Source organism: Nicotiana tabacum, chromosome 8, assembly GCF_000715075.1.
Source record: "Nicotiana tabacum cultivar K326 chromosome 8, ASM71507v2, whole genome shotgun sequence".
Classification (NCBI taxonomy): domain Eukaryota; kingdom Viridiplantae; phylum Streptophyta; class Magnoliopsida; order Solanales; family Solanaceae; genus Nicotiana; species Nicotiana tabacum.
The window spans coordinates 25,861,860-25,933,948 of record NC_134087.1 but is presented as its reverse complement, the minus strand read 5'-3'; the positions used below and the strand labels follow the sequence as shown (position 1 = coordinate 25,933,948).

The 72,089-nt window shown below is 38.0% G+C and overlaps 2 protein-coding genes across 2 annotated transcripts; both read left to right on the top strand.

The window, feature by feature from the left end:
• Nucleotides 1-45,002: 45,002 nt before the first annotated feature.
• LOC107786864 (uncharacterized) lies at nucleotides 45,003-47,229 on the top strand. Its single transcript, XM_016608362.2, has 3 exons — nucleotides 45,003-45,138; nucleotides 45,759-45,908; nucleotides 46,784-47,229. Exons 1-3 carry the CDS (start codon nucleotides 45,076-45,078, stop codon nucleotides 46,976-46,978), a joined length of 408 nt encoding a protein of 135 aa, XP_016463848.1. The 5' UTR covers nucleotides 45,003-45,075; the 3' UTR covers nucleotides 46,979-47,229.
• Nucleotides 47,230-51,317: 4,088 nt separating this feature from the next.
• On the top strand, nucleotides 51,318-55,557 carry LOC107786865 (B3 domain-containing transcription factor ABI3-like). The gene is made up of 6 exons (XM_016608364.2): nucleotides 51,318-53,640; nucleotides 54,446-54,538; nucleotides 54,620-54,720; nucleotides 54,850-54,896; nucleotides 54,991-55,067; nucleotides 55,156-55,557. Exons 1-6 carry the CDS (start codon nucleotides 52,135-52,137, stop codon nucleotides 55,282-55,284), a joined length of 1,953 nt encoding a protein of 650 aa, XP_016463850.2. The 5' UTR covers nucleotides 51,318-52,134; the 3' UTR covers nucleotides 55,285-55,557.
• Nucleotides 55,558-72,089: the final 16,532 nt, after the last annotated feature.

Here is a 72,089-nt window from a genome sequence, read left to right as displayed (position 1 = left end):
GGGACCTTGAGAACACTTCGACTAAGGTCCATTGGACACCCAAATTCCTCTGCTTCGGACCAATTTCAGCCTTTGGTTTTCTAGGGTTCTTGGTTCGATTTTAGGGTTCGAACGGTTCTAGCCAGATTTGAACGGAACCAAGTGTGTCTCGGGTATGAGGGAGGTCAGGGGATGCCAGGGTGTGAGTTTAGGGCGGATTGGGGTAGGTCCAGGTTTTACTCGAATCTTCGAATGAAGATTCGAGAAGCTTAAGGATGATTCGATGCAAACGGGTACTGGTTTTGGATTGGGGGTGGTTAGATGTTCTAGGGGTGTTAATTTGGGGGTCATCGGACGAACTAGGGTCCTAGATTGATTCTTCGATCTGATATTCGAAGCAGACGGTGATGATTCGAGGACAATGGAGGGTGGATCTGGAAAGAGGAGGGCGTGGTGGTTCAGGGGTGTGAAGATGGGGTTGTTTGGACCACCAAAACCGTCGTGAGGCGATTTCCGGTGGGCGGAGCAACGATGGTTGAAGGCGGAGGGTTTGTTGTTCTCTGAAGTTCAGAGACGAAGGTGAAAGAGGGGGTTGGTTAGGGGGGCGTGGGGGCAAGGAGTCAAGGTTATATACGGGGGGGGGGGGGGGGTGTTTTAATCCTGGCCATTGGATCAAGCCCGACCAACAGCCTGGATCAATTCATTTAACAGACACGACGTCGTTTGGTTTAGTGTTGGGGCGGGGTCGATCCGGGTGCAAATGGGTCGGGTCAGGGAATGGGTAAGGGCGGAATGATCTGGATCGTTGATCCAGTGAGATCAACGACCCAGATTGAGAGTGACCAAACGACGTCGTTTTAAGACGTCTCTAACCAGGCCAAACATGGACCTGGTTCATGGGTGATTTGGGCCTCACTTTTGCACTGAAATCAGCCCAATTTCCACTCTGTCTTCTTTTTTCTTCTTTTATTTAACAATTAACAACAACTCTAGAAATAAATTGTAAAACAAAATTGATCTACAAAAATATTAATTAACCCTTAACAACAAACAACACACAAATTAAAACATTTAATTAAAAATAAAATCACACAATGGCATATTTAAATGACAAAATTACAACAATTACATATTTTTTTTTGTGATTTTTCTTCTTTTAAAACCAAATTATGGTTTAATTAATTCCTAATTGTAAGAAATAAAATCCTAAGTTCACATGCCACATATTTTTTATTATTTCAATTAATTATAACATGATAAACATTCACAGACAAAAATACAAATAATTATCCAAAAATACCATGCAAATCGTAAAAATTGTACACCAAGAAAATTTTGTTTTATTTTGAATTTTTGGGAGTAATTCTCACATAAGGCAAAAATCACGTGCTCACAATAGAGACAATACCAGACATATAATTTCAAAACTCTTGCTCGCACAATCAGCACTTCGGTGCTCAAGCCATAGGCAAGGATTCAGCCTCAAGTCCTCCAGACTGGCGTAACATCAAACTCATAGCGATTACGTCTCGCCCTTCGTCCGGGGAATTACAAGCCATCAAGGCACATCTAATACTGAGCGCTCGTTCGCGCATACGAACACGTGGATGGAATTGTAAGAGTTATTTTTTTTTCCAGCTGAATCAAGGACGCACGATAAGAATTCAAGAATATGAAGTTTTCCTAAAGGTTCTGCAGCCTCTCGAGGATAAATACAGACGTCTCCGTACCGATCCGCGAGACTCTACTAAACCTGCTCATGACTCGCGAGACCTAGTAACCTAAGCTCTGATACCAACTTGTCACGACCCAAAATCCCAACCCGGTCGTGATGGTGCCTCTTGTGAGGACAAGGCCAGCCAATCAACAAAACAGTACATCTCTTTATAATTACTTAGCAAGAATAAGTCTAAATCATGGACAATATAATCTTAAATGCGAAATAAATGTGACAGAACAAGGAAAACCCTCCCAACTCAGCCCGAAATCGGGGTGTCACAAGTCATGAGCTACTACAGAGTTTACTAATATTTTACAAAGTCCGGAATTATCATAAATAACAAAGATAAGGGAGAAAACGGGGCTGCGAACGTCAACAACTACCTCGTTACTCCAAGTCACCGCCTGTTCTGGAAAGAATCAGCGCTCAGGAGCGAACTCAGCTCTGCCTGTATCTGCACACATGGTGCAGGGAGTAATATGAGTACTCCGACCCAGTGAGTAATAAAAATAAATAACGACTGAAAACATGAAATCTCATAACGGCACAATATAGCGCTATCCCAAGCAGTAAAATCAGTTATACAGTAAAATAATGAGTATCAGATAATTCTTCTTTTAAAACAGTAAAGACAAATAATTTCCACAGTAAGGATAAATCAAAAGCTTGCCCCTCGGGCTCAATATGTAAATCTCAGTATAGTATCAGCCCCTCGGGCTCACTCCCAACTCACCAGCACACAACATCAGCCCCTCGGGCTCACTCCCAACTCACCACACACAAGCAACGTCCTCTCGGGCCCACTCCCAACTCACCTGGGTACCCTGCGCTCACTGAGGGTGTGTACAGACTCCGGAGGGACTCCTACAGCCCAAGCGCAATATCAATAGGCCTGAAAGCCTTCACACATCACACACGAGGCCGGAAAGCCTCCTCATATAACACTCGAGGCCTAAAAGCCTCCTCACATCACTCAACATATCCTCATTATGGCCCTCGGCCTCAATCAGTCCAGAAAATAATCATAAGCCTCTTGGGCATCAGTAAAACAATAGTGCTCAGCTCAACAACATTATAAATATCATTAAATCTCGAGTTGAGTATAAATGTAGCTGAGTTCACAAAATAATATAATTCAATTGGACTGAGTTCAAATAATATTTCAATTCGTGAGGAAAATAGTGATGTAAATTCACAAAAGATTTCAGATAATTGGCACGAAGCCCATGGCAATAAGCCCAATCATAGTGAAAAATAATAAATCTTTATCAACTACGCGGTAAAAATATCAACTGGGATGGACCAAGTCACAATCACCAATAGTAAATGACCCCGCGCTCGTCATACAACGCGTGTCTCATCTCAACATAGCAGTATGTTGTGCAATCCGGGGTTTCAAACCCTCAGTGCATCATTTAAAATCATTACTCACCTCAAGACGGCCCAATGTCTACTCCGCTATGCCCTTGCCTCTCGAATTTACCTCTTCGCACGTCGAATCTGGTCAAAACCACAACGAATACATTACAATAGGCTAAGGGAATATAACCCAATTGAAAAGACTTGAAAAATATCAAAATTCACGAAATTCGCAAAATCCGAGCCCCGAGCCCACTTCTCGAAAAATTACGAAAGTTACATCACCAGATTCTTCGTCTCTCCACGAGTCCGTACATATAAAATTTACCAAAATCGGAGTTCAAATGACCCCTCAAATCTTCAAATCTTATTTTCAAATCCCTAAGCCTAAATCTTCAATTTACTCCTAAAAAACATGTAATCTAGTCGGATTATTCGATGATAATTCAATATTATGGAGTATAAATAATCACAAGTGACTTACCTCAAGATTTTCCAAGATTTCTTGCTAAAAATCGCCAAAAATCCGAGCTTGGAAGTCAAAAAAAATGACCAAACTCGGACTGCTGGACATTAAATCTGTCCAGAAATTTTCGGTACTGTTCATGCAGGGGCACTGTTCATGTGCATGACGTCACTGTTCACTGTTCACCCGCGCAGTTACTGTTCACGCGCGGGTACTGTTTACTGCCGCAGAAAATACAGCAGCTTTTAAGAAATTTGCAGCACAACCATTTTTCACTAAAATGGCTCTAACTCCATCATACGAACTCAGAATTAGACGATTCTTATTCCTTTGAGTCACAAATAAAAATACGAACACAATCCTTCAATCGAAACTCAATTCGGAGCTCGTTTGCCCAGTTCAATACCCATTTCGCTCGTTAAACAATTAACTCACATTTCACGTGACAAACCCAATCGCGACTTGATGAAATTAAGCCAAAATTTCCAGATCAGTCCTATAATTCATGATTTAAATTCTGGAAGTCTCGAAGTCAAATTTGGATCTCTAGAACTAAAAATGAACCTTTAGATCATTACATTTATGCTCAAAACGACAAAAATCTTCCAAAAATGACCCGTTGGGCATCCGAAACACACCCGAGGCCCCCGGGATCCCGACCAATAATACCAACCAGTCCCAAAATACATTACGGACTTGCTTGAGGCCTCAAATCACATCAAACAATGCTAAAATCATGAATCAACCTCCAATCCAAGTTTTATGAACTTTAGAATTTCCAACTTCTATTTCCGATGCCGAAACCTATCAAATCACGTCCGATTGACTTCAAATTTTGCACACAAGTCCAAAATGACATAACGAAGCTACAGAAATTCTCGGAATTCCATTTCGACCGTCGGATCAAAATTTCACCTATCAACCAGAAATCTCCAAAATACTAACTTCGCCAAAATGAGCTAATTTCTTCACCGGACCTCCAAAATTAATTCCGATTGCGCTCCTAGGCCTTAAATCATCCCCCGAAACTAACTGAATCATCAGAATTCAATTCCGAGCCTTCTAACTCACAAGTCAATGTCCGATTGACTTTTCCAAACTAATTCTTCCTTAAAGAGACTAATTGTCCCATTTCATACCAAACTCGATCCGAATTGACTCAAATTCACCAAGTACACATATTGAAACATGAATAAGCATTTAACGGGGAATACGGGACGAAAATACAGGAAACGACTGTTCGGGTCGTTACATAATGGGATTTAATTTTTAATTTTTTTAGGACCCTCATAGATAATGAGATTTAGCGTAAGTTTTACCTTTAGGAAATAGGATTTATCTTTGAAGTTGTCACTCTTAAGATGAGATTTAATTTTAAATTTTTAGGACCCTCCTGGACAATGGGACCTAGTTAAAATCCAAAACATTCATGAGTAACAGGTTTTAGCATAACCTCTACTTTGAGGAAATATAAGTTGTTTCTGAAGTTTTCATTCTTAGAACGAGATTCAATTGGAAATTTTTAGGACCCTCCTGAATAATGGGACTTAGTTTAAGACCTCCATTAGATAATGAGATTTAGCATAAGTTTCGCCTTTAGGAAGTTGGATTTAGTTTTGAAGTTTTCACTCTTAAGATGAGATTTGATTTTAATTTTCAGGACCATCCTGGATAATGGGATCTAGCTTTTAAATTCTTTGAGATTTTCTGGTAACATGATTCAATTAACACTCATATATGTGCCCAGCTACCAAACTGGGGCAGGAAAAATTTGTTTGTTTTGTCTGTTTTGAAAAAATCAGGCACCCACCTAGAGAACAAAGGGAGTGCAATTCAAAATGTTGGTAATCAGGAGCTCAGCTGGAGAACAAAGGGAGAGCAATTCAAGTTTTGGTAATCAGGCGGCCGCTTGGAGAACAAGGGAATACAGTTTAAATGTTGGCAATCAGGCGCTACCTGGAAAATAAGGGAATTCACTTCAGAATGCAATTCAAGTCAGCAACAAAAGAAACTCGCAGCAAGAATGCGAGTCAACAATCCGAGATGATCAACGGAAGGTAGTCACAATCCAAAATAAAAAAAAATAAAGGCAAGAAGTGGATCCAAATGCAGAAGTTGATGAAAGATGTGGGTTGCTCAAGATATGACTGAAGTCACAAGCATGGTATGTCTGGTTTTGATCCAAAAAGATGAAGAAGAATGAGCTAGCACTTGCAACTAGCAAGCGTCAAGGTTCAAATCCAAAGTCTGCATGAAGAACCATTCAAGAATCAAGATCAAGCTCCAGAAGACTTATAGATAGAAATTTTATAATTCATAGTTGACAGGGTTAGCTAGTCTTTTTTATGTTTTGATTTTTGATGTAATAACAGGATCGCGGATCGGAACCTCAACGGAACGATACCTCGACCGGCTCTCTACCTCGGTATACTCCATCATCTCACTCACTTCTGAACTATACGTGACCTGATTCCTTTATAGCCAAGGATATGTAGGCAGCTTAGATACCAGGGCTCGGTCCCATTCCTCTTTCTTCTAGATTTTGGTCTCTTTAAATAAGGGTCGGGTAAAAAAAGTTGTCTAGTCGTTCTGGTCGGGTCAAAAAACTTGTCTAGTCGTTCTTTGTCTGAAAACTCTTTGCGTTTCCATTCCAAGAGGGGCAGTTGTAGACATATGATTTTTGACCCTCCCCAAGATTTTTCATATTTTAGCATGTAAATATTTAATTTAGGCCTAATATCGCTATCTCAACTCGCCGTTTTTGACACAAAAAAATGGGAACAGACCTAGGCTTCTTTTTTTTCCTTCGAAAACCTTAGAGCAACCCTACTTCCCCAAAAACCTGAACCAGCCGTAAGACAGCCATCCATATCATCTTCTTTAACATTAAACATCCAAAAACCCTAGACCTAAGAGAAGAAGCAGCTGCGCCGCCCAAAACTCCCAGTCGCCGCCGGACAGAGAATCATCAAACACCATAGCCATCCATCGCTGCTTCTGCTTTTGCTTCTTCCCATTAACAAAGCTCTTCGGAAAACGAGCTGCAACAGTGATGTACATAGATAAAAGAGTGATGACAGCTACATGTTGAGATCTAGAAAGTTTTGTGGGATTTCGTCCCTAACAAACTCGCATACACCACCCTTACCCATCTCCCTCACACCATACACAAAGAGAAAAAATGTAAAGGAGAGCGATTTAGGTTCAACCAAGGTTCTAGTCGCCTGGTTCATTTCATCATTGTTTCCTTCAAATTCCGGCAGAATCCGGTTGGTTTTCCATCGAAGTTCCTATTTTTCCGACGAGGTTTTGAGGTTTCGTGGAGGTTCTCAGTTAGTAGCGGCTAAGAAAGGTGTATGACAAAGTTCATTTTTGAAAAGGCTTCTAAAGGTCTGTTACTCATCTATTACTTTTTTGCATTCATCCTTCAAATACAGAAGTTGTTTTTATTGTTTGAATCTTCACGTCATCTGTTTGACCTCTCATGAACTTTCTACAATTATTTGTTTGTTGAGATGAATTAGTTATTAGTATTAAGCTTGTCTAGTTTCATTAGTAGATTGAGATACAATATTTTTGTTTTGTTTAAGCTAAACAACGAGAGAGATTTGGGTTTACTGTTTGTGGGCTATGGGGTCTGATTTAAGTCGTTGGGTGTGGGTATATGCTACAAGAGAATTAGGTCTATTACCTTGATTTTGCTTATTTAGCCCTTTTCTGAAATGGTAAAATTGTTTTAAAAAAATCAATAATTTCCATCGTAGTAATCTATGACCCTCATATTAATTATCTTGACTAGTGTAAAAAAATGTGCCTTGAACTTTCGTAGTCTACTTTAGGCGTGTTATTTAAATAATTGTCATAGCTACGGGTACGGTTCCCGTGACGTAGTTGTCATGCTTAATTTCCAAATCCGAGGGTACATATATGTGACCCGGCCACAATTTAATCTTTTTAAATAAAATAAGCACGTTGTGGATCGTGGGTACGATTCCCGTGACATGATTCGCAAACATGTAATCAATAATTAGTTATATAACAATTGGATTATTAAAGTTGTTTAGACGGATTAAAATGCACATAGGTTTCAAAGATGTTTTAAAATCAAATAAATAGGCCAATAATAACAGTTGAGCGACCGTGCTAAAACCACGGGACCCGGGAATGTCTAACACCTTCTCCCGGGTTAACAGAATTCCTTACCCGAATTTCTGTGTTCGCGGACTATAATACAGAGTCAATCTTTCCTCGATTCGAGATTTGAACCGGTGACATGGGACACCATAAATTATCCCAAGTGGCGACTCTGAATTTTAAATAAAATAATCCCATTACGATTGTCACTTGAATTGGAAAAAACTCCCTTATACCCCTTCCGGGGGTAGTAAAAAGGAGGTGTGACAGCTCTGGCGATTCTGCTGGGGACAAGAACCCAGAATCTCTGGTTCAGGGTTCAAGAATTCGAGCTTCGAATAATTGTTATATTTGGCTTTATTTATTATCTGGTTCTATTACATGTTTGGGCCTAATGTGCTAAATGCTGTTTTTTACCGCTTTGATACTATTTGAACTGTATATAAACTGCTACGAAACCCTTCTCTTCTCATCTTCGGGGATGTGCACGCTGGCGTGACTCATCTTTTGTTAGTGTCATACCTTAAATTAGGAAGAGGCTGGGACAAGTGACAAAGCCGAATGGCCTTTTGGTTCCCGGTACGTAGCCCCTCCTCGGCTCGAGTTGTCCTCTCGGGTATACAAGTCTAGAACAACATACCCAGGGTTTGAACTTAGAATAACTCAGTCTTATGCCAAAACCCTAGTAGGAACGCTTGTTTACATCATGTGCATTTGACTTTGGGGACTCAACACAAGGGTTGGGTCCGTCTAGGACAGGTGTACCCAAAAAATAAAAGACCAATCTAATACATCTTATGTGCTACATGTTGCCATTTCCAAGGGTAAAAGAGGTCATTTGGCGGACCAATGATGGTTGAGGGTAAATAAGAAAGAAAAGAGGGTGAGGTGTATATAAGCAAGTATGACCCAGTTATGTTTTTCTTTCATATTTTTTTTAAGAAAAGACCAAAAAAATAAAAATGGAAAAATCCAAAAAGATTTTGCACTTTCCCATTTTTTTCAAAAAAAAAGAGAAAAAAAAATATTTTCTCTAAATTAGTTGTTTTTTTAATTCTTGCCCGTATCCAATCTGCCCGAACTACACATACCTGATTTGTCTTTCGGGGCGTGATACGTAGGCAACCCACATAGGGTCCGATCTTCCTAGTGAATCTTAGGTTCTTGGCTTTGCGGGGTCTTAGCCAAATTTTGAACTTCTAGCCACCTTTTGATCACATAAGCCATTTTGCAAAAATAGCCTCAATCATGTCTTGCATGCGTCCAATAGGGAGTGTTATTGTCTCACATAGTGTTGGTTTGAGTTTTTTTTTATTCAGGTGTGGACCTACTTATCGGAGTTTGAGCATGACAGACGCCCCGGACCATCCAGTCAGGATCGCTCATTCAGGATTTGCTTAGGGAGAATTTTATTTATTTGTTTTTCTTTTTATATTAAGTCTGTTTTTCTTTTTATGTCGTCTTTTACCTTCTAGCTTTGTACAGTAATGTCGAGTTTTTTGGTATTTTTTTTCCTATTTTGTATTGAAAAAAAAAGATGTGTAATAAGTCAAAAATTCAAAAAAAAAAAAAGATTTTGCGTTTTTATATTTCTGTTAGATGTTTTCTTTAGAATACTAACTTTAGAAGTTCAAAAAAAATCTTTTGTGGTTTCCCTTATGAAATTAATGTCTAGAACTCAAATAAAAATGGCTTTTACATTTCCTTTCTTATATTAAGACTAAAAATTCAAAAAAAAAAGAGAATTTTTGTTTTTCAGTACCTCTTTAAAGGTTTTCTATAAGATATTAATTCCAAAAATCCAAAAAAACGATTTTCTTGTGAGGGTTTTCTTTGCGAAATTAATGAAAAATGAATAGGAAAAAAAATTCTTTTATTTTTACTAGAACTTTAGGATGTTGTACATAGAAGAAAAAAAAACATACTTTATCCTTTATTTATCTTTAAAGTTTCTTCCTTAAGTAATCAAAAACTGAAATCCAAATTTTTTTTATCTTGTTCATTTCTCGTTTTGAAATACTTCTTCAGGGATATCAAATGAAAATTCAAAATATTTTCTTTGGTTTATTCATTAGATTTCCTTCCTAAAAAAAAGAATCAAAAAATATTTTTCTCTTCTAGATATTTTTCCCTTAACAATTTCCCATAGAGTATTTGTTTCAAAAAGGAAAAAGAGAGAAAAATATATGCTCGTTAAGCTTGAGTTTAGAATAGGTTACAAAAAAAAAGATTTCCTTCTTTTATTTCTCTTTTTTCTCATCAAAGTAGTCATTAAGGTAAAAAGAAAAGAAAAAAAAGAAAAAGAAAATGAGAATGTTAGTTTGTTTACTTTATTCCCGATCTTCCCGAACTACACAAAGATCTGATTCATGCGGCTTCATGATACGTAGCCAACCTACATAGGGTTCGATCGAATTATTTTTTTTAATTATTTTATTAAAAGAAAAAGGAAAAAAAGAAGGGAAAAAAAGAAAAAACAAAGAAAGGAAAAAAAGAGGTGAAATTATGGGATGTGAGAAATGAGAGAAAAGAAAAGAGTGATAATTAGAAGAAAAAAAGGAAGGAAAATGAGCAAGCCAAGAAGTGCCAGAAAAGAAAACAAAGAGAAGATTGAAATGACAAAATTGGGATGATGTCAACTGACCTTGTGAACCCTTCGAAGTCATTCTAGAACCGTTAATTGTTGCTAGGTGCATTGCACACAATGTGATATTTGCAGCTGTTAAATGCCCTAACGCTAACAGGATGTCCATGCCAACACTTCTCATTTCACTGCAATAACCCCTCAGATGGGCTACTGGATTTCCACGCCCATCATACAAATTAAACTTTGGCATCTTAAACCCTTTCGGTTTTCTGGATATCTCATCTTGCTCTACTGTCTTAGCAAGCTTTGCAGTCTCACTGAGAGGCTCAAAATGAGGAGCGTAAGAGTATGGACCTGAGACCTTGAAAATTGGTTCTGGAGCATAGTGTTGGGCATCGGGGATTTTGAACACAGTCTCGCTAGAGGATCGAAGAAAGGTAGCATGTGGATGAGCTACAAAAACATGAGTGGTCAAAGGAGCGGGATATGAGGTGGTTCTGGGAGGTGGAGTGTGAAAAGGTTGTGGGGAGATATCCTGGACTTGTGACAGTGGCGGAATGGTGACAAGGCTTTCAGTGTAGTTAATGGGAAACAATGGAGGAGGACGCTCGCTAATCCAGGCTTGGTATATTTCGGTCATTTGTCCTTCACCCTTAAGACCTCTTTTTTCAACTCAGAATTTAATTCAACAATTCCCTTAGACGAATCAATAACCCTTATGTCCAACTCTTTGCTAGCCATGGCTACCTTGCTCTTTGACCTTGTGTTGTATGGACGAGTTACTTAAAAACCACAAACCAACCACCCTTCTGCTCAATGAAGATAATAAAAGAAACAAAATGGGACATCCTGTTAGCGTTAGGACATTTAACAACTGCAAATATCACATTATGTGCAATGCATCTAGCAACAATTAACGGTTCTAGAATGACTTCGAAGGGTCACAAGGTCACTTGCATCATCCCAATTTTGTCATTTCAATCTTCTCTTTCTTTTCTTTTCTGGCAATAACAAGACTAAAAATACTACATCATTTACTAATTAATCCTACTTAAACAAAAATAACTATTAAAATAAGACTAACCGTTAAAACAAACCTATTTTTGGTATTTTCCAAGATTAAAAATGACTACAAAACATTAATGAAATTATTTTTTATAATTTTTATTTTCTTGTAATAAAATAAAGTAAAAGAGTCAAAATTAGCTGAGATAGCGATATTAGGCCTAAATTAAATATTTACGTGCTAAAATATAAAAAATCTTGGGGAGGGTCAAAAATCACATGTCTACAGCCATTTTTGTCCACATAGGCCATTTCTATAAAATCGATCATTTCTGCAAAGTAATTTTTTCATGTCTTAGAGGTCACATTTGTTGAGTTTGCACTTCTAGTAACCTTTTGTCCACATAGGACATTTTGCAAAAATAGCTTCAATCATGTCCTGCATGTGTCTGATAACAAGTTTTATTGTCTCACATAGTGTTCTAAATCTTTAGCTCTATTTGGTTTTAGTTTTCTCATACAGGTGTGGATCTACTTACGGAGTTTGAGCATGATAGACGCCCCAGGACCATCCAGTCAGGATCAATGTATTCAGAAGTTGGCTAAAGGAGATTTTTTTTGTGTTTTGAGTTTTTTTTTATGTTGTCTTGTACTTTATAACCATGTTCAGCAGTACTGTTTCTTTTAGTCGGTGTCAGAGTTTTTCATAGTATAGTTGAGTTTGTCAAGTCTTCCATTATCGTATTTCCTGTTTTATATTTGAAAATCGAAAAAAGCTATAAATGAATAATCCAAAAAGATTTTTATTTTTTTACTTGCTTTTCCCGAACTACGCAAATATCTGATTCATGCGGCGTCATGATACGTAGGCAACCTACATAGGGTTCGATCGAATTATTTTTTTTATTTAAAAAAAAAAAAAAAAAAAAAGAGATGAAATTATGGGATGCGAGAAATGAGAGGAAAGAAAAGAGTGATAATTAGAAAAAAAAGGGAAGGAAAATGAGCAAGCAAGTGCTAGAAAAGAAACGAAAAGAGAAGATTGAAAGGAACAAATTGGGATGATGCCAAGTGACCTGGTGACCCCTTGAAGTCATTCTAGAACCGTTAATTATTGCTAGGTGCGTTGCACGCAGTATGATATTTTTAGTTGTTAAGTGCCCTAATGCTAACAGGATGACCCCATTTTGTTCCCTTTTGTTATCTTCATTGAGGAGAAGGGTGGTTGGTTTGTGGTTATTAAGGTAACTCATCCATACAACACAAGGTCAAAGAGCAAGGTAGTCATGACTGACAAAGAGTTGAACACGGGTGTTACTGATCCGTCTAAGAAGATGGTTGAGTCAGAATCTGAGTTGAAAGAAGAGGTCTTAAGATTGAAAGGACAAATGGCCAAAATATACCAAGCCCGGATTAGTGGGCGTCCTCCACCATTATTCCCACTAGCTACCCTGAAAGCCTTGTCACCATTCCGCCACTGTCACAGATCTAGATTCCCACTACTGCTGATATCTCTCTACAACCTTTTCATACTCCACCCGCCAAAACCACCTCATATCCTACTCCTTTGACCACTCATGTTTTTGTAGCTCATCCACATGCTACCTTTTCTTGATTCTCTAGCGAGACTGTGTTCAAAATCCCCGATACCCAACACTATGATCCAGAACCAATTTTTAAGGTCTCGGGTACATACTCTTACGCTCCTCATTTTGAGCCTCCCAGTGAGGCTGCAAAGCCTGCTGAGATAGTGGAGCAAGATGAGATAATCCAGAAAGCTGAAAGGGTTTAAAATGCCAAAGTTTAATTTGTATGATGGGCGGGGAGATCCAGTAGCCCACCTGAGGGGTTATTGCAGTGAAATGAGAAGTGTTGGCGGGAATGATGTGTTGCTGATGGCGTATTTCAGTGAGAGCCTGACTGGGGCTGCTTTGGTATGTCATACTCGTCAAGATATCGATAAGTGGCATACATGGGATGACATGGCTCAAGATTTTGTGCGACACTATCAGTACAATATAGATATTGTCCCAGACCGCTCCTCCCTATCTCAGATGGAAAAGAAACTCAAGGAAAGTTTTAGGGAATTTTGGTTCAGATGGAACGAACAAGTTGCTCGGGACAGTCCTCCCATTGATAGAAAAGATGTTGCTGAGCCCCGCCAATAACAGGATCCAGTGAGCATTCCTTCTAAATGCTTTCAGCCTCAATATCGACCCCATGAACATCCCCAAACTCCATATAATCCACCCCAGTATTATTCTCCGAACAATATCCGGCCATCTGTCCAACTACTGGGTCACTCCAAAAGGTGAGCTCGAGCACCGCAGAATCCCCACCAGCCTCCATAAAATTTCAAAGTGCCCTATAACCCACATTCAAGCCAAGGGTGTAGAAGGGAACAAAGGCTAAAAGATAATTTTACACTAATATGAGGGCCCTATGCAAGTTTGTTTGAGAGATTAAAGTATTACGATATAATTTCACCTATTCCTCTAAATTATATAGACCCACGTGCGAGAAGCTTTTACCCTGCTAAAAGGTATGAATATCATTTCAATGCCCAGGTACACAATGTTGAAGATTGTCGTGTTTTGAAAAGGGAAATAGAAATAATGATTCAAGAAGGAATAATTGTGGTCCAAGGCAGTAATACCCCAAGTGTCACACATAATCCTCTATAGGTACATGACAACACACAAATTGTTGGGATGGTCTGCAATGACGAAGAGTTGGTCAAAGGAGTCAATGAGCCACTTGGTGAAGACAATGTGATTGAAGTTGGTGACGGTCCCAGTGATATTGATGTGGAACTTAGTGCGTAAGATGTCGAGCTTGGTAATTGGAAAGACGCTCCATTTATTAGTTAGCCGGGGATAAGTTTTGGTGGTTTATTTTGTTGTCATTTCTGTTGTTCGGGTTATTTCAGGGTTGTAATCTGGATATTGTCTTATGACTCAAACCCTTCTATCCTTTTATTTTCTCCAGTTCCTTTAGTTGTAGTAACTCATTTAGTGTTATTTATGTTTTTCCAGGGTCGTAACCCCAATGTGTTTTGTTTGGCTCGTTGTTCAAACTCTTTCACCGTTTGTCTAATGCAATTTTCTGCTTTCTGTTATTTCTAGTCATTTTTTTGTTTAGTTCTCTTTTTCTTTTATAGTTCTTTTCTGTTGGCTCTAGTAACATGACATACACACATAATTCTAGGCCTGGTCTTAAACGCTAGTTTAATCACAAAGCAATGTAACAATTTTGAAGATGATAGGGACATTTGAGGGAAATAAGGACATATTTGGACATCTTGAGATCATTTGAAGCCTGAACTGTGTGAAACTGGGGCATATAGTTTGGGAAGTTAATAGTGCGACAAGAATTTATTACAAGAGAGTGCATCCCAACAATTTGAAGTAAGTAGTTTTGAGTTCAAGTACACCTCAATTTACAAGATAAAGTCAAGGGAGTTTGCTCGAAACGGACGGAGGGTATCCATCGTGAAGAAGAAATCATCCAATGAGAGTTCTGTACTTGACAAGGCAGTAAAAAAAAGGGTGGAAAGCATATCAGTGATATCAATGTCGAAGCTGTAAAAGAAATGTTGTGTGCTCTTCCGTTTTCATTTCAAGTTGCATGTGTCGTACTTGACATTTTCAGGGATTGGGAGGCCCTCTTTCAGCTACCCAAACACTTATACCATTTGATACCCTTTTGAGCTTGTACTAATTTCTTTGACCTCCCCTATTTTGGAATCAAGTTAGAGTCATGCGAAAAAGAAAAAAGTTTATGTTCCAATAGGTTTATTTTAAAAGGTTCATTCCAAAAGGAAATTTCAAAAAGAAAAAGAAGAAGAGAAAAATAAAGATAAAAAAAGGGAAAAGAAAAAAAAAGAAGAAAAAAAGAAAGAAACGATAAAAAAAAGAAAAGAAAAGAAAAAGAAAAATAGCAACAACAAAATGTATCTTTGTGAACTATGTTTGACCTGATTCTTGTCACCACAAGATACATAGGCAGCCTTACGGTTCGGTCATACCAAATAAAATATTTCATAATCCCACGAAGTCGAGAGTGGGACAGTCTTTCTTAGAAATTCCATCTCAAAAAGAAAAACAAAAGAGAGAGTCAAATTCCCTTGTTTCAGAATTGGGGCAAAGTTTTTAAAATGGATTCCAAAAATTGTAAATAAATTAACCTCGTTGTCTTTGTTATTTTGAGCCTTTATGATATCCTTTCTTTCTAACCCTGTCCAAAAGCCACATTGCAGTCCCAAAAAGACCTCCCAGATAATCTTTGAGAGTGCCAAGCTAGACATGCCAGGAGCATATGATGTTTTTACTATGGTCAACGCCTTGTCATCAACAGAATCAGAGGAAATAAAAAGAAAAAGAACAAAATGAGAGAGTCTTATCAGTAAAAACCTTCACAAGCACCACAAGACAACGGTAAGTTGAGAGAAAAACAAAATGAGAGAGGCTTGATGGTGAAAATCCTTCGGGCACCACAAGTCGAACAAGGATCGTGAGTCAGATAGAATAATCGGAGCATTGAAACCCAGTTTCATGGCAAAGAGGTACAACAAGAGTTGAACATTAGACTTTCTTGACAGATTAGGCCATTAATCCAAAAATGCGTGTCATGGTCATTATAGTTGGTATCCACATTTGATAAGTTTCTACTTTGTAGTTTTCTTGCTAGATCTCATGTCTTTCCATTATCCCTTACTCTGCTCCTTTTGCTATTCAAGTCCTCTTATGAGTCAGTTTGGTCAAAACAAGTGAGAAATGACTTCAAAATATGCCACCAGCTTTCCAATTACACAAAGTGGAGTCTGGTTAGTGCAACAAAGTGGTATAAGTCAAGAAATAGCAATATGCGCATTGAGTTGGTAACAATCAACGTGCTTTGGGGTTCATATAAAATACAAATGTTCGGTATATGTCAATTCATGAATAATGCAATAAGTAGAGAGTGTTGGGTTTGAACGGATCAAAGGTATTTTCTGTGATAAGGTTGACAGAGAAAGTGGTGAACCAATGGCAAGCAAGGTCTTCCAAGCAAAAATCAAAGTTATTATGGCAAGTGAAGGAGCAATAGACCTTAAGGTCAAGGCCAGTGGGTTAAGTCGGGAAAGAACAGCATGCGCACTAAGTGGGTGGCAATTGACGTGCTTTGGTATTCATGTGAAATACAAAGGTTTGGTATATGTCAATGCATGAGTACAATGCAATAGATGAATGATATTGGGTTTGAATGGATCAGAGGTATTCTCCATGATAAGGGTGATAGAGAAAGTGGTCAGTCAATAAATAGGCAAACTCTTTCGAGTTGAAATCGAAGTTATCATAAGAAGTGAAGGAGCAATCGCCCTCAAAGTCAAGGCCGCAAACCAACCACCATGTTTAAACTCACCAGTTTTCTTTAATTGAAACAGGGGCAGGAAATTTTGTTGGTTCCGGAGAAACCCTCCGTAAGGAAAGCAGGTACCAGACAAGCTCGACAGTAAGTTTCTAGTACCCTCCTAGATAACGGGATTTAGTAAGTTCTGAGACCCTCGCAAGTGACAAGGTCTGACGAGAGTTTTACTTTTGGGAAGTCTAATTCAGCATTTAAGTTTTTCACTTTTGAGGTGAGACTTGGTTTGAAATTTTTCAGGATAAGGGAATTTAGCTTAGAACTTATTTTGATAACAAGAATTGGTTACACTCACAGATGTTACCAATATCAAACTGGGGTAGAAAAATTTCTTTTGTTTTGTCTGTTTTGTTATAATCAGGTGCCCACTAGAGAACACGGGAAGTCAGTTCAAGTTTCAAAGGAAATCGGGTCGAGTTCAGCAGTCAGGCGTCCACCTGGAAAACAAAGGGAAAACAATTCAAGTTTCAGAGGGAAGGAATACAATTCAAATGTTGGTAATCAGGAACCCACTTGGAGAACAAAGGGAAAGTAGCAATGTTCAAAGGAAGACGGTTCAAGTTCAGTAATCAGGCGCCCACCTGGAAAACAAATGAAAAACAATTCAAGTTTTAGAGGAAAGGAAGACAATTAAAATGTTGGTAATCAGGCGCCCACCTGGAGAACAAAGGGAATGCAGCAATGTTCAAAGGAAGACGGTTCAAGTTCAGCAATCAAGCGCCCATCTAGAAAACAAAGGGAAAACAATTCAAGTTTCAGAGGAAAGGAAGATAATTCAAATATTGGTAATCAGGCGTCCACCTGGAGAACAAAGGGAAAGCAGCAATGCTCAAAGGAAGACGGTTCAAGTTCAGCAATCAGGCACCCACCTGGAAAACAAAGGGAAAACAATTCAAGTTTCAGAGGAAAGGAGGACAATTCAAATGTTGGTAATCAGGATCCCACCTGGAGAACAAAGGGAAAGCAGCAATGTTCAAAGGAAGACGGTTCAAGTTCAGCAATAAGGTGCCCACCTGGAGAACAAAGGAAAACAGTTCAAGTTTCGAGGAAAAATAGTGCAAATATTGGCAATCAGGCGCTCACCTGGAGAGCAAGAGAATGCAATTAAAGTTTTGGCAATCAGGCGCCCACCTGGAGAGCAAGGGAATATAGTTAAAGTTTTGGCAATCAGGTGCCCACCTGGAGAGCAAGGGAATACAGTTAAAGTTTTGGTAATCAGGCACCCACATGGAGAGCAAGGGAATGCAGTTAAAGTTTTGGCAATCAGGCGCCCACCTGGAGAGCGAGGGAATATAGTTGAAGTTTTGGCAATCAGGCGCCCACTTGGAGAGCAAGGGAATGCAGTTAAAGTTTGGCAATAAAGTGCCCACCTGGAGAGCAAAGGAATACAGTTAAAGTTTTGGCAATCAGACGCCCACTTGGAGAGCAAGGGAATGCAGTTAAAGTTTTGGCAATCAGGCACCCACCTAGAGAGCAAGGGAATGCATTTAACGTTTTGGCAATCAGGCGCCCACCTGAAGAGCAAGAAAATACAATTCAAGTTTTGGAAATCAGGCACCCACCTGGAGAACAAGGAAAACAGTTCAAGTTTCAAAGGAAGTCAACACAGGTTTCAAGGGAAAATAGTTTAAGGTAACAAAGGGAGTAAAATTCAAGGCTTGGCAATCAGGCGCCCACCTGGAGAACAAGGGAGTACAGTTCAAATGTTGGTAATCAGGCGCCACCTGGAGAATAAGAGAATTCACTTTAGAATGTAATTCAAGTCAACAACAAAAGAAGCTCGTGGCAAGAATGTGGGTCAACAGTCCGAGATGACCAACAAAGGTAGTCTCAATCCAGAATATAAAAAAAGAGGGGAAAAGAAAAAGAGAAGTGAATCCAAAATACAGAAGCAGAGAACGATGTGAACTGCTCAAGACGTGATTGAAGTCACAAGCACCACATGTTCGGTTTTGGTCCGAAAAACTGAAGAAGAATGAACTAGCACCTGCAACTAGCAAGCGTCAAGGTTCAAATCCAAAGTCTACATGAAGAACCATTCAAGTCTCAAGATCAAACTTTAGAAGACTTATAGATAGGAATCTTGTAACTCATAGTTGACAGGCTTAGTTAGTCTTTTTTATTTTGATGTAATAACAGGATCGCAGACCGGAACCTCGATGGAACGGCACCTCGATTAGCTCTCCACCTTGATTGGTATGTGGGTCAACAGTCCGAGATGACCAACAGAAGTAGTCTCAATCCAGAATATAAAAAAGAGGGGAAAAGAAAAAGAGAAGTGAATCCAAAATACAGAAGCATAGAACGATGTGAACTGCTCAAGACGTGGTTGAAGTCACAAGCACCACATGTCCGATTTTGGTTCGAAAAGCTAAGGAAGAATGAACTAGCACATGCAACTAGCAAGCGTCAAGGTTCAAATCCAAAGTCACCATGAATAACCATTCAAGACTCAAGATCAAGCTTAAGAAGACTTATAGATAGGAATCTTGTAACTCATAGTTGACAGACTTAGTTAGTCTTTTTTTTATTTTTTATTTTTTATTTTGATGTAATAACAGGATCGCAGACCGGAACCTCGACGGAACGACACCTCGATCGGCTCTCCACCTCGGTATACTCCATCACTGTTCCTACTTCTGAACTACACGTGGTCTGATCCTTTATAGCTAAGGATATGTAGGCAGCTCAGATACCAGGATTCGGTCACATTCTCCCTCTTCTTAGTTTTGGTCTCCTTAAATAAGGGTCGGGTCAAAAAACCTGTCTAGTCGTTCTTTGTTTGAAAATTCTTCGCATTCCTAGTCAAAGAGGGGCAGCTGTAGACATGTAATTTTTGACCCTCCCCAAGATTTTTTATATTTTAGCATGTAAATATTTAGTTTAGGTCTAATATCTTTATTTCAACTAATTTGACTCTTTTACTTTATTTCGTCACAAAAAAATAAAAATTACAAGAAAAAACATTTTAGCTTACGTATCTTTCATAAATTTAAATAAAAAATATACAAAATAGTACCTTATTTTTATTTTTATATAATCTTGAAAACACAAAAATTGTTTCATGTTTTAATATAGTTTAGTTTAATTAATTAAGAATATTTTTATATTTTTTATATTATAAATTGCATATTTAGAAGGAGGAATTAGTTTTGGGTTGGTTTATCCCGTGTTTATGAATTTTGTAGTTTTTTTAGTCTTTGGCCCAATTTTAAGGCCCAATAATACCAAACGCATACCCCCTTAACCTAAAAACCTTTATATATAACCTAAAATCAGTCTAACAAGTAACATAGACTCTAAGACCTAAAAATCAGACGCCTAAGGACCTAAAGTTGTCCGCCGTTTTTCAACCTAAAGAGATCCTTATCTTCATCTTCCTTACACCTAAGGAGCGAACGAAGGGACCAAAAATAATTTTCCAGCAGCAGCTTCTTCACTTCGCCTCCAAAGCGACCCCCCCACCCCCTAGATTTCATCTTCTTCCACACACCCATGGCAACAAAACCCTAGAACACCAAAAACACTCCATAGCAACCATTTTCGGACCTTCCTTCCACAGACAAAAACCAACGAAGCTTCTTCATTCCAAAGAACCTAGATCTTAACCGAGGACCCTCCTCAAAAAGCAGCAACAACTGCCGATTTCGACTCCTCTGCTCCTTCATTCGAAGCTGCTGCCTTGCCGAAATTGGTCATCGGCGATTGACTATGCTTCCATCGGCTGCAACGGACAGAGCTAATGCCTAGAACCTGAAAAAAAAGAGTCGTTTCTGATAAAAATTTGAGGGACCCTTTAGCTTCTTATTCCGCCGAAAAAACAAATGGAGGTCAACTGAGCCGATTCGAGTTTCTGCCCGAGGTTGCTGTTGGGGGTGTCCGAGTTCGTCGCCGTCGAGATCCAGAATCGCTGTTTCAGTTCGTGTTATTGGGATTTGTTCGTTATTTCATTCTTTTACAAGCTCCGGTCGTTGCCTCAAAGTGTATCTACTTCTAAATGGAATTAATTGAAAGTTTTTTTTTCACATTCACATTCATCTCTTTGCTCTTTATCTTATTATGGTGTTGATCAAAATATAATGATAGTTGAAATTCTGTTAGATTGGAAATGTTTAAGAGCAGGTTTATGTGGTACCCGTCTGTGATGAAATTTTTTGTTGTGAATTCTGTTGTTTTCCATTGATTTTGGCATGTCTTATTTATTCGAGTAGGTCTATGTGCTACTGATTCTTTCCTTGAGTTCTCCTTATTTAAATTATATTGTCAAGTTGTTACTTGTATTTGAAGTTGAATAGAACAATAGATGGACATTTGGTTTTGGTTTATGCTCAAAGGAAATTGACTGATTTCAAATAGCCATTTTGTAGCCTTGTATTTAGAAATTGATTAGTTTTATCGAAATTAGACCCATGGGTACAAGGTTTGAAAGATCTTGCTGCATTTTGTTGATCTTCTGAAGGATAAGTTTTATTCCATTTCTAAATCGTATATGGTAGTACTGAGTGTTGGTGATAATTGTGAAAATATATTAAAGAGATAGCACATTAGTATTTGTGGAATTCGATTGTGTTCGATTGTTATAGTTGAATACAAATCTCTGCTTTAAAGAAATTGAGGCGCGCCATTCACACAATTGAATCACATAGCCTATGGCCCTCATATTAATTTTACAACTTAGTGTAGAAAGCACTTTGAATTCTTGTAGTTTGCTTTAGGCGCGTTAATTAAATAAAGTGTCATAGCAACGGGTATGGTTCTCGTGACGTAGTTGTGACACACAATTTTCAAATCCGGGTGTGCATTTCATGTGACCCGACTTCAATTCCCAATAATGTTTAATAAATAAATATGTCATGAACCGCGGGTACATTTCATGCAGCGTGGTTTACGATTTGTTTTCAAAAGCGAACAAGTGTATGACGATTATGAATTTTCCTCAAAATATTAAAAGCGGTTATAAAGTTAAAATATGCATAGGTTCAAAAGTGTTTTTTTAAAGTCAGATAAATGTGGCCAATAATAATAGTTGAGTGACCGTGCTAGAACCACGAAACTCGGGAATGCCTAACACCTTCTCCCGAGTTAACATAATTCCTTACCCGGATTTCTATGTTCGCGGACTGTAAAGCAGAGACAAATTTCCTCAATTCGGGATTTAAACCGGTGACTTGGGACACCATAAATCATCCCAAGTGGTGACTCTAATTTCTAAATAAAATAATCTCATTTCGATTGTCACTTTAATTGAAAAAACTCCCTAATACCCATTCCGGGGGTAGGAAAAGGAGGTGTGATAGTGGTAAAGGAGCCTCCACATATGTGGAGGAAGAGACGCCCCCAACTGTGAGAAAACTCCTCAAAGCGTGGCTAACTAATACGCTAACAAGTTGTCACGACCGAAAACTCAACCTGTCGTGATGGCGCATATCATGGTACTAGGCAAGCCGACACCTCCGAAATTACCAACACTTTCATATTTAAAATATACTAAATCAGGTTTTTAATAAGTAAGAAATCTCATAAACCGATTAAAACTGCCACTCTCGATACATAAGTTTCCCAAAAATCAGGGTGTCACTGAATATATGAGCATTTATACCACACCAGTCTGAAATACTATATAAGAAAACTGAAACTGAATAAATAAGACTAAGGGATACGGGAGGAGAGTCGAGGCCTACGGACGCCAAGGCAGCAACGTTGATAATCTCCGAATGAATAAACTCTGAGAATTAGCAACTGCCGTGACCGAAAACATCTGGATCTGCACACGAAGTGCAAGGTGTAGCGTGAGTACAACCAACTCAATAAGTAACAAATCTAACTTATGGACTGAAAGTAGTGACGGGTATGAATATTACATCCCACATGCAACATTAACAATACAGAAATTTACGGAAAATATGACAGTGATATCTCAAAATCTCATAATCTACATGTAATGGTACAAGAATTTAGACATGCTTTCAGGTTTTGCAATAAAATTCAACACAGAACAGGGTAGATCCAGCCCAAATGCAAATAAACTAGGACAGATCCAGCCTAAATGTAAATAATCGCGAGCAAATGTGCCCAATGTAGATGTGTAGATCCCGGAGGGGCCGATCCAGCCCAAGTACTATAATAAGCCAAATCCTGGCATGAATCAATAAAAGCTTGTTGCGGCGTGCAACCCGATCCCATAAATATCACTCACCATAGATCCTCAACCTCACTCAATCATTAATATCTCCAATCTCTGGGGCTCACAACCTCACTCAGTCATTAACATATGACCCCACAGTCCATCCCTTGATAAAAGACTCCCCCACTTGGTGCGAATTCCTAGGTCACAACGACCGATGATCCACAATATTAACCTTCACAGCTCGTACAATTCAATCAGATGCCTGGATCCGCTGCACCCTACGTGAATCACTGGGTGATCTTTCAATGCATCCGCACCTTTAGTTGGGACCACAAGTGGAGACAATGTGTGAACATCTCTAGATCCCTCATAGTCCATCCGCGACATCACGAACCGTCAACGCACAACTGATACCGAGTGCGCAATGTCATACACGAGTGGATACAAAGGAATACGAGATATATGTTTCAAGCTGAATCAATGTCGCACGATAAGGAATGAAATAAGTGGAAATTCCTAATAGTTTCCATAGCCTCTCGAAGATAAGCACAGACGTCTCTATACCGATCCACAAGACTCTACAAAACATGCTTATGACTTGTAACACCTATGAACCTAGAGCTCTAATACCACTTGTCATGACCTAAAATTTCCACCTTCGGGACCGTGATGGCGTCTAACATTTCACTTTCTAGGCAAGGAAACATTAGAATAAATCTTAGCCATTTTTAACAGTTTAGTTGAAATGATAATAGATAAACCAAATGTCTACAATAAATATGAAGTAGAAATTTAATACAATTCTCAAAACCGATAGTACAAGTCACAAGCTCTACAAAGTTTACTAGAACATCTCTAAATATATCTCTTTCAGAATAGAATTAATCAGTATAGGAAAAATATCAGAAGGAGACTCCGAAGCCTGCGAATGCGACAACAGGTATACCTTGAGTCTCCGCAGCAATGCTCGATCAACTAACAAGAATATCAATAACTTTGATTTACCTGGATCTGTACAAAAAGATGTGCAGAAGCATAGTATGAGTACACCACAGCGGTACCAATAAGTATCAAGCCTAACCTCGGAAGAGTAATGACGAGCCCAGGTCAAGACACCTACCAGACATATAAATCTGTACAATATATTACATAAAGCTAACGAGGAAAGAATATCAATATAAGGTCAATAATAGAAGAATTTCCAATTTAACTCAACAATGAAAACAATGATGACATGGATGGCATCGAGCAAACAATCAAGCAATTAAGCAACAAAACAGTTAGAGTACGACTATAATATAAAAATGACACGACATCCCCCATCGTACTTTTACTCTCATACTTACCATGATATGATGAATAATTTAAACACAATCAAACACAATTCCAACTTGAACATAGTAAAGTGTCACATGAGTTATTAAGCTAATTTAGGATTTAAATAAGGTAAGATAGTGGATAGGTTGTACAAATAGAATATCAATTGAATTTAGTTTAGAAATATATGATATCCGATTAAATATTGTGTTTATACAAATAAGACATTCAATCAAATCTTAACGAGATAAATATGAGATTTATTAAGGTAATACGTAATAATAATTTTTACGTAAATTAAACGACAATAAGATAATGATCAAATTTGAGATATCAATTAGAGTGGCAATAAAATCACCATTTAGATTAGTAAATCTCTGAATAAAATATGAGTCTTATTTTTGAAAGACACACAAGTAAAACCTCTTAAAAATTCTTTCATTTAAATCTGCTAAGTTTCAACAACTTATCATATCACATAGGATGCATGACTCACACAAGAAATCCATATTCCCCCATTTTTAATATATTGACGGTTAATTAATTATGTTCAAAATATAATGAAGTGATTTAAGAAAGCACAATAATCTCCCCAACATGGAATGCATCATGAGATATACAATCGGAATTAACCTTAATATCACAATAATTTTATATTTCATTTTAGTTGCGGCGTGCAACCCGATCTACCAATATATATTTATATTCAATTTCGTTGCGGCGTGCAACCCGATCCACCAATATAATTAATTTTTATTTACTTCTGTTGCGCAGTGCAACCCGCTCCTCCAATATATTCATTTCAATCAGTTCTGTTGCGGTGTGCAACCCACACCTCCAACATATTCACTTTTATTTCTGTTGTGGCGTGCAACCCGCTCCTCAAGCAACACAAATTAAACAACCAATTTACAACCAACTACAGTGTACCACAAAATCAAAGGAAATAACGAGTCTACACAAAGAAGTCACAATTAATAAAAAAGCTACACGATAGCTCACGAAGTCAAATAGCAAGGTAATAACAATCCACAATCAAGGCACAATTTATGAGCATCAATTAACAATCAAGGCATGTAGCAAACATACAGTAATTCAACAAGTGGCTACAATCAACAATTAGCATATAAGGGTGAACTTGACAACAAGGATGGAACATGTGCTAACAATTTCAAGTAATGCACGTACAAACAATTCTAAGAACAAAACATATAATCATGACATGATAATTATAAACAATTGTATAAAAGGAGCCTAACAATTTCACCTCATGTACACGACCTTCACATAACATGAATGACATAATTATCTTAAATCCTAAGGGATGGTTTCCCCCACACAAAGCTAGAAAAGATACTTACCTCTCTTTGCAACCAATTTCAAGATTCCAATAAACCTTTGCCTCATGAATTTGTGTCCGGAAGCTTCAAATCTAGTCATAAACATTTCAATATACTCAATACAAATCGTAGGAATTAATTCTCTATGAAATTACTAATTTTCTAGATTAAAATCCGAAATTCATTTTAAAAATCGATAGTGGGACTCATGTTTCGAATCCCGAAAAAACTTACGAAATCCGAATACGCATTCCGATACAAGTTCAACCATACAAAAATTATTGAATTCCGACATTGGATTGCCTTTCAAATCTTCAATTAAAGTATTTGAATATTTCTACCATATTCTACCCAATCTTTACCTATTTGAACTCAATAATCTTCCCACAACCTTATTGGTACAAGCATGTATTCATAATACTCTTACACCCAAGAATCATACTCCTAATCATCCATCTTTTGCACCAAACTCGAAATTAAAGACTATGGTTAGAACTTTACCTCTTAGATGAAGATCTTGTTATTGATTTCCTCGATTCTTGATGATTGGTGCAAGATTGGATGATTTGAATATTAGGTTTCCTCCTTCTCTCTCTAAAATGCTCTCACCTCTCTCTCTCTAGAATGCTCAAAAAATCACCCAAAATAAACCCCAAAGCCTATTTATCAAAATGGGGTTGTGTTATGAAAATAGGAAAATGAAGCCTCCGAAATCAGGTATGCGATCGCCCAATAGGTATGTGGGTCGCATAATGGATCTCAAAACTGATGCCCAGAAGTGGCCTGCGCTAGGCATGTTTGCGACCATTTTGTGGTTCGCATACCTGTTTTGCGGTTCACATACCTGTTTTGCGGTTCGCATAATTGTTTTGCGGTTGCACAATTGTTTTGTGGTCGCACAATTGGCCGCAGAATCGCATTTTTCCATCTTTTGGTAATTTGGTCATAACTTTCTGTCAGAGTGCCCAAATGACAAACAGTTTGAAGCGTTAGAAACTAGACTCGAAGATATTTCATTTGATTGGTTGTACATCACATATATATATATATATATATATATATATATATATATATATATATATATATATATATATATATATATATATATATATATATATATATATATATATATATATATATATATATATATATATATATATATGTCTTGTGCGTACTCATTTACAACTTTAGTCTATTATGAAATTTTCCAACTTGGCTTAGACTTAGGACTTTCCTTAGACCCCATATATCTTATAGTACCCCTCTTACACTTATTAACATATCCAATTAATGTCCATCATATTATTATTCCTCGTCCGCGCACAAAATAATATAATTAGAACACGCCAACTTTCTAATTTCGCCAAAATGCATTAAATTGTTCGACGGACTTCCAACTCCAATTTCAGACATACGCCTAAAACCGAAATGACCATACGAAGCAATTGGAACCATTAAAGTTCCATTCCGGGGTCGTTTGCACAAAAGTCAAACTCCAGTCAACTCTCTTCATTTAAGTTTCCAAAACAAGAATATATTATTCTTTCAATTAAATCTCGAATCATCTGAAAACCAAAATCGAACGCGTGCGAGAGAGTCATAATACACGTTACAAAGCTGCTCGAGGCCTTAAGCCGCTGAACGAGATGCTAATTCTTAAAGAGACAAGTCGGGTCGTTACAGAATTTAACCAAAACTAAGTAAAAATCACTTACCCCAATCACTCCCTTGAAAATCTCTCCAAGAATCGCCTCCAACTGAGTTCCCAAAATCAAATTTTGTAAAATGACTCAAACCTTCATTTTTGAAATATTTAAGTTCTACCCAGATGACCTTAGTTGCGATCGCGAAAAAATCTTCGTGATTGCGAAACACAAAATCCACTGCTGATCGAAGCAAACTCTACACTACTATTGAGTAGCGAGAGAGGTCGAAGCAGCTTTTACCCGATTAAGGTCGGGATCGATTTCCACAGGGAGCTAGAAGTTGGAGTCGGGTGTCTATCTAAAGCGGAGTTGTGTAATTGCTCCAAATTGAACTTCTCAATATTTTTGAGTTTTTATTTACTTCTAATTATATAAAACTACAATGATCAATTAAACTAAAATAAGCTAAAGTTAAACTATTGCGAGTTGTTCAAATGGTTAAAAAGCACTAGGGTAATGACTTTCGCCTAGGTGGTCAATTGACGGATACTTGAGTCTAAGGCATGATTGTCACATTTGGGGAGTATGATATAACTATTGCACGATTCTACTCACTCTACACATCTCAGTAGTTCAAGTAATTTTGTCCGAATTGACTTTCTCAAGACCAATTGGGTATGCAAATTTGCACAAGCAATCAAGGTTCAAGTCGGGTATTACTATCTCTAGGTTTAACCCTTTAATTGAGTCTATCAATATCTTGAGTACGCCTCAATTCCTTGTTGGACCAATTTCAGAGACTTAGACTCTCTTTCTCAAGAAGAGCTGAAGTCAACTAAACACAAATTAGTGTTTTCAACCACTAATTCAGCAATTAAACATGAAATTAGTCCAAATATCAAACACCCATAGCCAATCAAGCCCTAAAATACAAGACCCATCAATTACCCACACTAGGGTTGAGCCACAACCCTAGCTTATGGGTCTAGCTACTCATAATTGAAGAAGAAAACAAAGAAATAGATGAAGAAAAATTCATATTAATTAATTACTAAATTAAACTAGAAGATTCAATGTTGGAATGAAGTTAAAATTACTCAAAACAACTAAAAATATCGAAGTCACGAGCGCAGCCTTCAGTACAAACTATTTGATGACCTAAAAATGGGAAAAGAAGCTATTTATACTAAGCTAAAAAATCTAGACAAAAATACCCCTGCGGGGTTAGTGTGGACTGCACAAAATCACGTGCGGCCACACTAGGGCTCTGGACTTGAATAAGCAACTCTCTGAACTTGGGCAATGCGGATCGCACAGAATCGAGTGCGGCCGCGATGGCCTCTAGTGCGGTCCGCATGAAATGGAGCGCAGACCGTATTAGGCTTCAAACTTGGAACTGGCAACTCTTTGAACCTTCTCACCGCGGACCGCACTAAATTGAGTGCGGCCGCATTGATCCCAGTGCGGACCGCACAAAACCTCATGCGTCCGCATTGCCTTTTTGCCTGAATAGCAGCCTCTCTGAACCTCACTTGTGCGGACCGCACAGAATGGTGTGCGGTCGCACTGGCCCTGTTTTGCCTGAGCTTGTCTTGTCTTGGTACTTGTGCAAGTTTCACTCTTTTTTGAGCTGACCTTTGATATCTTCTCACCTTGTTGATCAAACCTGCAATCAAGCACAACTTGTGAGCATTTTGGGACTATTTGTACACATTTCTAATCAAAACTTAAGTATGAAGGAGTATAAAATGTATCAAAATCTCTAGTTATCAACTCCCCCAAACTTAAGCTTTTGCTTGTCCTCAAGCAAACAAAATAAGATCCACCCCTTAAGAGAAAATTCGAGAAAATTCAGTTGTCTTAAAGTGACCTCATCTAGCATCAATTGGCACTAAAAGTTTCCCTCAATACAAATGAATCATTAACAACATTTAATCGTTTAAACACCATGGATTAAGTGCGACACAAGAGCATCAAGAGTTGACTCAACACATCAAAGAACTCTTTCTATTACTTTGGTAATTGTGGAACCCAAACTCATACATCATGACCTCTCCCAAAGCAAACCTCACCTTTAGAATAATAGCACTCAGAACGAGGTTAAATGGAAAAACACTCATCTCTCTCAAGGAAAAGTCACAAGTCCGGCTCTAAGTACCATATGTTTGCCCCTTATGTGAGTCAACACTAATGTAAGTTTCATTCAACTAGAGATCATATAGGGCTTTTGTGGAGACATAGTGAAGGCTTTTGGTTCTGGGTAGGCAATGTTTGGTCTAAGTAGGTTTCATCTTCCCTTAAGCACTTCTTTTGTTTCATTTCGGCACATATTCACTTGGCTTTTTGAGTCTTTTCACTTCTTTCTTATACATTTCAAATATTTTTTCCTTTCTCAACTTTCCACACCTTTCATTCTTTGCTTTTCTTGAATCCCTTTTATTCATTTCTACATTGAACATTCTTTTTGTCTTTTTGCTTTTCTTTCTTTTCCATTGCCGTTCCTTTTCTTCATTTTGTACCTTTTTACCACTTTGTTGCAATCCTCGTCTCTCCCCCAAACTTATACTCTTGCCATATGCTAAGGAAAGATCGGGTGTCAAGAGAGGGTATCTTTTAGAATTGGTAAATGCTTGTATTATAGTTTTTGAAGGAAAAAGGTCTAAGGCTCAAAAGGGTTGACTAGGGATTTTATCATTGGTAGGCTATGGAAGTGTTCAAGCTATCATTTGGATCAAGGAGAGCCTATAATCATGTCTAAGTCAAAATTCACTTAGGATTTTGCCTCCACAAACATTTAGGGCAAGTTCTAGACCAATGGCTCGGGACTTGGACTTGCAATGCAATTTCTCACCACACAAGATATGTGATTACTAAAGACACAGAGTCGGGGGCCCACAATGACCTTAGATAAGATTTGAACACACAATGGTCTCGAAAAACCACTTGATGATTATCGGTCAACGCAAGAGTCTCAAGGTCACGACTTTCACCATCATAAATACAACAATTTGTTTTTGACCATGAGATCAAAGGCAAATGTGCTAGGCCCAAGTGAAGCTTTGCTTGAGGCACCCTTACCGCTAACTAGTAAAAGCAAAAAGAAAAACGGACTCAAACCCTAAAGAAGGTTGTCACGCCATCCATCATTAGGAAGAGTCACCCGGTTCACACAAACTCCACCTTTGGAAAGAACCGTCGCATTAAGAAAATAAAAGGCTTATTGCAAACGTTCAAAACAAGAAGCTACGAACATAAATAAGAAGCTACGGAAAAGAAAAATGCAGAAAGTAAAATGAATATTTACAAGAGGGAATTTAATCGAATATACAATAGAGGGTAGGGTGTTCGTCGGTCGGTACGGTACGGTATTTAGATATTTCGGTTCGGTATTTTCGGTATTAGGTTTCTTAAAATCCTATACCAATACCGTACCTAATTAAATTTGGTATGGTTTGGTTTTTCTCTTTTCGGTTTCGGTTTATTTTGTTCGGTAACTTCGGTTTATTCGACTTGAATACTAACTAGTGCATAGAGCCATACACTCTAATATTCTTAATTAAAGTACTCAAAAATACAAAAAACTCAAAATGTTTGTTGATAAAATTTTTGTCCAAAACTAGCAAATAAGGACCCAAATAGAGAAAATTGTACATAAAAGAATATTTGATCATTAGAAGTGTCTTGTTACTTGTTTAGAGTTAATTGATAAACTTTGAGAATAAAAGAAAGTAAAATTTTAGATTTTTTATATTTATGTTATAAGTGATAATATATGTTTTGTGTAATATAATATATATTTTGGTACAATATCGGTATTTCGGTATTTTATCTTAAAATACCAAATACCATACCTAATACCAAATTTTTTTTAAAATATAAACCAAATACCATACCAAAATACCGTATACCAAATACCAAAATTTTCGATTTCCATACGGTAATTCGGATTTACCAAATTATGCCTAACCCTAATAGAGGGGACGAATATATACAATGTAACATAAACTTTATATACAGACCCAAAGTAAAAAGTACGAAAAATGTAATGAAGTACTAGAATTATATACATACCAAAGATAAAAAGAAAGAAATCATAAAATCTGCTGAATGTATACATTCATCCAAATCAATAAAAGTAGGGCATACCCCCTCAAATGAAAGTTGGCATTGTCCTTAATGCCAACTAAACAAAATAAGCACCAAAAATAAAAGGGAAAGGGATATAGAGACTCCCTATGGCCCGTCTGTCTGCATGGGATCCTGAGTGGTCCCTGGGTCCTCAATATGCTCGGGAACCTCAGACTGGTTCCATATGGCCTGCTGCTCTGTTGTTGGGACCTGGGCCTGGACCTGGACAGGCTCTTGGGCCACATTCTATGGCTGACTGGAGGAGGTCGCCTGTGGGTGTGCCAACTGGATGACTGCATCATTTGCTCGGGGAATCATCCTCTTCCTCTTGGGAGGCTTCTGGGACTAACTCTAGCTGGGGGTGAGCTGCTGGCACAGGGTTCTGTAGCAATAAATCCAAAGGCAGATAATCTGCCTTCATCCTGTCAACCTCAACCCTTAACTCCTTCATGGACTCCTTGGAATCCCGCGTCTTTCTCATCCTCTTGGCCTCCCTAGCAAGCTCCTTGAGAGCTTTTCCATGTGACTCCACAACATCCGTAAGAACTTTTTGAGTGTCAAGGATTTTCTTTTAGTTGTCCAAAATATCCTTGAGAGCGTTCTCATTAGACTGTGGGACCTGTGGAGGTGGAGGTGCCGACTGAGCTGCTACTGTAGTAGTGAGGGAAGGCAATTTAGAGGAAGCTGTCTACATCTAGTTGTTGATGCTGAGAAGGGCCTAGCTCAGACGGTGTGCGGTCACTAGGTGGGCTAGGGTAAAGGGTATATCTGGAGCTGCTGAAGTGGATGGACCAGGGGGGATGTCCGCTGAGGTGGAGGCAGGCTGAGTAGGAGCCACTACCACAACTGGTTCTTCAGACTGGCCAGTTGGAGGTGTGGTTGTTCCCTTGTAGTTCTTGTCTTTCGGATTGTCATCACCCTGCATGCTATACCATGAGAACAAGGCCTTTGCTTTTACCTTGATATCAAATGGCCACTTTTCAACCTTGAGGTCCCTGAAGTACATGGTCAATAAGCTGGGGAAGGGGTAGTTTCTATCGCCTTTACTAACTACCTATGTAATCACCCGAGACATCACCTTCCCGACGTTAATCGGGTACCCTGCCATAATTGATGCTACCAACACTGCCCTGTGAAGAGGGAGGGAGTTGTCATGAGTAGTGGGTTCCAATCTGCTGCACACGAATGTTGCCCACCCCTTGGCCTCTAAATTCAAACTTCTTCTCAAAATATTCACTCCCGCATTCAACCAATTGGGGGTGGTACCTGGGATTTCCAGATATTGTGCCAACCAAGGACGTACCTTCTCACCTAATTCCATCTTTGCTAAATACAGCGACTCATCCTCCTCATCGAAGCCCAAGTAGTCATTTATTGTTTTCCTATCAAACAACACTTTCAAATTGCGCACATTGGTCACTTTGGTGCCCTTCTTGATGTGGGAAACATTGGTGTAGAATTCCTTGACCAGGTACTCGTTTGCATCCTCACAATTGTTGAAGAAATAATCCCAGCCCACTCTCTCTCTAAAGTGCCTTCTCGCATTGGGGTTGTGAGGTAAAAGGTCTCTACCTACAAAACTTCTCTCCGAATTTAATTTCCTCACAGGCCACCATTCTCTGAATTTATGGTATGCCACCTCGCTCACAAAGCGGTCTTGCCATGCCTCGGGGTTTCTAGTTCGTTCTACCCCGCCAACCGGGGGCTCACCCCCTTCTCCTACTACCTCTTCTTCTCTTGCTGCCTCATCTTCTCCTACTGCACCCTCTCCGGATAATGAAGTTGTGGGAGAGGTGGAGTATTCATCCCCACTGCCTTCAGCTGAGCCCTCAGATGACCCAGAAGATACATTTACTGACGCTTGGGCAGTGGGGGGAAGTGGAGGAGTGTCTCTTACTATGTTTCTCTCCATCCAGTCAGGGATGTACTCTGGGATTGAGTTTGAAGATATATCCCGGGAGGGCTCGTACTCACTCCCCGACTGATCAATGGCCTCATCAGCAGCTTTTATGATCTTCCTTGTATTTTTAATGTTTTGCCGGGCTTGGGGAGTCAATCTTAGCATCTTCTGTTTCTCTCCCCGGGAGGAATCTCCCCTGCCTAGTTGTTTAGAACCCTTGCCTCTTTGTTTCACCATTGTCTGCAAACAACATCCATTAGACTTGTTAGTATCAGTAGAAGCAATTAAGTTCACAATTGCAGAAAAGAAAAGGATGCAAACAGTAGCAGATGTTGCATAATGTGGACCGCACAAAATGTAGTGCGGCCGCACAGAGGCCAGTGCGGACCGCACAAAATGCTAATGCGATCCGCACAGAGGTGGGGTTCAAACTACCCACTCTCTGAATAATTGCTTCGCGGACCACACAAAATGGTAATGCAGTCCGCATTGAGGCACCGCGGACCGCACAAAATGCAATGAAGCCGCGGTCCTCGAAGATTAAGTTTCTGAACATTCTTCAATGCGGTCCGCAAAAAATGCCATTGCGGACCGCACTGGGGTACCGCGGATCGCACAAATTCCACCGCGGTCCGTACTGAGTACCCAGAAGCAACACTAACTTAGGGTTCAAGAAATTTTGATTTTAAATCCAATTTTACACCTAAGAAAGGTCCCTAATATTTACCCAATGATTTTAACTACCTACTTCTAACTTTAACAAGAAATTAACTACCCTAAGCTACCAAATTAAAAGAAATACGGGAAGAAGAAGAGAGAAGCTAAGGAAATAAAAATTAAAAAACAATAATCAAATCAAACAATCAAGAAGAAGTAAAAGTTACCAGATGTGATAGTTACTGATGATTAATCGAGGATATGCAGATGAATTTGTGCAATATTAGTGATGAACAGTGATTTTTTTAGGGTTCTAGGAGTTAAAAGATCGAAAAGTGTAAAAGGAGGGCCTCAGGCCCTATTTATAGAAAAGGACCTAGGGCCCAGCTTACCTACCCCCAATGTGGACCGCACAAAATCCAATGCGGTCCGTACCACATAGTGTAATGCAAAGTTTGAGAAGGCAACCACTGCGGTCCGCACAAAATGTAATGCCGCCACAGTGGTCCACCGCGGACCGCACAAAATGTAATGCGGTCGCGGTGGCAAACTTCAGAGAGCTGGTATTTTCATCCTTCATCAATGCGGTGCACACTAATTTTTTGCCCCCGCACTGAGTTTTTTGCGGCCGCACACAATGTAGTGCGGTCCGCATTGAAAACTTTAGAGACTTGAACAATTTTTCCATCATGTCATGCACTGCATCAACACAAACCTGTAACATCTCATAACCAGTCAGTCCAAAAATAAATCTTATCCTACAATGAAAATAAATAAATAAACAAGAACAAAAACACATGGGTTGCCTCCCAAGAAGCTCCTGATTTAACGTCGCGGCACGAAATAGATTACCATCAAATCATTTGAGATGAAGAAGTGCCACCACGTGGCTGTCATAAATTTTTCCCAAGTAGTGCTTGACCCTATGCCCATTCACTCTGAAAACTTCCCTATTTTTTTTCCTTAAATCAAGTGTACCAAACGGGGTCACACACACCACTTCAAAAGGTCCACTCCATTTTGACTTAAGCTTTCCCAGAAACAGACGTAACCGAGAGTTGAACAAGAGAACCAAATCACCCACTTTGAACTCCTTACTACGAGCATATTTATCATGAAGGTACTTCATCTTGTCCTTGTACAAGGAAGAACTGGAGTAGGCATGAAATCGGAATTCATCAAGTTCATTAAGCTGGTCCACACGGAGATTGGCTGCAACATCCCATTCAAGATTTAGCTTTCTCAAAGCCCATATGGCCTTGTGCTCTAACTCAACCGGTAGATGGCAAGCTTTCCTAAACACCAACCGATACGGAGACATACCAATCAGAGTCTTGTAAGCAGTCCTATAAGCGCATAGAGAGTCATCCAACTTCTTTGACCAATCGGTCCTATTAGTATTGACCGTCTTTGACAATATACTTTTGATTTCGCTGTTGGAGACTTCAACTTGACCACTTGCTTGAGGATGATATGGAGTATAAACATTGTTATTGACACCATACTTTGCAAGCAAAGTATCAAAAGCTCTGTTGCAAAAATGAGCCCCCCCATCACTTATGATTGCTCGTAGAGTACCAAACCTTGTAAAAATGCTCTTTTTGAGAAATACAACAACACTCTGGGCCTTATTGTTGGGCAAAGCCACAGCTTCAACCCACTTCGAAACATAGTCCACCGCCACAAAAATATATGTGTTCCCACACGAGCTAACAAACGGGCCCATAAAATCAATGCCCCATACATCAAAAATATCAACCTCGAGGATGGTATTGAGAGGCATCTCATCTTTCTTCGAAATTCCACCTGCTCTTTGACATTCTTCACACCTCTTCACAAGTTCACTTGCATCTTTGTACAAAGTTGGCCAATAAAACCCACAACTAAGAACTTTGGAAGCCGTCTTCACCCCACCATGATGGCCACCATAGGGAGAGGAATGACAAGCCTCCAAGATACTCAATTGCTCTTCCTCCGGGACACACCTTTGGATCAAACCATTCGTGCAAATCTTGAACAAGTATGGCTCATCCCAATAGAAATCCAAACTATCCCGCTTGAGCTTTTTCATTTGATTAGAAGAGAGCTCACACGGGATTATACCAGTCAAAAGGAAATTAGCGACATCGGCAAACCATGGCACACCATTCATCGACACCGAGAGGAGTTGTTAGTTGGGAAATGAATCATTGATCTCTAGGCCATCACGAGGCCTCCCCTCCTCCTCTAAGCGAGACAAGTGGTCCGCCACTTGGTTTTCACTACCCTTCCGGTCCACAATCTCTAAATCAAACTCTTGAACTAACAAGACCCATCGCATCAGTATAGCTTTGGAATCCGTCTTCGTCATCAAGTACCGGAGTGTGGCATGATCGGTATGAATAATAACCTTAGCACCCATGAGATATGGCCGTAATTTTTCCATTGCAAACACATTAGCCAAAAGTTCTTTCTCGGTCACCGCGTAGTTCACTTGAGCATCATTCATTGTCTTGATCGCATAGTATACCGGATGAAACATTTTGTTCACTCTTTGACCCAAAACCGCCCCAACCGTAACATCGCTCGCATCACACATGGGCTCAAAGGGTAAGCTCCAATTAGGTGCGGTAATGATAGGAGCGATGGTCAATTTATGCTTGAGAAGTTCAAAGTCTTGCATACATTTATCATCAAACATGAACTTGGAATCTTTTTCCAACAACGTGCACAAGGGATTCACTACCTTCAAAAAGTCTTTGATAAATCTCTGGTAGAACCCCGCATGACCAAGAAAACTTCGAACTCCCTTGACAAATGTAGGAGGATGGAGCCTTGAAATCACATCAATTTTTGCTTTTTCTACCTCAATACCATGCTTTGAAATTTTATGCCCAAGAACTATGCCCTCTTCCACCATAAAGTGGCATTTCTCCCAATTGAGAACAAGATTGGTTTCTTCACAACGGGCCAAAACTCTGTCAAGATTCTTAAAGCATTCATCAAATGAATCTCCCACAACACTAAATCCATCCATGAACACCTCCAAAATGTCTTCCACCATATCGGTGAAAATGGCCATCATACACCGCTGAAATGTAGCCGGTGCATTACACAACCCAAAAGGTATCCTAGAAAAGGCAAATGTGTCATACGGACAAGTGAATGTGGTCTTCTCCTGATCTTCTGGAGCAATTAAGATTTGGTTGTACCCAGAATACCCATCCAAGAAACAGTAGAAGGCACGCCCAGCAAGTCGGTCCAACATCTGATCAAGAAAAGGCAAAGGAAAGTGATCCTTGCGGGTCACTTATTCAACTTGCGGTAGTCTATGCATACCCTCCAACCGGTGACGGTTCTGGTAGGAATCAACTCATTTTGTAAATTTGTAACCACGGTCATGCCACCCTTCTTCGGTACACATTGCACCGGTGAAGTCCAAGAGCTATTAGAGATGGGGTACACAACCCCGACATCCAACCACTTGATCACCTCCTTTTTCACAACTTCTTGCATTGCCTCGTTCAACCTCCTTTGATGCTCTAAGGAGGGCTTTGCATCATCATCCAGAATAATCTTGTACATACAAAATGCGGGGCTTATCCCCCGAATATCAGCTAAAGTCCATCCAATTGTCTTTTTTCGCTTTTGAAGTACCTCCAATGTGGCATCAACCTGCATATTAGTAAGACAAGAGGAAAGAATAACTGGGAAAGTAAAATTTGAGCCTAAGAACTCATACCTGAGGTGTGGAGGCAACAGTTTCAACTCCAACACCGGAGGCTCCTCAATTGAAGGTTTTGTTGGTGGAGTCTTCCTATTCTCGAGGTTCAAAGATAATTTCCTAGGCTCATAAGAGTAAGATCCCATTCCATGTAAAGCATTCACGCACTCCACTTGGCCCGCATCATCATTGATATCAAGATTCAACAATATGGCCTCCAATGGGTCCTCCACATTGATCATTGCACTGGTGTCATCAATTATCACTATTGTGACGAGGTCCATAAAAGAGCACACCTCGGTACTATTGGGCTGCTTCATTGACTTGCAAACATGAAAGACCACTTTTTCGTCACCCACCTAGAAGGTGAGTTCCCCTGCTTCCACATCAACTAAGGCCTTCCCCGTAGCAAGAAAAGGTCTCCCCAATATGATAGGAACTTCATAATCCACCTCACAGTGCAAGATCACAAAATCAGTTGGCAAGATAAATTTGTCCACCCGGACAAGCACATCATCAATAATACCCAATGGTCTCTTCATCATTCTATCCGCCATTTGCAGTCTCATAGAAGTTGGCCTAGGTTGCCCAATACCCAAAGTTTTGAAAACCGAGTAGGGCATCAAATTGATACTAGCCCCCAAATCACATAGAGCCTTAGCAAAATCCGCACTCCCAATGGTGCAAGGAATGGTGAAAGCACCAGGATCTTCAAGCTTTGGGGCCATTGAATGCGCTATAGCACTAACTTGGTGAGTCATCTTTATAGTTTCACAATCCATAGAATGCTTCTTTGTAACCAAGTCCTTCATGAATTTAGCATAGCTCGTCATTTGTTCAAGAGCCTCCACCAAAGGCATATTAATGGATAAGCTCTTCATCATGTCAATGAACTTTTTAAACTGATTCTTATTTTTCTGCTTCGCGAGCCTTTGAGGATAAGGTGGAGGTTCCCTTGGCAAAGGTGCCTTGACTTTAGGCACAACCGGCTCCGGCATGTCTATTATGTGTTCCCTAGACACATCATTTTGAGATTCCACCTCGGCATCTTGAATATCAATCCTCACTTCTTCATTCACGTTCTCATCAATCACATTTTCAACCACCAAAGGAACTTCATCTTCTTGCAACTCAACATCATCACTCAAAACTTGTTTTTGTTTGGAGGCATTCACATCACCGTCTCGACCACTCCTTGTAGTTACCGCCATAACATGATTGTTCCTACCCTTCGAGTTCACTACCGTATCACTTGGTAGACACCCTTAGGGCGTGTATTCAAGGACTGAGAGATTTGGCCTAACTGAACCTCCAAATTTCTGATTGAGGTATTGTGGGAAGCCAACTGCGCATCAGAATCCGTATTCTTCTTCATCATTTGTTCGAACATCATTTCAATTCTACCCATATTATTGCTAGAAAAACTAGGACCTTAAGATGGAAATGGGGGTGGATTGTTCGGTTGTTGTTACATTAGGGGCCTTTGAAATCCTTGCCCCCGGTTTCCTTGGTTTTCATTGTACCATCCACCTTGATTGTTGTTACCACCCTAATTGTTGTTTTTACCATTCCAACTTCCTTGATTGTTTTGATTGTTGTTCTGATTTCCCCAGTTGGAGTTTTGATTGTTGTTCTGATTTCCCTAGTTGGAGTTTTTGTTGTTGTTCCCCCAATTACCATTGCCTTGTTGTTATTGATTGTCCCAATTGCCTTGGGGTCTCCATTGCTGTTGGTTGGAAGAATTGCCCCTTTGGCCTTGATAATTATTCACATATTGCACCTTTTCATTTTGTTCATCATAACTATTATTTTGGAATCTACCACAATCATTGTCAAATTGCTCCGAATTCCCTTGGTTTTGTTGCCTTCTTTGTCTTCTTTTGTTGACAAGCATATTGACACCCTCCATGGCATTCACTTGGCGAGGATTTTGAACTTGTTGCAACTGTGCCTTTGTTGGTTCATCATAGTTGTCAATTCAGCTATAGCCTGCCCATGATCATGTAACTCCTTGTGCAAATGAGTAACCGTGGGATCACCTTGGGGCACATTGGCTCTACTTAGCCAAGCGGAAGAAGTGTCAGCCATCTCGTCAAGAATGTCACAAGCCTCATCATAAGATAGCTTCATGAAGTTGCCCCCAGCAAGTTGGATCACTATACATTGGTTTGTAGTGTTAATACCCCGGTAGAAAGTCTGTTGGATCATCACCTCGGTCATATCATTGTTGGGGTATTCCTTCACCATTGTTCTATAACGCTCACAAATCTCATGCAAAGGTTCGGTTGGCTCTTTCTTGAATGCCAAGATCTCATCTCTCAATGCAGCCATATGCCCTGGTGAGAAAATTTTTTCAATAAACTTATCCGTCAACTCATCCCAAGTAGTGATGGAATGGTTAGGAAGTCACTCAAGCCAATCAAGTGCTTTCCCTCTAAGTAAAAATAGGAAGAGTCTCAACCGCAATGCATCCTCGACACATTAGTTTGCTTGCTCCCCTAACATGTATCCACGAACCCCTTGAGATGTTTGTAAGTATTTTGATTTGCAGCGCTCGTGAAATACCCACGCTGCTCCAGCAATGTCAGCATCACATTGGTTATTTAAAAATTGCCCGCCCGGATTCGGGGTGGGACAATAGCACTATCATAGCCTTGGTTAGGAAGCACTCTAGGAGCTACTCTTGGAGGTGGAGGAGGAGGGTCTGGAATATTGTCATTTGCATTAGCATTGTCCTGGCGGCCTCTAGGTTGTCCCTGAGGTACAAGAGGCACCTCATCATCTCCGACATCATCTACCTCCTCCTTCGCAATCACATTTCTAAGAGGGTCATTAGCGTTGTTTGCTGCTATTTGGTACCCGAAGTTGTGACACACACGAATTAGTAACAAAGAAAGAAAGAAGAACAATACACAAAACTATTTAGATAGATAGCCAAAACTGTTAGCTCCCCGGCAGCGGCGCCAAAACGTTGATCGAAGCCAACCCTACACTATATTGAGTGGCGAGAGAGGTCGAAACAGCTTTTACCCGATTAAGGTCGGGATCGATTTCCATAGGGAGCTAGAAGTTGGAGTCGGGTGTCTATCTAAAGCGGAGTTGTGTAATTGCTACAAATTACACCTCTCAACATTTTTGGGTTTTGATTTACTTCTAATTATATAAAACTACAATGCTCAATTAAACTAAAATAAGCTAAAGTTAAACTATTGCGAGTTGTTTAAATGGTTAAAAGGCAATAGGGTAGTGACTTTTGCCTAAGTGGTCAATTGATGGATACTTGAGTCTAAGACATGATTTTCTCATTTGAGGAGTATGATATAACCATTGCGCGATTCTACTCACTCTACACCTCTCGGTAGTTCGAGTAATTTTGCCCAAATTGACTTTCTCAAGACCAATTGGGTATGCAAATTTGCACAAGCAATCAAGGTTCAAGTCGGGTATTACTATCTCTAGGTTTAACCCTTTAATTGGGGCTATAAATCTCTTGAGTACGCCCCAACTCCTTGTTGGACCAATTTCAGAGACTTAGACTCTCTTTCTCAAGAAGAGCCAAAGTCAACTAAACACAAATTAGTATTTGCAACCACTAATTCAGCAATTAAACATGAAATTAGTTCAAATATCAAACACACATAGCCAATCAAGCCCTAAAATACAAGACCCATCAATTATCCACACTAGGGTTGAGCCACAACCCTAGCTTATGGGTCTAGCTACTCATAATTGAAGAAGAAAACAAAGAAATAGATGAAGAAAAATTCATATTAATTAATTGCTAAATTAAACTAGAAGATTCAATGTTGGAATGAAGCTAAAATTACTCAAAACAACTAAAAATATCGAAGTCACGAGCGCAACCTTCAGTACAAACTATTTGATGAACTAAAAATGGGAAAAGAAGCTATTTATACCAAGCTGAAAAATCTAGACAAAAATACCCCTGCGGGGTTAGTGCGGACTGCACAAAATCACGTGCGGCTGCACTAGGCCTCTGGACTTGAATAAGCAACTCTCTGAACTTGGGCAATGCGGATCGCATAGAATCGAGTGCGGCCGCGATGGCCTCTAGTGCGGTCCGTATAAAATGGAGCGCGGACCGTATTAGGCTTCAAACTTGGAACTGGCAACTCTCTGCACCTTCTCTCTGCGGACCGCACTAAATTGAGTGCGGCCGCATTGATCCCAGTGCGGACCGCACAAAACCTCATGTGTCTGCATTGCCTTTTTTGCCTGAATAGCAGCCTCTCTGAACCTCACTTGTCCGGACCGCACAGAATGGTGTGCGGACGCACGGGCCCTGTTTTGCCTGAGCTTGTCTTATCTTGGTACTTGTGTAGGTTTCACTCCTTTTTGAGCTGATCTTTGACATTTTGTCACCTTGTTGATCAAACCTGTAATCAAGCACAACTTGTAGGCCTTTTGGGACTATTTGTACACATTTCTAATCATAACTTAAGCATGAAGGAGTATAAAATGTATCAAAATCCCTAGTTATCAACTCCCCCCCCCCCCCAGAACTTCCTCTACGCGATCGCATACAAACTCACGCGAACGCGAAGCATAGGCTTCCCAAGCCTACGCGATCGTGGATAAACGCACGCATTTGCATGGAACAAACGTGTGACCTCAATTGCTGTCTCATATACTCTACGCGAACGCGACCTTAACCACGCGTTCGTGATCCACTGCATCCCACAACTATGCGATGGCAGTCCCTATCTCGCGAACGCGTAGAACAAAGACCTCTACTGCCCAATTAAGCCTACCGATCGCGGACCTTCCCACGCGATCGCGTATAAGAAAACCATACCTGAACACCAGAAATCTTCAGTATTCTTTCAAGTCCAAATATTGATCCGTTAACTATCCAAAACTCACCCGAGGCCCCCGGGACCTCAACCAAACACACTAGCAAGTCCTAAAATACAATACGAACTTAGTCGAGCTCTCAAATCACATCAAACAACGCTAAAACCACTAATCGCTCATCAATTCAAGCATAATAAACTTTTGAACTTCTAACTTCTACATTCGATGTCGAACCCTTCAAATCACGTCAGATTGACCTCAAATTTTGCACACAAGTTACAAATAATACAACGGACTTACTCCAACTCCCGAAACCTCAATCCGAGCCTGGTAACTATAAAATCAACTTTTGGTCAAATTTCTACATTTTCAACTTTCGTCATTGCAAGTCTAATTCAACTATGGACCTCCAAATCACTATCCTGACACACTCCTAAGTCCAAAATCACCCAATGGAGCTAACAGAACCATCAAAACTCCATTCTGGAGTCGTTTATACATAAGTCAACATCCGGTCAACCTTTTCGACTTAAGCTTCCAACCTTGAGACTAAGTGTCTCAACTCATTCTGAAACATCCTCGGAACCGAATCAACTACCCCGGCAAGTCCCATAACAATAATTAATCATAAAATGAGCAGTAAATGGGGGAACGGGTCTATAACTCTCAAACCGATCGGCCGGATCGTTACACAAGCGTCCTCAACAAGCCCGCTCAGGGCATGATTGCAGAAAACGCAAGGACTTGCAGTGAAAGATTTTATAGAAAAAAAATTAATATCAGTATTAATTAGATTTCCAAGTAATTTGTCGATGATACACCTTACAGACATTGTAATATGCAATGCACACGTTAAAGAGAGCCAATTAATTTTGGGAAATTATTGACTTTCTCATCTAATTTGGATTTTCTAATTAACAAGATGGTACAAAGTGTATTGTTAAAAGTTTTTCTTGAAATGTGCATTTGATACCTAGTATATTTAGGACCTTTGTGTCGTTTGCAGTTTCGCTCAACTTTCTTGTATGTATCTCTGTACAGAAACTGGCCAGAAAAAACTTTTAAAAATGGCAGCTTCTCTTGACAATGTCTCCTATAGAAAAATGCAAAGGTCACGTTAAGATTTGACTAGCGACAGAAAAAAAAAAGGATCAAAATTTGACCAATATTAGACATAAAATGTACATTGAAAAAGGAACGATTTGGATGTTGCAAAGTAGTAAAAATTAGTAGATTGCCCCTTAATTATCTTTCAGTATTTGTTTTCGCCATATTATTAGTTTTGCTTATTTGGAGAGTTTGATATTGATACGTAATAGCATTTTCACGGTTAATAGGGAACTTTGGCACATTAGTGTGTTACCATAACTACCTGAATTGACCAATCAAGATCCGGTTCAGCTCCTTTTATATAGAAAATATTTTATTATAGCAAGTAAAAAATAAAATTTCTATAGGAGGTCTATTCAGTTGATTTTATACAATGAACATAATCTAACATAATATATAGTGTTAAGAATATTCCAAAAGAGGACCAATTTTTTTGTATAAATAAACATTTCAAGATATACATGCTTGTACACAGGACGAGACAAACAGATAGACAGTCAGAACAGAACAGAACAGACAGTAAAATGGCTAAAGGAAAGGTGAATGCCATTAACACATCTATTTTACTAATTGGATTCTTTTGTTTGGCTCTTCTTTTGATTTCAAGTGAAGCAGCAGATGTGATCCTTTTGGGACCATGTTCTCAATTTCCAGATTGTAATGCAGCTTGTATTAAGGAAGGATATCAGAATGGTGTTTGTACCAAGATTGGTGCTGGGATTTTGGGCTGTTATTGTGCTGATCCTTAGTTAAATTACTTTTTAATTACTGCTATTTTATTTGATCATGAATAATTTGTATTCTCCACAGTTTTTGGATGTTCCAAAATCCATATATTCAGTATGATCAATTAATATAATGAAAGTCCTTTATATACATTCTATCAGTTCATTTCTGTCAACTAATCCTTATCTTCTATGACTAATCGTTATGATTGAACGTGGACTATTTCTCTCTCTCTCTCTCTTTTTTTTTTTTTTTTATATTTGAATACCAAAAACGTATAAAGAATGGAATCGGAAAAACACTTGGGCAAAATACAAAATTAGCTAGTCGGTCAGAATTAATTGCATTCGCTAGTCAATAAGTGTATAAAATATGTACATTCTCTATATATAGTACACATAAATACAAAAAATATATATATTGTCGGTTATTATTTTTTAAATCGGCTAAAAATATATATTTCTAAAAGAAAAAAAAAACTTACTCACTTATATAGGAGTTTGCATTTTATCACTAATTATGGTTAATTAATATTATATTCCAAAAATAATAAATTAGTATGATTTGGTGTAAGAATCGGGTATGAGTAAATAACCTGAAAAGAAGAAAGAGATTTAGCAACAGAAAAAAATTGTTCTAAATACTCGATTTATTTATGGTACTATTTATTTGGTTTAAAAAAGGAAAAAAAAAAGATTTAGAGGCATTAAAGTAGACAGTGATCCGTGTATTGCTCCTGTAAGTTCCCCAACTATGGTTAGCTTAAACTCGGGAGAAAGGCATTGAAATTACCTCAAATCCTAAGGGAATTTTTGTCAGCCATTAAAATAGAGAAAATATTGGCAATCTTTCCCTATTTATAACTCTACTAGAAAGTAGAGTAAAAAAAGAATAGAAGAAGCAAATTAATTTCAAGAAACAAATTTAAAAAAAAATTCAATTAGAGAGATATGGCAAGCATGACGTCTGCTCTTAGTAGAGTTATTTTTAGTGGAGCATTCAGAACTTTCCAGGTGCTTATTGTTTTTTCCCCCTAATTCTTTTTTACTTTCCAATATAACTTGAATTTATGATCTATCTATCGGATGTAAATCCATATTAAAGTTTTTGAGAAGATAGTGCCGTACATGAGATTTTGTGTAAGCAATATCGACCTATTATTAAATTATAACTTGGTCTAAAGCTTGCCTTCGTGTTCTAAATTAATGTTACATCGTATATATATTTCCTGAGCCGAGGATCTATCAGAAACAATCTTTCTATCCGTTAAGGTAGGGGTAAGATTTACGTACACACTATCCTCCCCAGATCTCATTCGTGAAATTTCACTGGATATATATATATATATATATATATCATGACAGTCTTGTACAAAGTGTCTCTGCCACGTTAGGCAGCTCGGTGCACAAGACATCCCGCGTTCATGCGGGGTCACGTAAAGGGCCACACCTCAAGGGATGTGAATGTAGACAGGCTAACCTAATGCAAGCATTATTGATTGCTTTCACGGCTCGAATCTATGACCTATAATCACACATCCGGCTCTGCCATGTTGCTATTAATAATTCATATCGCCATTAATAAGGTACTTTCTTTAAGCATTAATTAATGTGTAATACATGAAATTGTGCAGCGGACAACAAATCGTCACCTAGCCACGGCGTTTAAAGATGAGGCTCAAAACTCAGTACGAAAGGGTGCTGATGCAATGAAGCAAGGGGCTGATGCCGCCAAGAGAGCCAGCCAAGAAGTTAAAAGCGAGACTGCTTCTGCTGCTGACGAGGTAATATAAATTTACAGGCACCCGGTGTTTACCTATAATGTCTATATACAATATATCGTGTCATTCAGAGACGGACCTATGTGTTATGTTGAAGGGTCATCAAATCTCGTAAATTTCGACAGAAATTTTATACTAGTAAATATTTGTGTATATATTGAAAATAGTAAATTTAATAAATTACTTGACATCCTTAACGCTAAGCTAGCTAAAAGTTTTTAGGGGCGACTAATTGAACATAATATTATGCCTTCGTCCCCTTAAAATTCTTGGTCCACCTCTGATTTCATCTATACTTCTTGTGATGAACATATAATTTTTGTAACATATATTTCATTATATATGATTTATGTATAGCAGTTTAAAGAAATTTTACACGAATATATTGACATAAAAGTTAGAAATTTCATGTCCTCTAAGATCTAGTGCTTTGTCAATGTGCTAGAGCACTTGATTAATATCTTCATTTGTCTTTATTTGATCCAAAGAATGGTGAATTGAAGCAGCATAGCATTAGCCGTTGGTAGATAGACTTGGGTTTTCTCAGCCAATTATCAATCAATACTTGTTATCAGTCAAATTTTTCTATAACAATCGGTTTGTTTTGATATTTTTTTGACTGCTATAGTGAAGTACTATTATAAAAAACATATACTATAATATAACATGAAAATTTGATTCCAAAAAATTTAACTATTAATTATAGTAAATTGTTATTATAAAGGATGACTGCTATATAAATGTCTAATAGTATGTAGTCATCTATAATTCTATTTTTTAATGATATGATTGTATAACTTGTTATATTATAAGAATTACTTACCGTTCATTTAAAGTTATCAGTCAATATATACTTATTTTCGATGTGTATATGAAAGGCAATACGCAAGACGAAAGCAATGGGAGATAAGGTAGCAGACACAGCACAAGAGGTGGCTGGAAAGGCAAAGCAAACATGGGATTCAGTTAAGGAAACCACACAAAAAATGAAAGATACAGTGAAGGGAAAGGCTGAAGAATCCACAGAGGTTATAAAGGAAAATGTCAATAAGAGCATGAACAGCAAGAACTGAGTTAAAGCATAACATTTCAATGAATAGAGACATTATCTCTTCCTTATAATATTTTTTTCCTTTATGTTTGACAATATTAAGACTTGTTTTTTTCTTTAATTTTCAGTTAGCTGAAACCGCAGACCGAAGAGTTTGCGAGTTTGATGTATTTTCTGTAGTTGCAGATATATGACTCCTTTATGCTGTTACCTCGAGTAAATTTATAATGTAGCTCCCTCCGGTCCATAATAAGTGACCAATTTATTGTTTTATTTTTGTCCAAATTAAGTGTCAATTTATATAATCAAGAAAGAATTCAATTTGTTTTTACAAATTACTCTTATGTACATATCCCTAAAAAGTTTTTTTACTCCTCACATTAAATATTTAATTAAGAGTAGTTTAGTCATACTAGATATTTTTGTATAGAATTTTTGTATTTTCTTAATAGGCGTGTCAAAAACAAATTGGTCACTTATTATGGACCGGATGGAGTGCCACGTGGCAAGCAAAGACTGTATGAGAAAGTTGTTGACGCTCATGCCCAATGAATTTCATATTCTCCTTTGAATCAATTGACTTTACTGAAAAAATGAATTCAAAGATTTGATTGAAGGAATAGAGATCCGTTTCGATATATCAAATTCTACTCTCTCATTTTCCCCAAGAATTCGAGCGAATTGAGCGATCCACGAGAGAGAAAAAACTAACAAAAGAGAAATTAGATACGTATTTTTTCACCCTATACATTATGGTAGTAATAAAGTCAAAAATTTCGCAAAGAATATTTAAAATTTAATATATACATATAAAAATAATTTTGACCTATACACACAATATAAGGTTATATATACACCACTCTTCAATGCATATGACTACACCATTGCACTATTAGACCCCCAAAAATTTAAAAATTGTGCCAAATTTTTTATAATAATAATATATTTTCTAACAAATACAACTTCATATTCAAGACTTAGGAAAAAATTAGCGATGTTTCAAGATTATTAAATAGCTAAGCTAATTAAGTCGAGGGACTTAAGGCCAAATAACCACACTGAGCACGAATTTAAACTAAACCAACCAATGAATAGCTATTTTTCCCCGCTGCATGGGACAAGAACCGTTCTTCCCAACTAAAACTAAACTTTCGGAGCATAAATTAATGTGTCAAATGCACTACAATTACAATAAATAGTAGGTCTGAACATATATATAATTTTAAAAATACAATAAGATTAATGCTAAAAATCTTAAAAATTGAATGTGCAAAGCTTATCAGCCTCTAATCTGCACTCGTTGTCATATAAGAAAGCCTATACTACCCATCCTTCTCTTTATTTTCCTAGCGTCGACTAGAAAATCACTATAAGAAATCATAGATACGACGACATTTATTTAGTGACATTTGACGTAAATGTCGAAAAATATATAATTTCCTGACATTTTCTTTAGAAATGTCACAAAACAGTGACATTTTGTTTAAAATGTCACAAAATATTGCGACTATTAACTTAAATGTTATATTTAGATGGAAATTAGTGACACTTTTAGTTATAGTGTCATCATATCAGTCAATATTTGGAGGAAATAACCACTAAAAGATAGTAATAATTAAAAGTTAAAATGTAAATTTTTTTCCTCCTATTCCCTCCACAATAAGATTACTAATAATTCAAACCCCGCCTTTGCCTCATTTTGCTCCCCACGCCGTCAATTCTCTTATAACGATTGCCGCACTTTCCCTTTTCTCCCATAATCGACGGCCACATCATGAGGTAATCCTAACTCATCTCTCTCTATCGCTATATCAATTTTAATGTCTATATCTTTTTCTGCCATCACGATGATTCTGATTTCAGCAACTTTTGCATTATTGTTTACTCCCATATATATATATATATATATATATATATATATATATATATATATATATATATATATATATATATATATATATTTATTCTGCATAATCCCTCTTGGGATATATCCTTTGTCTTTGTTTAATTATTTGGTTTTTTATATATATTTTTTCGTTCCTTTTCTTTTTAATTACTTATGTTGTTGAATAATTGATGTTTAGAATGATAGGCTATGCCGTTGGGTCAATTATATGGTGTGTGTTCTAGGGTTTAGATGCATGTATTTTGGTATATATTGTTGTAGTTGTTTTATTACAGATTGGTATTGTTGAAGCTGTTGTTCGTTTGACTATTTCAATTTTTACTGCTTCTGAAAGTAAGATAATAGTTAATCAAATCTTCCCTCTTTCCTCTTAAGGTGCTTTTGGTGTTATTAAGGATCTTTATCGACTATAGTTATGATATTATAAAAGTATTGCTCTGTTTTATCCCTTCTTCATACGTTTTATGTCACCGTAAGATGGATGCTAACATTCTTGACACTGATAAGTGGTAATGTAGCCATGACATGTCTTACTTATTCAATTTTCGCTTTTAAATGAGTTGCGGAAAAGAATAAGACAAGTTGTCATCCTTTTGAGATTGTGACACTTTTTCTTCCTCATGTTTCAGTTGAAAAAAAAAAGACCTTTGAAAGAAATGGAGATGTCTTGCCTTATGGTACTTGAATATGTTAACTTTTATGCTAGTATCAATTTCGGAAAAGATAGATTCAAGTTTGCGATGATCACTTATCGTATGTTTAGTAGAAGTTTTATGAGATCTTTGTTGCTTTGGAAAATTTCTTCTAACTGATGTCCTCCGTTTTTGCACCAGAAGCAGGATGATGCAACAACTTACACAGAACTGAGTTGCAATAGTTTGTCATGTTCCTGGTAAAGTTCTTAGCTTTGAATTCCTTAATCTATCGAAGTACTATTATTATAATAATTCTTACTTGTTACTGTGACGACCCAACCCGTCGTCTCATGAGAACCGCTTCGTTTTTTCCATTTTATGCTTCTTCATGTTTCGTTATCGGTATTCGGTGTGTTAGAGTTAAATCGGATTGGTTTTGATAGGAAATGAGACACTTAGTCTCTTTAAGGAAGGCTTATTTTGGAAAAGTAAACCGGGTGTTGACCATTGAGTTAGAGGGCTCGGATGTGATTTCCGGTGATTCAGTTAGCTTCGGGGGATGATTTGTAACTTAGGAGAATTACTCGATCACTACTTTTGTTCTTTGGATACAGTACTGAAAGCATTCACTTTACATATAATTTGTGTTTGTTACATTGTGTATGATGTTTGATATTTACAAATGCACGAATAAGTATTAGTGTCATGAATAGTGAACTAAATAACTGATTATTATTATCTTTCAGGAAAGTCAAAAATTTTAATGACATTTCATAAAGTTCTAAAGAAATATCGTAAATGTTTTTATTGACATTAACCTAAATGTTTGAAAATACATGTGACATTTCTTAATGTCTATAATAAATGTCGTAAATATTTTACCAATATTACCTTAAATGTCAGAAAATTCAAGTGACATTTTCATAAAAGTCTATAAATAAATATCGCAAATCTTTCTACGACATTTACCTAAATGTCGGAAAATTTCCGACAGTGAATTTACGATATTTAGGTCAAATATAAATTAAATATCGGCAATTAAATTTATGATATTTAAGCACCATAATACGACATTTATACGTATCCCCTATTTCTTGTAGTGAAATCCCATGTTTTCACGCTGATCAATTTTGTCCGATCTTCCTTCATCTTTAACCAGCTTGTCGTGATGTTTTACAATTTATACCAATAACATTAATAATATACTCCGTATAATTTCACAAAAAAAGATTGAAGAAAATAGTGAATGCACAATCTTATCCTTATACTTTGTGCAGGTAAAAAAGTTATTTTTTATATACCTTCGGCTCAAATCAAGCATGCATAATATCAACTAATTTTTATACCATTATAAGATAAATCGTTGTTTTTATATTTTTTTTGGTTTTTCACCTAGTATTCGATACCCACGTTGGATCCCGAATAAATCTAGATTCGCATCGAAAAGTTCCATATTGAGAGGTAAAGTGCTCTCTAATAAAGGCGACTTTATACCCAGGACTCGAACCCAAAATCTTCGGTGATAGATGAATGAGTACTTATCACTCCACCACAATCCCTGGTCGGTATCTTTGTTTTTATGTTATGTTAATGTTAACGTAGCTTGGTCAGAAGTGAAGAGACACGTAGCAGCAAAAGAAGAAGTCCACCGTTTTCACTCACGAATGGAGACAAAACCCTATGACCAAAGAAAGATCTGTTCTTTACTTCTTTTGACATTACTATTTCCCAGTCGGTTCAATCTTTTCCATGTTTTAATATTTTTAGACCATGTTCTGATGTGTTGTATATACTTGTATTAGAAAGAGAATTGAGCTGCTTGTGTCATGTCATCAATGGAGGAATAAAAACATTAAGTCTTTTTTCACCTCATTTTTTGTAGTATAAAAACTGATCACCGTTGGCTTGCACCATTCAGGTTACAACGTATGGCCTTATGGCGTAAAATCTGGAAATTTGAATTAATTAGTGGAAAAAGAAAAACCATCGGCACCAAGTTTTCTTTTGAGTGTTTCACTCTTATATATCTCATCTCTCTCATTTATAAAAGTTTTTGTAACCTCTATTTCTTTTTGCCTTTCAAAGTTTTTCTGTCTTATTTTTGGTTCAAAATCCCTTTAAATAAAAACAGAAAATAGTAAAAGAGTGTTGAAACTTATCTGAACTGTCTACAAGTGTTGTTTTGGTTATTTGGGGTATGAGACAATTTTAGTTTGTTGAAGTTTGGTGGTGTTTTTGTCTTCTAAAACACAAGGATACATAGTTCAGTTCTTTGAAATTTCTTGTTTCTATCTTCCATTTATAAAGAATATTCCTGCATAAATATTTGTAAGAGTAATCCTTATTATACAGGTACTTACATAAGTTTATTATACAGTGATAGTGAGTATTTTAATTAGTTAAAGTTTATTAATTAAGAGTCGCTTTCTTCAGATTTGGTAGTACTATTTATTTTTTGGATATATAAATTCCAAAACCTCAGATAGTTTTATGTTGCAAAAACCACTCAAGATCCTAATGAGGAGAGAAATTAAAGAAAACCATTAATTTTTCTTGTCTTAACTTAGCTTGCTTCCTTAATCAGATACATATCCATTATACACATTTCATCTCTAGTCAAAAATCCAGAAAACAAGAATGAAAAGAGAGTTACAGCAGCTATATGGTAATAATAATCAAGAAATGCATGGATTTGAGAATATTAATATGGTGACAGTGGATGATGATATTCAGAGGCAACAGCAGCAGCCAACTGATTTTGATCCTATGGATGATACAGATATTTGGCTCAATAATGGAAATGAAGAACAACGTCATTTTAACGTCAATGACAATAATTACATTAATTTCTCTACTGATTTTCCTCCTCTTCCTGATTTTCCATGCATGTCCTCTTCCTCCTCAACTTCTAATTCCCCTCCTACAGATTCTTTATCTTTCCACAAGAAAATCCAATTTGATAACACAATAAATGGCGACCAAGATTGTCTAAATGTGATAGAAAATCTTGGTTACATGGATTTAATTGATGGAAATCATAAGTTTCTTGATCCTATGAACTCTTTTTCCCAAAGTGAAAATCCAGAAAAACACCAACAACACCAACAACAACAACAACAAGGGGAAGTCCAGTTTGAAAATGAGCAACTTTCTATATTTCAAGGGGATAGTGAACTTGCACTTATGTTCTTTGAATGGTTAAAGCAAATCAAAGACTACATTTCTGCTGAAGATATGAGGAGTATTAAGCTCAAACGTTCAACAATTGAAAGCGCTTCGAAACGATTAGGAAGTACAAAAGAAGGTAAAAAACAGTTGTTGAGACTCATTCTTGATTGGGTTGAACAACACAGATTGCAAAAGAAACAAATGAGTGAAGCTGCAGCAAATCAAGAAAGTTTTCAGATTTCTGCCCCAAACTCCAATTTCCATTATAATACTGTTGCGGCTGATCCAAATGCTTGCTTTTATCAGTCACCTTGGATGGCAACTGCTGCTTATAACATCCCTAATTTCCCCGATTCCACCCCAGTAATGGCGGGGCAGATACCGGGGTACATTGGTGATCCTTACTCCAACGGATCGTTATTTGCGTCTCATTTTAATCAAACAATGAGTGGAAGTGCAAGTTCACCAGCTTCAACAGAATATCAACCCATGGACTATACTCGATCGTGGTCGCCATCGCAATTTGCTGTGGCGGCTGCTTCTCAGTATAACAAATTTCCTGACTATAGTGATAGTGCTAATAATGTTGCTGTTGTTGATCAGCCTCAATCTTTATTTGGTACGCAATATCCGTACCAACTTTTAGACGGGAATGGTGAGAGATTGGCAAGGTTGGGATCTAAAGAGGCTAGGAAGAACAGAATGGCAAGGCAGAGACGATTACCGGTGCACCATTATCGCCACCAAGTTCAGAATCAAAGACAAATTAATGACCAAAGTGTAATGATTGGAGAGAATTCTGCAATAGATACAGGTAACAGTCCAGGAAATTGGATATATTGGCCTCCTACTGCTGCTGCTGCTTCGCCAATGGTGATGGTTCCACCGGCTGATTCTCCACAATCATATTCTACTGAGAGGCCAGCTCTGCGATCACAGAACCATCAGAAGCATAGTTTGGCAGACAAAAGACAGGTTGGTTTCCTTAGTTTCAGCCAAAATCCTTTTCGAGTTCAACTTTTATGCAACTAACAATGTACGAGTTTAATCATCTAATATATAACTACAAGTAGTCAGAAGCGGAGTCTTGGGGCAACGGTTAAGTTGTCTTTGTATGACCTAGCCGTGGAATCCGCCAATGATGAAGCATCAGGTAGACTGCCTATATTATACCCCCTTGGGGTGCGGCCCTTCCTCGGACCCTGCGTGAATGCGGGATGCTTTGTGCACCTCTTCCCTCTTTTATATTAACTACCAGTAGTCCATTAAAAGGTGGAATTGATAGATTAGAAATAAGATAGATTATCTGCTACAACATGAAGAAATTCTTTACAAAATTGATACAAGAGAGAATCCACCAGCTAGAACAGAAATAAGATATAGGTGAGCTCGGGGTATATAGTTGAACAAAAATCCATTATAAAAAGCTCTTGGCTCACCCTTCATACATGTTGTGAATAGAGACGGACCAAAGATTTGAAGGTCGGGGTGCACTTTTGGATTCAACCACAATCTGCTTTATATATAGTGTACCCACTACTAATATATAGTAACTATTTTCTAAACACATACATTTATACATGGAATATTTGCCTAACTTTACGGGTGCCGATGACCCCTCTCGGAATAGGATAGGTCCGCCTCTGGCTATGAATATAAGTTATATCCTCTCCCTAATGTCTATTGTAAGTTTAATATTTATGAAACTTTGTTGTATAAATGTGTTGCTTTATATTTTGTGCGGATGTTCATCAAATTTCGCGTGGATGTTCTTCCATAGGCTTGCAAAACAGAGAAGAATCTAAAATTTCTCCTGCAAAAAGTGCTGAAGCAGAGCGATGTTGGCAATCTTGGAAGAATTGTGTTGCCGAAGGTACTTTAGCTACGTCGTCATAAATTGTGATCTAATTAAAAGTATGATTAAGTGGATTCTTGAAATTTTGTTTATATGCAGAGAGAAGCAGAAACTCATCTCCCTCAACTTGAATCAAGAGATGGAATTTCAATCGCCGTGGAAGACGTTGGAACTTCTCGCGTTTGGAACATGAAATATAGGTACGTGGACTCGAAGTAGTTGTCCATGGTCAAGCTAGTTTTAATTACATTGCTCAATCTATTCTTATCCCTTATCATTTATACTCGTCTTCCTTTTTGTGCTTATTGGTCTTGTGTTTTGTTTTCCAGATTTTGGCCAAATAACAAAAGCAGGATGTACCTTCTTGAGAACACAGGTGTGGACACAGTCGACCACAGCTCTTAACTTGCATTTCAGTAAAAATATAAGTACTAATCTCTTTTCATTGCAATCTTTTTCCATTCTAAAAGGCGATTTTGTTCGAGCTAATGGACTTCAAGAAGGCGATTTCATTGTAATATACGCGGACATGAAGTGTGGCAAATATGTAAGTTATATCTTTATTATTTTGTTGTCACTTTAAGCGCGTAATTATGTTGCCATTTGAGTTAAAATTATTGAATGATATATATCAGTTGATACGAGGAGTAAAAGTGAGGCAGAGTGGACCAGAATCAGAGGGCAAGAAACCAGCAAAGAAAAACATTCGTAATTTGTCATCTACAGCTGCTATTAGCTCTCCAGTTGCACAAGCAGTTAGATAGTTGATGGAGCTTAAGAGAAATTAATTTCAACAAGTGAGAATCTTCTGTTCAATCTTATTTACAAGATATTACTAATATCATTTTGTAAACTAGAATTCTCTGTACATGACCTTGACTCATGCAAAGAGTACATTTGTGGGGTTCCTAATTGTTACTTAGGGGCTCAGGATCGCCGCTCTCTAATGTAGAGAAATAGTATGTAAGTTGTAATCTTGAATGAGTTGTATCTCTATTTTCTATGTTTAGGCAATATATATTGACCATCATCTGTAATCTAGTTTTAAGTTAATATACACTGATGACAGTGCAAAGAATTTTTATACTACCAGTGAAATTTAATCGGATATTACAGACTAATACTCTATTTTTCATGTTACAATATCAAGCTAGCCTTTCCAAATCGTTTGTCATACTTGAACCTGTCAACGGGAGCCCAACTTCAGGCCCGACAATAGCTGATACCCAGCAGCCCAATTAACTATACTATAACTTTTTTTTATTACAGTTTAGTCCATGTAATTTTTCGTAATACCTCATCTATATATAGTGATAGAATGGTCTTGAAAGATAGTGATTCATTTCTATGTATTCAGAGACAATATCAATGAAATAAAAACGCTCTCTTCTCTTTCTATTTTTTAGGGTTTCTTTTCTATAAAATTCTTTCTCATAGCTCGATTTTCTACCATTAACATGGGTATCAGAGCAAGGAATCAATGATCCTTGATTTTCTCTTTCGACCGATGGTACCCTCATCGATTTTCATGGAGTTTTTCGGTTCCGTCAATCCTATCTGTCCTCATATTTTAAAGTGAAGATTTGGGATACGGTGTTATCTGATTCTGCATTGCAACTATTTAGAGTTTTTACGGTAATTTTGGTGATTTCCGCTCTCCGGTATTGTTCTCCGGTATTTCTTCACTCTCGCCGATTTCAGCAATATTATCGATTTCAAGGCCTTACCTTCTTTAGGTTGCAAAGAAGGACGGAAATATTCTCCTCAATCCTGCTACATATTGGTGAAAATCGAGTGTTTCTTGTATCAACTTTAGGAATTTTAAAAATCTAGGGTTAAATCATGGGAAGTCCAGATGTTAGCTCTTCTTCTGTGATAGATGGATTTGATGCCTTTACTGTACATCCATCTCACCCATTCTATGTACATCCATCTGATAGTCCTGGAGCACACTTAGTGTCTCCACCTTTCGATGGGTATAGTTTTGTTATTTGGCATAAAAATATGCTTACTGCTCTGTCCGCAAAAAACAAACTAGGGCTCATAACTGGAAAAGTTTCTAAACCTCAAATTAACTCTCCTTATTATTCCTTTTGGGAAAGATGTAACGACATAGTAATTGCATGGTTAACAAATTCATTATCTAAAGACATAGCAAATAGTGTCATGGGGTTTGACACTGCTAAAGACATTTGGGATGATATAAATGAAAGATTTGGGACATCAAATGGTTCAAAATATATCCAAATACAAAGGGAAATCAGTGTTGCTTCTCAAAGTCCATTAGATATTGCTACTTACTTTATAAAATTGAGGGGTCTTTGGGATGAACATATTACTTTCTATGTAAGACCAGTATGTACTTGTGGAGCCTTACCAAAATTCATTGAACAACAGAAAATATACCAATTCCTTAGTGGTTTAAATGGGTCCTATTCTACTAGAGTAATATTCTGATGATGACATCCCTTCCATCCCTAAGCAAAGCCTATTATATGCTTCAACATGATGAAAAGAAAAAGGAGACTTCAGCTCCTATCTCCAGCTTCTCAAATGAATCAGCCTCTTTCAATGCTTCTAGCAGCCCTGTCCAGGCATCTGCTAGACCTTTTATTCAAAAGTTCCAGTTTGACCAAAAGAGAGGCTTAGGTTCTTCCTCTCAATTGTCTTGCAAATACTGCAAAAAGACTAGTCATACTATTGAGAAGTATTACAAACTTCATGGGTTTCCCCCTGACTTCAAATTCACCAAAGACAAAGGACTGCTGCTTGTATGCAATCTGAAGGTCCTTTTCCTCATCATGCTCACATTGATGGACAGTCTTCTGAGACCACTGGTCATAGCTTCAGCAAGGAGCAATATGACCATCTCATAACCCTTTTCCAACAGTTGAATCATCCTTCTGTCATACATCCTGAAACTCCTGGTTGAGAAAATATTGGTTTTGCTCACTTTGCAGGTGTGTTTAATCATCCTGAAGTGCATTCTGCTGCTTTTCAGGCATGTGTAATTTCAAACTTAGGTTCAAATCCTTGGATTCTAGATTCAGGTGCTACTAACCACATGACACAACACACACACCTTTTAATCAACTTAACACCACTCACCACTCCTTTCTTAATAACTTTGCCTAATGGATATAAAGTGAAAGTCATATCTACTAGGTCTATGCCACTCCGGACAGACATGATCTTACATAATGTTCTGTTAGTTCCTTCTTTTCATTTCAATCTCATATCTATTCACAAACTCCTTGTTCAATTCAGATGCATTGCAACTCTTACCATTCTGCTTGTATTTTACAGGGCCCTTCTCTGAGGAGGCCACTGAAAATTGGTAAAGCTGCAAATGAGTTATACTTCTTGCATCCTGCTATGACTTCATCTCCTATGTTTGTTATTTCTTTTCCTATCAATGTTTCTAATCCTGTTCAATGTAATAATTCTAGTGCTTCTTATAATGTTCAATCTACTCCTGCAAATGTTTCTTTTACACATTGTACTAGTATTTCTTCTGATCTTAATAAAAATGATGTGATTTGGCATTAAAGATTGGGACATGTTCCTTTTAATAGAATGAAATCTATCACTTTTTTGTCTGATAAGATTTCACCTAAACAAACATTTTCTTGTGATATTTGCCCAATGGCAAGACAACAGAGATTGACATTCTTTGACAGCTCTATTCATTCCTCTACCCCTTTCCAGCTTATTCATATTGACATCTAGGGTCCATACAATACTCAGACCTATAATGGGTTCAGGTATTTTTTTAACCTTGGTAGATGATTTTTCTAGAGTACTTGGACTCACCTATTGTCATGCAAGAGCAATTCCCTTTCTGTGCTTAAGGCTTTTCATGCAATGGTGAAAGTTCATTTTAACTCAACTGTCCAGTCTTTTAGGTTTGATAATTCCTATGAGCTAGGTACTACCTCTGAAGCCCAACAATTTTTTTCTGCCAATGGCATTCTCCATCAGACTAGTATCCTTCACACTCCCCAACAAAATGGAGTGGTTGAAAGAAAACATAAACATCTATTGAAAGTGTCTAGGGCTCTTTTGTTTCATCTAAACTTCCCCTCAAGTATTGGGGTGACTGTGTTCTCACAGCCACTTATTTGATTAATAGGTTACCTTCCATTGTTCTTCACAACCTTTCTCCATTTGGAAAACTACATGACTATCCCCCTTCCTTTGATCATTTGAGGTCTTTTGGATGCTTTTACTATGCCAATAGTCCCAAGCATGGCACGGATAAATTCAAACCTAGAGACATCTCTTGTGTGTTTTTCGGATACCCCTATGGGAAGAAGGGTTATAAACTTCTTAATCTTTCTACTCATTCTGTATTCTTTTCTAGGGATGTGTTCTTCCATGAACACATCTTTCCTTACCACCTTCCTCCTTCCTCTTCTTTCCCTTCTCCTCCCACTGATTTTGTTGACTCTGATCTCTCTCCTATTGCCTCTCCTTCCCCAGCACCTTGTGCCTCTTCTCCCTTGATACCTCCTAACACTTCTTCTACACCCACCTCTTCTTCTCCTCCTCCTTCTACTTCTGATCCTTCCCCCTCCTCTTCCTGATATCAGGAGATCAAGCAGAGTTGTTAACCCACCTGTCTACCTATCAGATTATGTTTGCTCCTCTATTATCCCATCCCCTTCCCCACCTGTCTCTCTTAATCACAAGGTTTCTACCTCTGATTTGCACATGCTTGAGCCTCAATATTACCAGCAGGCTGCATCTCATCTTGCTTGGAAAAATGCCATGCTACAGGAATTCCAAGCTCTTGAGGCTAATCATACATGGGACATTGTCCCCCTACCTTCTCATAAGAAGGTCATTCACTGCAAGTGGGTATACAAGATTAAGCAGAGGTCTAATGGCTCCATTGAGAGATACAAAACCAGGATTGTCATTAGGGGTGATACTCATAAGGAGGGTATTGATTATACTGAGACTTTCTCTCCAGTTGTCAAGCTCACTACTGTTAAGTGTCTCCTTTCTTTGGCTGTCAAGAGACATTGGACTGTTTTTTAGCTTGATGTCAATAATGCCTTCCTTCATGGGGATCTCCATGAGGAAGTGTATATGGGAATCCCTACTGGTCTTCAAATCTCTTCCTCTTCTTCTTCCACTACTTCTCCTTTGGTTTATAAACTCAGGAAGTCTTTATATGGCCTTAAGCAGGCTTCCAGGAAGTGGTTTTCTAAGCTGTCTGATGCCTTGCTCTCAAAAGGCTACATTGCCAGCAATAATGATTACTCCCTATTCACCAAGTCTTCTGATGCTTCTTTGGTCATCCTTGTGGTCTATGTGGATGACATTCTTCTTGCTGGTTCTGATATTGCTGAAATGACTGCTTTAAAACGGTTTCTGGATGATCAATTTAAGATCAAAGACCTTGGTTTGGTCCATTATTTTTTGGGTCTTGAAGTTTCCTCCCATTCTGATGGTTATGTTCTGCATCAACACAAGTATACTTCAGACTTGTTGGAGAAATTCAAGCGTTCTCATCTTTCTCCTTTTTCCACCCCTTTGGATCCTTCTATTAAGTTGACATGGGTGACCTTCTTCCAGACCTTAGTCTTTACAGTAGACTGGTTGGCAAGCTAAACATCTTGCAACATACCCGGCCTGATATTGCTTATTCTATTCAGCATTTGAGTCAATTTCTACAGACTCCCAGGGTTCCTCATATGTTAGCTACCCTACATGTCTTGAGATACCTTATGACTGCTCCTGATCAGGGGGTTCTGTTGTCCAATACAACTGATTTTTCTCTTGTTGATTTGACTGGGCCACTTGTGCTTTCTCAAGGAGATCTGTCACTGGTTTTTTTATTACCTTGATGGTTGCCCCATTTCTTGGAAGAGTAAGCAACCTACTATTTCCCTTTCATCTGCTGAAGTAGAGTATAGGGCTTTGAGGAAGGTAGTGGCTGAAGTATCTTGGCTTGTTTGATTTTTTGGTGATCTTGGGCTTTCTATTACTTCTCCCGTACCTGTGTTTTGTGACAGCCAGGCTGCTTTATATATTGAAAGAACCCTGCCTTTCATGAGCGTACGAAGCACATCAAGGTGGATTTCCATTATGTCCGCGATTGTCTCTCTTCTGGCCTGATTTCTCTTCAGTTTGTTCGTAGTTCTGATCAACTGGCAGACATTATGACTAAAGCCTTGCATGGTCCTCTTCATCATTTTATCTTGGGCAAGCTAGGAGTGTTTTCACCCTCTAGCTTGAGGGGGGTGTCAACGGGAGCCCAACTTTAGGCCCAACAATAGTTGATACCCAGCAGCCCAATTAACTATACTACAACTTTCTTTTATTACAGTTTAGTCCATGTATCTTTTAGTAATACCTCATGTATATATAGTGATAGAATGGTCTAGAAAGATAGTGATTTATCAAAAAGATAGGAAGTTTGAAGACAGTACTACAGTGCATCAAAAATAAGAAATGGAAGAAATTCTAAAGAGAGCTGGTTGCAGCAACATGGGGAGCAATGGTTTATCACACTTGGAAGGCAAGAAACTGGAAATTGTTTAAAGGGATACATGTACAGGCGGCAGGAATAGTTATACAGATAAAAAGGGAGATTCTAGCTAGAGTAGACACAATTAGCTCATCTCAGAAAGCTCATAGATGTAGGAGCTTTGTGGAGCAGCTGCAAATGTAATTAGTCTTTTCTTTGTTTGTCTGTTAGAGGCTTGATCTTTGTATGTGTGCGAGATCAAGTGCTCTTTAAGTGTAAGTATTTGTTTGTCAATGGTAATGTTTACATGGTTTAAAAAAAAGATAGTGATTCATTTCTGTATATTCAGAGACAATATCAATGAAATAAAAATGCTCTCTTCTCTTTCTATTTTCTAGGGTTTCTTTTCTGTAAAATTCTTTCTCATAGCTCGATTTTCTACCATCAATAGAACCAGTGTCAAAGGTATACAATTGACCTGTACTGTCGAACAGTAAAAACACTCACCATACTCCATCACAAGTCTGTTGCGCCATCTTTTTGCTATTAAACTTCAGAATGAACTTAACGAATGGACACGATGTTCCCTGGTTTTGCTAAAATTCCAGCAACATGCAACTACTTACTTTATGCTAACAATGACCAACAAGGACATGAATATTGTAATTACCATCATCATAAGTCAACATGCATAAAATCTGGGGTTGTAGAGGCGGATCCAGGATTTGACCTTTATGAGTCCAATTCGTAATCCTACCATCAAAATGTATTATTGGGACATATTTAGTGGAAGAAAGATATGCACATGGTGTTTATTGACCTAGAGAAAGCGTATGAAAAGGTGCCTAAGGAGGTTCTTTGGAGATGTCTGGAGGCTAAAGGTGTGTCAGTCGCTTATATTAGGGCGATTAAGAACATGTATGATGGAGCTAAGACTCAGGTAAGAACAGTGAGAGGCGAATCTGAGCATTTACTGATTGTTATGGGGCTGCACCAAAGATTTGCGCTTAGCCCGTTCTTATTTGCCCTGGTGATGGACGCACTAATGCACCATATTCAAAAGGAGGTGCCATGGTGTATGTTATTCGCTTAACCATAATTCTGATTGATGAGACGCGAGGCAGCATTAATGAGAGGCTGGAGGTTTGGAGACAAGCCCTTGAGTCTAAGGGCTTCAAGCTAAGCATGACTAAGATAGAATACTTGGAGTGCAAGTTCAGCGCCGAGTCAAGGGAAGCGGGAGTGGACTTGAGGCTGGAATCACAGGTCATCCCCAAGAGAGGCAGTTTCAAGTACCTAGGGTCGGTTATCCAAGGGAATATGGAGATCGACGAGGATGTCGCACACCGTATAGGGGTGGGGTGGATAAAATGGAGGTTAGCATTTGGAGTCCTTTGTAACGAGAAAGTGCCATTGTTACTCAAAGATAAGTTTTATAGAGCGGTAGTTAGACCATCCATGTTGTATGGGGTAGAGTGTTGGCCAATGAAAAATTCATATATCCAGAAGATAAAAGGAGCAGAAATGAGGATGTTAAGGTGGATGTCCGGGCACACTACGATGGATAAGATTAGGAATGAAGCTATTCGGGAGAAGGTGGGCGTGGCTGATGATAGGATACGGAAAGCGAGACTCAGATGATTGGGGCACGTGTGGAGGAGAAGCCTAGATGCCCCAGAGCGGTTGGCTTTGGCAGGTACAAGAAGACGTAGTAGGCGGCCTAAGAAGTATTTGGGGGAGTGTCACACCTCCTTTTTCACTACACCTCGAGAAGGGGTATATAAGGGAGTTATTTCCAACTTAAAGTGACAATCGAAACTGGATTATTTATTTATTAAATTCAGAGTCGCCACTTGGGATAATTTATGGTGTCCCAAGTCACCGGTTTAAATCCTGAATCGAGGAAAATATTGACTCTCTTATACAGTCCGCGAACCAAAAATCCGGGTAAGGAATTCTGTTAACCCGGAAAAAGGTGTTAGGCATTTTCAGGTTCCGTGGTTCTAGCACGGTCGCTCAACTTTTACAATTGGCCTATTATCTGATTTTAGTACGCTTTTAAACCTATTTTAACTTTAAATCGCTTTTAATTAATTTTAGGATGATTCAACGTTATTTAAAACACGCCTTGAACCACGCCACATGAAATGCACCCGCGGTCCATGACATATTTTATTTAACGTTGTTGAGAATTGGAGTTCGGTCACATGAAATGCACACCCGAGTTTAGGAAGGTAATTTTTAAATAGCGCGCCCAAAACAACTACGCACTTTCAACTTTGCGAGGGCCATGAAAATTCAACTAAATGGCGTGCCTCGATTTTTAAGGATAAACAAGATTAATTAAATGAGGGCCATGCAATTTAAAGTTTTATTTGCCACGGCACACCTCGATTCTAATTTTAAGGTCTAACTAGTTTTGTGAGGGTCATGGGCTTATGAAAATTATTGTAGAATGAGGGTAGTGTTTAATTTACATGACAAGGCCAATGGTACATCTAAATTGTGCAAAATGTTCATTAAATAAGATGACTCAGTTTATAGAAAGTGAAATCGTCCAAAATCGTACTCCTACGGCCTAAAGGTCCTAAACATATAGTCAAAATTAATTAGCAATGTAGCAAACTCCGACTTCTAAGTGATCATGAAGCATGGTTGATCTTGGAGTAGCTTTTAAATAATCAAACAAGTGAAATCAAACTTTAAAATTGACTACCAGAAGAATTACTTTACAAACACAAACACACAACCAACATAAAAGGGATCCACGAGCTCTGTTTCAGATTACCAAGATAGTGCATAACCTATAACACAATAGACTTAGACTCAGCGGAAAGTATCATGAATAATGATGAAAACATGGCCTAAGACATCCAATTATTAAAGCGACAAAATGTGGCCTAAACAAAGAAAAACTTTTCTCTAATGCTTTAATGAATTTTTCCAGATATGCCTTCATGGTCTACCTATCAGACAATTTGAAACTTAAAACTTCAATATATGGAAAGAAAAGGAAATTAACTTCATACTTCATTTTCAGATATCATCAAACCAACAATTAACATTAAGCTAGAATAAAATGAGTAGCGGATTGAAGAATTGAACCTCAATTAGAGCTTTTCGATTAATTGAGTTGCGACAATTATACGGACTTACTACTGGGAAGGAAACCGGGTCAAAACATGGAGACCGACAAGCCGGACCCAACTACGACCTCAAAAATCCGACAGAAAACTTCAACCAAAGTACCAAACTCCATTTTTTGTGGTGAGAATGAACAGAATTTTATTTTTGATAATTTTATACAAGAAAATTAAAACTGAAAATCAGAAGAGAATTTCTCTACTTTGTCCAAAGAACGAGCTCGTCGGACAGGAAATGGAGGGCGTTTCTTTTGTTGAAGACAGTCGGCGGCTCCTCTTTCTTGTGTAAGAATCCAAAATTGTTGAGTTGTTTTCCAAATCCCAAAAGCTAGTTGCCCTTTTTTGTTTTTGAAATTAGGATCAAAGATCCTTTCTCCAACAAAGGGAGATCGCTGCCATTTCCCTTTTTTGGTGTAAGAAATTTTTGAGATTTCAAATTAATGGTTGCCGTTCTATAGAAGTCCAAGAAGTTCTTTTGGTTCTTGGTTTTTGTTTCCAAAATGAAGAAGAAAACTCTAGCCTTGATGGAAAACGGCTGATACTCTAGGTTTTTAGGCGTTTTTTTTGTGTCTCTATATTTAGGTGTTAAGTACTATTATATAGGGGTAGGGATTAGGTTAGGGGTATGGGCCTAGGAATTATGGGCTAGGTAATTGGGCCAAGACTAGAAAAATGGACTACAAGATTTATAAAGACGGGATAAACCAACCTAAAACTAATTCCTCCTTTTAAAATTATGTATAATTATAATATAAAAATATAAAACTGATTTTAATTAATTGAACTAAACTATAAAATATAGAACTATTTTTTGTGTTTTCAAGATTATATAAAAATAAAGATAAGGTACTATTTTTGTATATTTTTTATTTAAATTTACGAAAGATACGTAAAATAAAATATTTTTTGTAATTTTTATTTTTTGTGACGAAATAAAGTAAAAGAGTCAAAATTAGCTGAAATAGAGATATTAGGCCTAAACTAAATATTTACATGCTAAAATGGGTGAAATTTCAGGGAGGGTCAAAAATCGCATGTCTACAGTTGCCCCTCCTTGACTGAAAACGCGAAGAGTTTTCAGACAAAGAACGACTAGACAGATTTTTTGACCCGACCCTTATTTAGGGAAACCGAAAGCTAAAAGAAAGGAAAATGTGACTGAGCCCTGATATCTGAGCTGCCTACATATGCTTGGCTATAAAGGAATCAGGCCACGTGTAGTTCAGAAGTAAAAACAGTGATGGAATATACTGAGGTGGAGAGCCGGTCGAGGTGCCGTTCCGCTGAGGTTCCGGTCCGCGGTCCCGTTATTACATCAAAACCAAAAATGAAAAAGACTAACAAAGCCTATCAGCTACGAGTTACAAGATTCCTATCTATGAGTCTTCTGAAGCTTGGTCTTAAGTCTTGGTTGGTTCTTCATACGGACCCTGATCTGAATCTTGATGCTTGTTAGCCGCAAGTGTTGGTTCAATCTTCTTCAGCTTTTCAAACCAAGACGGGACATGCAGAGCTTGTGACCTCAGCCCTGTCTTGAGCAGCTCACATCTTTCATTAACTTCTGCATTTGGATTCACTTCTTATCTTTCTTTTTGTTGTTGTTTTTTTTTCTTTTTATTCTGGATTGTGACAAACTTCTGTTGATCATCTCGGACTACTGACTCACATTCTTGACGTGAGCTTCGTTTGTTGCTGACCTGAATTGCATTCTGAATTGAATTCCCTTTTTTCCAAGTGGGCGCCTGATTGCTAAACTTGAACTGACTTCCTTTGAAACTTGAAATGTTTTCCATTGAAACTCGAACTATTTTCCCTTGGAACTTGAACTGTCTTCCTTCGAAACTGTTTTTCCTTGAAACTTGAACTATCTTCCCTTGTTATCCAACTGGGCACCTGATTGCTGAACTTGACCTGTCTTCCTGTGAAACTGGAACCATTTTCCCTTGTTCTCCAGGTGGGCGCCTGTTTGCTGAAACTTTCTGTGTTCCCTTGTTTTCCATGTGGGTGCGTGCAATCAAAACCAACAAAACAAACGAAATTTTCTGCCCCGGTTTGCACTAGGAAGATTTATGAGTTGTTAGCAATATTGTAAACCACTTATACTATTGATGCAATGATGAGTAAACTAAAAACTAGACTAGGATGTACGTCTCCTAAAAGTGATTGAGCTTGCGGAAAACTATAAATTAAGCTTGACTAAAGTAAAGACTGGCCCTATTCTCCAGGCGGGACCCCTGATTTCAAGAAAACTAAACATTGATGACTTAAGAAAACTAAAAATTGACCCCTCTTTTTTTTCAAATTCAGACTTCTTCTTTTTTTTCAAAATATCCTAGGAGAAAATTCGTCATACTAGGTTTTCTATCTTAGGAGAAGATTCATCAGACTAAGACGTTAATCCTAGGAGAAAATTCATCAGACTAGGTCCTTTTTCATTTTTTTTTTATTTTTTTTTTTTGTTTTTTTGGTATCTTAGGAGAAAGATTCATCCGACTAAGACGTTTATCCTAGGAGAAAATTCAGCAGACTAAGATTTTGATCCTAGGAGAAAATTCATCAGACTAGGTTTTCTATCTTAGTAGAAAGATTCATCAGACTAAGATTTATATTGAGAGGAAAATCCATCAGACTAGGACTTTTTATCCCAGGAGGAAAAATGTGAAGATCAATGGCAAGATTTTATGCACAATAGCAAGACAAATAAAGGCAAAGATTTGAGAAACTTCCCTTTGTCGGCTCTTCTCGTCTTTTCTTTTTCTTCTTTTTTTTGTTGTTTTTTCTTTTTTTCATTTTTTGAATCACTTTCCTTGCACCGCTTTGTTCCTGTTTCATACAAAGAAATACTTGTCAGTTTTGAAAAATGGTGGTCGGTTTGTGGCCTTGAGTCTTGGGCAGCTTGGCTTCTACTCAATCAGCTTGAGTCGGCTTCAAGAGACTTTTGCTCTACATCAATATTAATTGTTTCACACCTAGTATAATTTGTATTTGCGGCTCAATCAGCCTTATCTCAACTGGAGATCTTTGCCTAGGTGACCCTTTCCGATATCTTGAATGACTTTCTGCTTTTTGAGCAATTTGTCTGTTAAAGAGGATCACCAGTTATCTTTCTTGAACCACGTAGGCTGAGAAGAGTCTTTTTGGGGAAGCCTTTGTATAAATCCTCAAGGTATATTGACAGAAACAACTTAGTGCTGGCCAAATTTTCTTTATGCAATTGAAAAGCTGGTAGCAGATTTTGAAATCTTTTCTTGCTTGTTTTGACAAGGATCGACTAGGAGTGAAGGACACAATGATGCAAAGAAACAAGTATTAACAAGAAATGCCCCTGTCGGAAAGACAGAAGGAAGAGTTCTTTTTTTTTCAATAACTAGCCTTAATGATCATGACATGCATTTTGGACTTAACGGTCGATCTACCAAACTTCCCTTTTACCATTCTTATGACCTTTGAAGTCGAGCTTGTTTATGCCAATTCTTCGCATCAACTTCATGACTCACTTTCGACTAGTGGTGCCCCGAGGAGTTTTCACCAACAAGTCTCTCTCATTTATTCATCTCTGCTTACTGTCGCCTTACAGTGCACGTGAAGGTTTTCACTAGTAAGACTCTCTCATTTTTCTTTTTCTTTTTCTTTCTGTTGCTTTATTGTGTGGGCAACTTGATAGTGTTCTATGTCGCGTGACAACCGTTGCTCATTGCATGCTTTTCTTGGCATTCTTGAAAGCATATCGGGAGGTCTTTATTTGGAAGTGTTTTGGATAGGGTTGGGCACTGAAGGCTCAATATAGACTCAAAATAAAGGGAGGTAGACTTACCACTCTTGGAATCGACTCTTTCAAAAATAAAACAAAATCTTTGCCCCAGTTTCAGATACAGGGGATTTTTTTTTTGGATTTTTTTTCTCTTTTCTGAATTCTTATTTGGTTGGACTGAACCGTGAGGCTGTCTACGTATCCTTTTTAAAGGAATCAGGTCTAACGTAGTTCAAACATCTGACCTAAACTATTTTTCATCTTTCTTTCTGTTTCTCTTTTCCTTTTCTCTTTTTTTTTTCCTTTTCTTTTTTTTCTTTTCTCTTTTTTTTTTTTGCCCCAGCTTCTTTGAGGGTATGAACTTTTGACAATTCTTTTTTTTTCTGAACTTTCTAAGAATTGCCCCAGTTTGTACTCTTGGGACATAGATTTGTTTTCTTTTTTTTTTTTTACTCTAAACTTGATTCCAAAAGAGGGTAGTCAAAGAAAAATAACACAGGCTCAAAAGGGGTAGCAAATGATATAAAGTGTTTGGGTAGCAGAAAAAGGGCCTCACAACCTCAAGAACGTCAAACATGGTATCTTTTCGCGATCACAGCATTAACGAACATGTCTATCTTCTTGGTGTGCCGTGGTTACAAGACATTTTTTCATCCCTTAGTGACAAACTTTCCAACAAACTTCAATTGATTAAACATCCTCAAGCCCGATCTTCACAATGATTTGAAGGTGAATTTTACTCGACCTTAGTTCCAAAGTATTCCAACTCTTTATTCATCCTCAAAAGTATTTTTTTTTTTTTAGTTATCGAATTCCAGATTAAATTAGTCTTAAGATCTGGCCAAAATTTTCGCATGCATGTCATGTCATTAGAACTAGCGAGAAAAAAACTAGGAACAGAATGACACAAAAGGACAAACTGTATTTTATTGAGTAAATGATGAAAGGGTTTTACAACTAAACAAGCAACCTAAAATACGAGTTACAACCCTAAAATAACCCGAATAATGAAAAAAAAAGCAACAGAACAGACAGACAAGACTCACACAAACAGAATGGAGGGATAGAAGGCTTTGACTCAATAAAACAAATAAAATCTGGATCACAACCCTAAAATAACCTAGATAATAGAAAAAACATCAAAACAAGCTACCAAGATTCCTTCCTAGTGAGGAGGGAATGACTTTTCAATTGCTAGGCTTGGCATTTTGCCACAAATTTGCTCATCAGAATCAGCAGAGCCTTCTCCAATTTCAACATCATTAACTTCAGTTAGCAAGTTCCCGAGAGGATTCTAATACTCCATGTCACCAGGCATCATCCTTACAAAGTGTGCATCATGATGTGCAGGTAAAGGATTCTGCGCGATATTCTGGATGTCACTGTCTTGGATCACAATCAGGTTTTCCTGGATCATCCTTTCTATTTCTCTTTTCAAATCCCGACAACGTTCAACATTGTGTCCCTGGGCATTTGAATGGTATTCACACCTTTTAGAAGGGTCAAAGATTCTCGCACGTGGGTCCACATGATTTGGAGGAATAGGTGCAATCATGTCATAATGCTTTAACTTCTCAAATAAGCTTGCATAGGACTCTCCTATTGCTGTAAAATTATCTTTCAACCTTTGTTCCCCTTAATACCTCTGACTTGGATGTGGGTTATAGGGCACCTGAAAACTTTGTGGAGGCTATTGGAGATTTCGTGATGCTCGTGCTCGCCTTCTAGGGTGTTTTGGTGGCTGGACAACATACTAAGGTGGAGCGACAGAGTATTGAGGGTTCTGAGGTGGATAATACTGCTCAGGGGAGTCATGGAAAACTTGAAGAGGCTACTCATACCTTCGAGATGTTCTCCTGGGACCTCTTCTCAACCCTGATGTCATCATGATTTCTTCGTGCTTCTCATTCATGTCACTAAAATTATCGGATTCAATCGGGACAGCCTGAGTTGCGGTTTTGAGAATTGCTTGACTTATAATTTTGTATGTCTTAAGACCATTCTCAATCATTTCCCCCATTTTGATTGCTTCCGAGAAGGATTTACCCACCGCGGACATCATGTTTTGAAAATAATCTGGCTCTTGAGCCTGAAGGAAGACAGTGATTAACTCGTGCTCATCCATGGGTGGCTTAACTCTGGCTGCTTTCTCTCTCCATTTAATGGCATATTCCCTGAAACTTTCAGTTGGTTTTTTCTTCAAGTTTGAAAAGGAATTGAGGTCGGGGCAATGTCAATGTTGTATTGGAACCGTTTGACAAAGGCTTGTGCCATGTCATCCCAGGCATACCAGCGAGACGTGTCTTGATCCATAAACCATTCAGAGGCTACTCCCGTGAGGCTTTCCCCAAAATAAGCCATCAACAATTCTTCCTTTCTTCTCGCACCTCTCAGTTGGTTGCAATGCCTTTTCAGGTGGGCTATAGGATCTCCATGTCCATCATACTTTTCAAATTTGGGAGTCTTGAAACCAGGCGGCAAGTGGACATTGGGGAACATACATAGATCTTTGAAGGCAATACTCTTTTGACCTGCCAACCCTTGTATATTTTTCGACCGTTGCTCTAAGCTTTTCACTCTTTGGGTCATTTCTTCCTGTACCATCTTTCGGGCAGGCTTCTCAATGTTTGCAGGAAGATCAAACGAGTACGAGTGGTACTCAGGATAGTGGTACTGCTCTTGCTGTGTAGTAAATTGTGACTCATGACGAGGCTATCAAACGAGTACGAGTGGTACTCAGGATAGTGGTACTGCTCTTGCTGTGTAGTAAATTGTGACTCATGACGAGGCTATCCTTGACCACTGGTCCATGGTTGACACATTTCGATCATTTGCTGTTTCAGTGTTCTATTTTTCTCAAACACAGCAGACTCTTGTTGAACCCTCTGACCCTGAGTTTCTTGAGCACTTGTAACAACTTCGATGTCAGTTATCATTTTTCCTTGGATCTTGTGTTTCCAGCTTACCACAAACCGACCACCTCAACTTTCTTCACAATTCAAAACAAAACATGTTAGAATGGACTCAGTCGGTCCTTATTATTATCCATATTTTTTCATTTTTGTTTTTTCATTTTTTTTCTTTTTTTCATTTTTTTCTCATCTTTCTTTTCAATGGTTGATCGAACCTGTTGTGGGTTGCCTACGTATCATGTAGGAACATGAATCAGATCTTGCATAGTTCGGGAAGATCATGAATAAAGTAAATAAACTAACTATTTTTTTGAATTTTTTATTTTTTTAATTTCCGAAAGAAAGACTTATAAAGAAGAAAGAAAATATTTATTGATATCAATTTTTCTTCAGCATTTTTGCAAAGAAAGACTTCTAAAGAAGAAAGATTTTTTTTTTTGAATTTTTTTTCTGGAATTTCGAAAGAAAAACTTCTAAAGAAGAAAGAAAATATTTTTGAAATTTTATTTTGAATTTATGAAAGAAATGCTTCTAAAAAAAGAAAATATTTTTGAATTTTGAATTTTCTTTTCAATTTTGAAAGAAGAATGAAAATATTTTTGGATTTTTGGAAGAAATTAAAAGAAAATATTTTTGTATATTTTTTTTTAAAAAAAAACAATTAGGGTCTAAAAGAAAAGAAGAATGAAAATAAAGTAATGGAAAATATTTTTGGATTTTTTGAAAATTGGGGTCTCAAAAAAAACTTTTCTAGAGAGGAAGTAAAGGAAAATATTTTTGGATTTTTTGAAAATTATGGGCCGGAACCGATGAGGTTTGCCTACGTATCTCACATCCGGTGAGAATCAGACTCGCGTAGTTCACCCAATTTTGACGGAACAGGAAAAACATGACTTATTTTGAAATGACTTTTTTTTCAAAAATTCGGCAGAGTTTCAGGATATTGCAAATACCTACCTCTCACTCTTGATTTTTTTTCTTTTTTTTCGTTTTTGATTTTTTTTCTCTTTTTTTATTTATTTTATTTCCCTATTCTAGAAGCCAGTCAACATGCAAGTCGAAACAGACAGATACACAAGTAGCACGTAAGATGCATCAGGATGGTCTTTTAATTCGGGTACACTTGTCCTAGACGGACCCAACCCCTGTGTTGAGTCCCCAAAGTCAAATGCACGTGATGCAAACGAGCGTTCCTACTAGGGATCCGGCACGAGGCTATGTTATTCTAGGTTTTAAACTTGGGTGTATTGTTCTAGACCTGGCTTACCCGAGCGGACAGCTCAAG

Bases quoted from the DNA above. Each gene is read 5' to 3' on its own strand.
- LOC107786865 (XM_016608364.2), top strand. From the start codon at position 52,135: ATGAAAAGAGAGTTACAGCAGCTATATGGTAATAATAATCAAGAAATG. The intron at 54,721-54,849 runs GTACGTGGACTC...TTTGTTTTCCAG, and splicing joins GTTTGGAACATGAAATATAG to ATTTTGGCCAAATAACAAAA. The intron at 54,897-54,990 runs GTGTGGACACAG...CCATTCTAAAAG, and splicing joins GTACCTTCTTGAGAACACAG to GCGATTTTGTTCGAGCTAAT.
- LOC107786864 (XM_016608362.2), top strand. From the start codon at position 45,076: ATGGCAAGCATGACGTCTGCTCTTAGTAGAGTTATTTTTAGTGGAGCA. The intron at 45,139-45,758 runs GTGCTTATTGTT...GAAATTGTGCAG, and splicing joins GAGCATTCAGAACTTTCCAG to CGGACAACAAATCGTCACCT. The intron at 45,909-46,783 runs GTAATATAAATT...TGTATATGAAAG, and splicing joins CTGCTTCTGCTGCTGACGAG to GCAATACGCAAGACGAAAGC.